This window comes from Ursus arctos, unplaced genomic scaffold (genome assembly GCF_023065955.2).
Source record: "Ursus arctos isolate Adak ecotype North America unplaced genomic scaffold, UrsArc2.0 scaffold_21, whole genome shotgun sequence".
In the NCBI taxonomy this organism is placed as follows: Eukaryota; Metazoa; Chordata; class Mammalia; order Carnivora; family Ursidae; genus Ursus; species Ursus arctos.
Genome location: NW_026622886.1, coordinates 5,163,301 through 5,224,248, shown reverse-complemented (window position 1 = coordinate 5,224,248; position 60,948 = coordinate 5,163,301). Strand labels below are relative to the sequence as shown.

General features: G+C 51.6%; 2 protein-coding genes and 1 long non-coding RNA gene across 3 annotated transcripts; 1 reads left to right on the top strand and 2 right to left on the bottom strand.

The window, feature by feature from the left end:
• Nucleotides 1–581: 581 nt before the first annotated feature.
• Nucleotides 582–14,546, bottom strand: EIF3D (eukaryotic translation initiation factor 3 subunit D). Its single transcript, XM_026499687.4, has 15 exons — nt 14,401–14,546; nt 11,891–12,023; nt 11,547–11,592; nt 10,356–10,492; nt 9,775–9,860; nt 9,128–9,200; nt 8,088–8,200; nt 7,025–7,157; nt 6,349–6,496; nt 5,447–5,577; nt 4,675–4,760; nt 4,465–4,594; nt 1,608–1,750; nt 1,174–1,457; nt 582–731 (listed from the first exon to the last, which is right to left on the bottom strand). The coding sequence occupies exons 2-15, from the start codon at nt 12,011–12,013 to the stop codon at nt 718–720; spliced, it is 1,647 nt and encodes a 548-aa protein (XP_026355472.1). The 5' UTR covers nt 12,014–12,023; nt 14,401–14,546; the 3' UTR covers nt 582–717.
• A 22-nt stretch (nt 14,547–14,568) lies between these two features.
• LOC113255988 (uncharacterized) lies at nt 14,569–38,063 on the top strand. Its single transcript, XR_003316496.4, has 4 exons — nt 14,569–14,672; nt 16,103–16,252; nt 29,237–29,392; nt 30,242–38,063. It is a non-coding gene; the product is annotated as an uncharacterized LOC113255988 (long non-coding RNA).
• Nucleotides 38,064–41,687: 3,624 nt separating this feature from the next.
• Nucleotides 41,688–45,413, bottom strand: CACNG2 (calcium voltage-gated channel auxiliary subunit gamma 2). The gene is made up of 4 exons (XM_057316141.1): nt 45,390–45,413; nt 43,684–43,831; nt 43,389–43,529; nt 41,688–42,260 (listed from the first exon to the last, which is right to left on the bottom strand). The coding sequence occupies exons 1-4, from the start codon at nt 45,411–45,413 to the stop codon at nt 41,725–41,727; spliced, it is 849 nt and encodes a 282-aa protein (XP_057172124.1). The 3' UTR covers nt 41,688–41,724.
• Nucleotides 45,414–60,948: the final 15,535 nt, after the last annotated feature.

Here is a 60,948-nt window from a genome sequence, read left to right as displayed (position 1 = left end):
GTATAATACCTGGCAGGGTAATTACTTCAAACCATCAAGAATAGAACACTGTTCACTTATAAAAAGTACATATCCTAAGCATTCTGTAGCTGATTTATGACACACTGCTTTGAGGGTGCCGGCTTGGGACTCTGTCACCAGCCCAAACCAAGCTTGAAAACAATTTACAGCCCAATGATCACCACCCAGTGGAGCATCCATCAGAATCTTCTGGGGCAGTCTCCTTCATACACAGCACACCCACCTCAACCTTCAAAGACCGTGCCCTGCTTTCCCTTTTACTAGTGATTTGTTTCTAAGGGCAGCAGCTGGGTCTGGCACACGGCCTGCAGGCACCCAGGCCTGTGGAAACGGGCCTCTTTTGGGGACCTCCATAATGTGCCTCACAAGTGACAATCAGCCCCAGGAAAGGATCATGTCAGGCGGTTCCAAGAACAAAAACATCTGGGACATTCATCCTCTAACAGAAGGGTAAAATGAGTAATGCTCACGGCTGTACCTTACCCTCCCTCTCCCAAGAGCTACTGGGGGTGGGGGAAGGAAGAAAGGCTGCCAATCACAACGGAAGCATGTGACGACGGTAAGAGACTAAACAGTTATACTTTATTCCACCGTCAAACTTCAGGCAGCAAGAATCAGGCAAGCATTCCATTAAGCATCCAAAGCCCTTCTAGGCTCAGCGGAATTACAAACTCCAGCTTCATGTCACCATCTGGTTTAAGTTTCTTCCTCTGAAAGACACAAAACGTTAGAGAAATGAGCCATGTCACACTGGTGAACTGCTTGTGATTTTTACCACCTCCGCTCGGAAGTTAAGCCTTTCGGATCGTCATGGGGCTAATAGGGATTTCCTTCAGTCGCCAGCTGGTGAATGAAGCAGGAAAGAGGCGGCCTGGAGTCCGTGGAACTAGCCCAGAGCATCTTTTCTTTCACGCCACTGGCTAACCATTCCACTGCCTTCCCCTCTATGCTTCTTACTCAGCTGCTAAAAGGCCCCTCTCGCCCTGGGGCCCTCATGTGATCTAAAGGTTCTTGAAATAGCTCCTGGCGCCAAAATGGAGGCTGCTCCAAAGTCAAGTGTCAGGGAACTCTCAGGAAGTTCTACATCAGGGCTCCAGAGAAGGAGTCCCTCGCTAGCTAAGTCTAGACTTCAGAAAGAGGCCTGCTACACACCTTCCTCCTCCTCCTCCTCCTCCTCTTCATCCTCGTCGTCCTCATCGGAGCTGAACGTGCCGTCGGGCAGGCTGTAGACGCGGATGACCTGCTTGTTGGGGTCCTTGAGGATGAGGTACTTGCCCTCCTCCAGCTTCATGCAGATGTCGATGACGCAGCGCAGGATGCCCCAGGCGTTCTCCACGCTCAGGTTGATCTGGCTGGCAAACTCATTGGGCTTGAACTGCTGCGTGCCCAGGATGACATGGCGCGAGGAGTCTTTCACGTGGTACCGGGACACGTAACTAGCGGGGAGAGGGGCCTTAGTGGTAGGGGCACAGCAAGACCTGGGGCCAAGGGGCAGTTCTTCCCAAGGGAGAGGGGAGAGGCGAGCCCCGCCCGCAGACCCCTCCCTGCAGCAGATGAATTCAGGACCCCCCCGACACGAATCTCACCCAAGCTTGAGATATTCCGACCCGGCCAGCAAAGCGCAGCACGTCCATCGGGCCAACTTGTAGCTGTTGTTCTTCAGCTCGGTGGCAATGACGGCCCCTCGCTGAGAGTCCAGCTTCTGACGCCAGTCAACGCCGTTACAGTGCTGCGGGAGGCAAGCCCAGGCACAGGAGTGAAGGGGGGGGCTCCTACTGCCTGAGGCCTGGGACCTCCTTCAGCAGAGAAGGAACTCCTCCGTGGGACTCGGAAGTGGGGGGATCCGCAGGTAACCCAAGGTAAGACTGTTACCATTAAAACGGCAAAGACACAGCCCCTCCGCACACAGCATCCCACACAGTGGGCAGCTGGCGAACTGGGACACCTCTTGTCTAGCCCAGGACCCATGCGTGCACAGTGAAACAAGTGCCATGTGAATGGCAGGGGCAAGCGTTCACGTGTGCTGTGTGGGAAGGGAGGGCTCCCTGGACGCAATGCAATGGCTCACCCAGGGGAGGACACTGACAGAGGCTGGAGGTGGCGTGATCTGACAGGCACAGAGGGAAAGGCCACAGGCCAGAGTCTGATCTTATGTGTACACACGTGTAGAGAGATCGTCTTCTCCAACCACCTCTTATATAGAAGTGGGAATTTGGGACCCAGAGTGAAGTGACCGGTTGAAGGTCACACGGCACAGATTCCCAGATTGTCTTGGTTCATGGCAACCAGAGACCAAAAAAAATACTGGAGTTAATTAAGTAGTTAGGCCCAAACCATTCAGGGATAGTATGTAAACACATACGTTTCCCTCAAAATCACTCTTGTGAGTTTGCTGTGGCATTTCAAGAGCTTCTCTGCACGGCCGTGCTGCACGATGGGAGCAGTGGTTTGGACAATTAGTTGGCAGAGATCAAGCGACTGGGGGTTGGGGTGGAGGGTGCTAAGGAAGTCAGTTAGGAGACCAGTAAATGCCCAGTAACAGGCATGATCAACAGCGTCCTAAACTGGGGTGAAGATGGCAGAACCGAGGGAGAAGATGGATCGCTCCCGCCAGTACAACAGAAGCATGTGGGGGGGACACGGGGACAGAGGGGCAGGGTGGGCAAGAGAGAGGAGATGCTTGAGGCTGAGCCTAAGGGAGCAGGAGAGAGACAAAGCCAAGTCAGAGGTGATGACAGAAATGAGGACATCGGAGGGAAACGGATTTCGGCAGAAAAACAAAGGAATGGGAGTCCAAGCAGATCTGAGGAATCACTGTTAAGAGTTCAAGGTTGAGGCCTGAGGTAGGCACAATTCTAAGATGAGCCCCGATGGCTCCTACCCTCGTGTGGGTGGAACCTGTGAAGATGAGGAAAGGTCATGCCCACGGTTAGGCATCTTCTATGTCAAAGGCATTCCGCACATGTAATTGAGGCCCCTTAAGACAGGGAGACCACCGGGGTGGGCCTTACCTAACCTTACATCTGGGTGTAAGCCAGATGCGGAGAAGTCAGAGATTGGAAGCACGAGAACAATTGGCTGCGCGGTTGCTGATTTGAAGACGGAAGGGACCCTCGGGCAAGAAATGTGGGGGACCTCAAGGAGCTGAGAAGCCCCAGCTGACAGCTGGCACAAGAACGGGGGTGCTCAGCCCCACAACAGCAAGGAACTCTGAAATTACGCTAACTAGAATGGGCCTGGAAGTTTCTTCCAGAACCTTCAGATTCATTTTAAGCCTTTAATTGGTTACGGAACAAAAGACAACGAATACGAAGCTGTACAGAAGAGTAACCGACGAACAGAGCCATGTAGGGGCTGACCTGACAGAAGGCTCCCCCAGAGCTCACGAAGGACGGGAGCCAGCAGAGAACACAAGCGAAGGGAGTGAAGAAGCGTACAGGACTAGAGTCAGGTAGCAGCACAGAGCGCAAGGCCACAGAGCTACAGTGACACCGAACGCTACTGGGAGGCCCGGCAGAAAGTCTAAGAGGCGGCCAGCGGCCCCAGAGCTGAGCTCGAAGAAAGGCTTCTGGTGTGCTCCTTCATCAGGTGACCGAGGCTAAGGGACACGTGGGGAGTGGGAAGCAGCAGCGGTAAATGCGATCCCAGAGGATCTAATGAAGGCAGAGCAAAACGGCCCACAGACTCCATATCTCCTTAGACCCCGTTCAACGTGCGCCTGAGCTGTCCTTCCCACGGAGGACCCTTTATTCGGTACAGCGGCGCCCGGGAGCACTGCCCCCCTGCAGCCAAGTCAGGCACGGAAGCCCCAGCAGCTTCAGAGAGGGGAGCAGCCCAACAATCACGGATCACCAGCATGAGAGGGAAGCAGAAAGAGGAAAGATGAAGGAAGCCCATTTCTTTCAAGAGGCCTCCTGAAGAGCCAAATCTTCGCTGATCTGAGAATCTCGGAGTTCAAGAAGGGAAGGAGTTGGAAGAAGAAATCAGAAGGCTGGAGAGAAGGCAGTGGCTGCTCTAAATGAAACAGTTGATCAAAAAAAGAGCTCTGGGGCTTACAGGACACCTGCCAACCTAGACGATGAGATCAAAACCAGACGCTCGCAGAGACCAGGAGCCCACGGGAGGGTAGAGGGGACAGAGAGGGAGAAAGTCCTGTGGGGAGGTAGTTACGACCGGTTTCTGCATGCAGAAGAGTTCTTAAGCCTTAACCACGTTCTACACACACACACACACACACACACACACACACACACACACATGCACACGCACACGATCTTTCTCACTGAGGAACTAGGGGAGGAGAAACTCTGAAGCCCCAAAAAAACCCACATCTTGGTAGCCGTGTAAGTGATGTGGGGGGACACGAGACCGAGGCTCACAAAGGCTAGCCAGGAACAGCACGGCCCACAGGAACCACACACAGGGAGACCAAGCATGCCTCACCCTAGAATCCCACTCGTTGAGGGTCTTGATGTTGATGAAGGACACTTCCCCGTTGGCTCCAGTCATGACACCGTCATGCTCACAACGGACAATAAGGTCAATGTCGTCTCCAAGCTTCCACCTGCGGTACCTGCAGCGAACACGGAGCTTGTCTGGTCACTGGAGACACCGGATTTTAGAGAGGCCGCCCAACCCAGGTGGCTGACATACCGGTAGGCGACAGAGGCGACTTCATTCTTGTCCATGTCATCCTCCACGAACGGGTTTGGGTTGGGGAAGTTGTATCTTTCCTTCCCCTGCCAACAGACAGAGGCGTTACGAGGCAGCGAGCACTTGCGGCTGAGCCCATCGGCCAGACCCCGCACTCGGCTTAGTTACGGCCCTGGCTGGCTCCCTGTAGCCCACGGGGGTGGTGGTGGTGGGCGGTGTTTACCCCCCCACCTCGAGCATGAACCCCGACAGATCCCGAGTGCCTGCCTGTGCCACCTGTGTGCTTCGTGTGTCTGAATTAGCAGCCATGCCCTCCCCCCGCCGTTTCACTTTTCTAGAGCACATGCCACCACTAGTCACAACACAGGTTTATTTACTTTACTGTCTTCTCCTCCATTAGAATGAAGCCTCCTAAGGGCAGGAACTTTGCTCACTGCTAGATCTCCAGCACCTCAACAGTGTATTTGTATAAGACACCATATTTGTCACAACAGTTGAAGGAATCTACACAACCTGTCTGGCTGAGACAAGTATTCTTAGTACTCTAACCTCACACAGAAGAACCGTACACCACAAAGCTCTGAAGTGGTGGGTCGAGGGTTCAGTCGGGCAGCCTGACCTCAAAGCCCCAGCTTGGAGCTCCTCTGTGACAGGCAGGGACCCCGTCTGCCCTGCTCAGTCCCACCACCCCAGAGCCTACAACACAGCAGAGGTTCCAGAAACAGAGGTTGACAGAACAGAAACTGGTGCCCAGAGGCTCTCACCGCCTCACCATTCTCAAGCACTGCTGGGAGAAGTTATGGTTGATGTAGGTCGCTTCCATGGCCAAGTTGCGGGGCGAATTGAAGGAATTGCCTTCATCTTGTGGGGGTTCATTGGCGGTCTCACTCACTGTCAGGAGGTCTGCAAAAGCGGCGGCATGGTCACCCACCCACGAAACTGAGCCATCGACAACGTGCCTGGCACTGCAGGGAGGGACACAGGCCCGTCCTCCCAAGAACCACCATCTGCCAAGCCGGCTCTCCTGAGTGTGGGGCACAGAGGGGAGGAAGCGCGGGGTGCTGCTGGGTAACTTCGGATCCTCTCCAGCATTAAATTCAAGCACATCGTAAGAAACCGATCCCCTTTCAATCTTTTTGGGTTCCTCAAGAGAGTGTCTGATTTTGTCAGCTTTTTAGCAAAGAGAAGGCCCTAAGCCTCAGGTATGGAATCACATCGTTCGGTCTCACTGCTATAATGTCCTAGTGACCTGGTTTCCCTTCATGGTGTGTGTACACACATTTGTAAGGTACAAACACGTGCAAGTGTAGTTTTCCCATTATAAATACACTGAAGGAAAACATGGAATTAATTTAAAGAAAAATACGAAGCACGTGGTAAAGGTGGTATGGTGTGTTGGCAGAAGGCAGCAAGGTGCCGTTCAAAGGAGTAACATCTGCAAGCACGGTACTGGGGCCCTGGGAGGGCTCAGAACGCCGGCGCCTCAAGGACGTACTGCAGCGACAGGCCTTCCCTTCTCCAGGTCCCTGAGCAGGTCGGGGGGGGGGGGGGATGCAGCCACGACTATCAGTGCCTGCAGGGAGACGTTTCCCGCCCACTCTCTAGTCCCAGGGAATTGCCGCGAACCAGCACAACACCCAACACCTTTGTGCTGCTCCCAGACAGGCTTCTTACCAAAGTCAGAGTTGTCCCTCTTGTCAAAGAAGAGCTTGGACCCGACTCTCTGCACAACAATGTCCCAGGAATACACGGAGCGGGTGCAGCTCATGAGGGTGGCTAGAATGGCATCAGTGGCAAACACGTTCCCCTGAGTTTTTGCCAGCTGCAAAGACGACAAGGAGAACAAGGTCTAAGTGCCCATCTGCACGGAGAACTCCCCCGCAGGGAGCTTTCACGCCCTCACGTACACGCGCACGCCCCTCTAGCTGTCTGACGGGTGAGTCTGCAGCACACCGGCCCGCGAGCTCCCGCTGGCAGGCACCAGCCTGGCACACGAGGGCCTGCAGCTCTCCGGGCACGCGCTACATTCCGGGACGGCGCCTCGCAATGCTTTCGTCCTCACCCCGTGGCTTGTGGGAAGCACCTTCAACCCGCTTCAGAGGTAAGGCAAGGAGGCCTCAGGGAGGTAGAGTGAGGAGGCACGGCGGTGTGGGACATAAGCCCAGCTCGGCTCCCCGCCAGTATTCCAGCGTAGCCAGCGCGCTGCCCGTATTCCCCTCTGACCCTCTCCCGTTCAGAGCATTGTATCTAAAGGGGTTCCCGAGCACAGCCTGATTCACACGTATGCCCGCGTGCTGTTCCTCCTGTGGCCTCCGTGGCGGAAGCCGGCAGCGCTCCTCCCGGGGCCCACCTTTCGGATGACGGGGTCGTCGGTGGTGGTGACGGTGTGGAAGATGCGCTTGATGCTCCGCAGCGGCTTCTCGCTCCTCGTGGTGATGCGGTCGAAGGCTTTATCGTAGTACTCCAGGGCCCCACAGCACTCGCTGCGGGAGCGGGCAAGACACGCGAAACAAACGGGAAGGTCAGCTTAAAAAAGAAAACACGCCACGGAGGGGGCGACTGGGGGGCTCAGTCGGCTGATCATCTGACTCTTCGGCTCAGGTCCTGCTCTCAGGGTGGTGAGAACAGGCCCCACATCAGGCTCTGCCCTCAGCGGGGAGTCAAAAGTCCGCTTGAGATTCTCTCCCTCTCCTTCTGGCCCTCCCCCTGCTTGTGTGCTTTCTCTCTCTAATAAATCAATCAATCTTAAAAAAAAAAAAAAAAAAAAAAGCCATGGAATCCAAAGTCTTATCCAGAAATCCAATAAATAAGAGAAGAGAGAGTTTTTGGGGCGCCTGGGTGGCACAGCGGTTAAGCGTCTGCCTTCGGCTCAGGGCGTGATCCCGGCTCGAGCCCCACATCAGGCTCCTCTGCTATGAGCCTGCTTCTTCCTCTTCCACTCCCCCTGCTTGTGTTCCCTCTCTCGCTGGCTGTCTCTCTCTCTGTCAAATAAATAAATAAAATCTTAAAAAAAAAAAAAAAAAGAGAAGAGAGAGTTTTTATGACGAGAACAGGAGAGACAAGCTCTCCGAGTTCACCTAGGTCCCTGTCCCCTAAGCTCCGGATATGGGTCCATAGAACAGTATGAACACAACTGATTGACTCAAATTCCCCCTTTTAATGACAGGGAGACTGAGGCCAAGACAGGGACATGGGTAGTCCCAGAAGCTTCCAGTTGCATGGACTTCTGGCCTGGCGCTCTGGCCCCCACTGACTGACTTCCGTCTACTACCTGAGGTCAACAGCTCTTTGTAACGTCAGGAAAAGCTTTGCTTCTGATGAACTACAGTCTTTCTCTTCCTGCCAAGAGCCACGCAACTTGCTGGTCCACACACAGAAGCGCGTGGCGGACGGTAGCCAGAGAAGCCACTTACATGTCCTGTGGCTCCGACACTTCCAAGTAGCGCATCTTCATCAGCTGAGGAAAGTCCATCTCCTCCTTCACCTCCCAGTCACTGCGCACTTCCACCGAAGAGTCTCGGGGTTTCTGCGGTGCAAAACCAGGGGAGAAAAAAGAATTACAGCCAGCACGTAACAGCAAAAGGCGGGTTAACAGCGTGAAGGGCTTTTAGTCACTAAATCTCTCCGGAACATCCGCCACGTGCTGGCTGCTTTGTAAGACAGCATCCCTGACTCTCTGGAGTTTACAATCTAGAAGAGGACTGAAGGAGTCAAGAGGTCAAAACCCACCAGAAATTTTACTCCCAGGTGATGTCGGCACCCAGGACACACCAGCTCTTTCACAGGTACATATTTTATAAAGAAGCTCTAGCAGCTTCTTATATTTCTTGCAGGGTGTTAGCAGAGCAAGCATCGCATCCAGCAAAATCTAACCGCTGCCAACCGAGTCTGTCTCCTGCTTACACGCGTTTCCGTTCTCACGGCGTCCCCACAAGCACCTGCACACAAACATTGATGGCAGCATCTTTTCTAACAGCAGCAAGTGGAAACCACCCAGGCACCCATGTACCACTGAACGGACAACAAAACGTGGTATATCCACACAAGATTCCGCAATAAGGAGGTACTGAACACACCACAAGGCGGATGAACCGTGAAAACATGTTCAGTGAAAGGGGCCAGACACAAAAGACCACGTGTTGTAGGAGTCTATTTATATGAAATGTTTAGAAGAGGCAAATCCAGAGACAGAAGAGACTGGTAGTAGCCGAGGGCTAGGGAGAGAGAACAAGGGCTGACTGCTGAAGGGTATGGGGTTCTTTTCAGAATGAGGAGAATGTTCTGGAACTGGCTGTGATAATGCAGGCCCGTATCCATGAATGTACCAAGAACCACTGAACTGTACACTTTAAATGGGTGGGTTGTATATTACGTGAAGATTTTAATAAAGCACTTGTAAAACCAAATAAGCAAAAGTGAATTTCTAGATAGAACTCTGGTGTGGATACACTACCTGTGACTTTTGGTCCCACTTCTGCCTCACTCCGAATTGTTTCTGAAATTTTTTCTGCAGTCGTATGCGCTCTCTAGAAAGACAAGAAGATTGTGCTTTTGGTGCAGATCCTTAGGTCAGTGGCGTTTCGAAGGGCAGAAGCTGCCATTCTCTTCTGCTAAACTGCATCACTGACTTCTTAGAACTAAGAAAACAGGGGCTTCGTGAAAAAGAGCAGACCAAAAGAGTGCATGCTCAGGTGCTGCTAAGAGACACACTGCCCCCACACCGACCAGGTGGGTTCCACTCCCCCTCCAGAGAGGCCACCGGCAGCCTCAGCCCGGCAGGGCTGCTGCACGACACAGCCCCCAGCGCCCTGTGTGAAGGAGGCAGACCCGAGCTGAGGGAAGCCCCAGAGCTCTTCTTACCTGCCCTCGTTTCCTCCCAGTGCCTGGCCGCTGCCAAGTACCTTCCCACCCCGCTATCTGCCAATGGTGGCCCTTGGAGAATGAGGGCAGGCCCAACAGTGGCTTCGCTGGCGTCAGGAAGGTTTTTGTTTTTGTTTGTAATGCTGGGGAAGACAACCGTCCTCCTGCTTTGGCCCAGTGATTTCAGAGTACGCTCAGTCCTGGAAGGGTTCCTCGTTCCAGGAGGACAGGAAACCTCACCTCTCTTTCTGCTTGGCGCTCTTAGGCAGGGTCTGCAGGTTGAATTGCAACATGTTCCGTCGATCTTTGTCTCTGCGGAGGTTCCGCTGGGAATTAAGAAAAAACACCCACGTTAAAATCCTGGGGATCTGACGGACGATAGGCAGCGCTTAATGGGAGATCTTTACTTGGAATTCGCATAGACGTATGTTCACGTTTTTTATTGAAGTTTATGGGCTCCTATTAGAGTTGCAGTTTGCCTCTTTATGTAGTAAGATGTAGCCCGACTGGACCATCTGCTTAATAAAGCCTGCACACAGCGATTAAATGAGGCAACAGGCACCTTTTTACCTGACGCAGACACCCCCTCTTGGCACAGATGCACAATGTCTTAGCCTACCACAAAAACCTCAACTATTTAAATTCATCTCTGGACCCAGTATAAGTTTACTTTAGCACAATGTGTCACTGGTCAGCTACCTGGAAGTCACTGAAGACCTATGAAAATGCACTTTCATCAATACGCACAAGGTAGCATTTTTAGCAGGTGGCAGCCAATGGTAATGGCCCCTAGATGGTCAGATTGCTGGCTCTTGGCCTACCTGTGCAAATCGCATCCGATTCCGCTGGTAGGCGGTCTTCTGTGTGCGCGCCGTGTCCACCAGCTGGAAACTAGTTTCGTCCTCCTCGTGGAAATAAGCATACTGACTTCCACCGCCAAACTGAGAGGAGTACTTATCTGCAGGCAGAGGCAGTGATGTGTAACAGCTTCTACCTAAAGACTTTACACACAGGCTGGTCTAAAGCCCTGCTACTTAAAGTGTGCTCTCTGGACCCTTAACAGAAGTGCATGCTGACAGACTCACCCAGATTCACTAAATCAGGATCAGCGTTTTAAGATCCCTAAGTGATTCATGTGCACATTCAAGTTTGAATAGCTCTGGTCTAAAGAACTTTCTAAGTCAAGACAGAGTCGGAGGACCTCAAGGCCATTTCACACCCTGCCTTACTCGGTAAGAACAGGAGTTAAGATTTACTCTCCCAGAAGGAACAAACGTGGGGCGTGCATTATGCAAACGGGCAACCATCTGTATCATCTGGTACCCAAAGCAGACAAGTCTAATGGGTCACGATATGCTTTCTGCTGACCTCAGCCTCAGATAATCTTTTTTTTTTTTTTTAAGATTTTATTTGTCAGAGAGAGAGGGCATGCACATAAGCAGGGGGAGCAGAAGGAGAAGCAGGCTCCCCAATGAGCAAGAAGCCCTATGTGGGACTCAATCCCAGGGCCCTGGGATCACAACCTGAGCCAAAGGCAGACACTTGACTGACTAAGCAATCCAGGCGTCCAACCTCAGATAATCTTAACTTAGTATTCCAAGTAGTCACTTCCAAGAATCTCAACTGGCACAGAAGAAAACCCAACCCATTTATTGTATCAAGATCTTAAAATCTGGGGTCCACTGATTGTCTTCCCAGGTTCAGTAAACCCCAGGCACTGGAGTGCAAAATGGGAATGAAGTCAATGGATCTATGAAAAGGTTGGTGGTGCCCTAAAAGTGGAAGGGAAAAAAAAATCTCACTATAACCTATTAAACCTATTTAATAAGCAGTCTAAGTTCTGCGGCCATAAAAAAGAAAAAGATACTGTCTAGAGTTTAGACTATGACCCTAAAAACTATGAATTATCATCATCATTTTGTTCCTGTTCTAGAATGCTTTTGGATGGAGCTTACTAGAAAAAGTAACAATCCTCCCAAGGCCCTTGTCTGGGCAGTCAGTTGAACACTTACTCGTGTACCTCTTATCTTGGTATGTGGCACCTGTCCAGTCTGCAACCTGTCAGAGCAACAAGGGAAGAGCACACAGGTCAATCAGACACGTTTCTGCTGACCCAGAAACCCCCGTAAGTGAAGATACCGTCTGGGAAAAACCAAAGGAGGACTGGCTCACAAGGCCTTTGTAAGTGCCCAGTTCTCCTAGGACTATTGGAAGTACCCAGGCATTCTAGCCTTCCCCAGCTGGTGTCCTTATAAGGAACACAGGAGTTATGCTTTTGAGAGAATAAACTTGGAATGAACTAATGGAGGGTAGCAGCCACAGCTTAAAAGATTCACTCTCACCAACAGGCAAGTACCTTTCCTAGCCGATCTCCTTTGCTGAACGGCTGGTAGGGCATATCCCGAAACTGCTCGGGCACCGCACAGGGACCCCAGCCTGAGGGGTTGTCCTGGATCACGGGGGTCATGAACTTTGCCATCTTCTAAAACCTTAAAAATACAAATAATGTGAGCAGCTTAAAGGCCTCCAAGTACAAAGAGCCTTCCATTGAGGTAAGCTAAGACATAATGATAAAATTCAAAAGGCAACACACAAAATGGAACACTCAACTGTTGAGCTCCTACTAACTCAATCTGTTTCCTCGTAGATAATACTGTGAATACTTAAAACTCAGAAGACCACTAACAAAACTGATCTACTGTATTGCACTGATTCCATGACACCCACTTTCCCTACTATTTCGTCTTTGAAATGAGGCTGCACCTCATGCTTGATCGGTTGTCTTATTTTAATTGACAGTTTGTCTTTCTTAGTGCTACATAACATAGTGGTGCCTCTTAAACTCAGTGGTGTCTCAGGTTTGATGGAATGCAGTAACCTTTTCTCAAGTTTAATAACCGTGTTCTAGTTCTCAGAAAAACCTTCACCAAGGCATACAATTCGTAGCTTCCCTAAGTCTCAGGGTTTTCATTTGTAAAATGAGTAAGACCCTTGTTTAATTCATAGCACAAGATCATTGCAAAACACTTGGTAGTTACACATATGAAAACGCTTCCATTTTAAGATACTACACAATTACAACTGGGACTTGCATAAAATGCGTTTACACAGAGCGCTGAGAAAAAAGAGCCCATAAGTATAGCCTGATATTTAACTTTTCTTTCTTGTTTTTCTGATTTTCTGTCATCAATGCAAATCCTTATGCAGAACAAGTGGGCACAGAGCCAAGCAAAAAGCCTGTCAGAAAGCTGAGGTTACCCTAAACCTTAGGTTGTAAAAGCGGCCATATGTCACATGTTTGTAAATATTATGAATACCAGTCAATGTTCTTGCGTTTACCCTGCCTAAACTCAGTGGATGCGCCCAACAATCCTGGGGTAGCTTCTAGTATCATCCCCACTTTTCAGATCAGAAAATTGAAGCACAGAGAAACTAAGAAATTGTTCAAATTTGCAATGCTAGCTGATGAAGAAGATTTGAACCAAAGCAGTGTGGCTGGGATCCACACTCTGCGTAATGCTGTAGCTCCTCTCAAGCAGGTCTTTTTGCCTGACAGTTCCTATCAAAACCTGAGGCACTTATCATCCATCGTAATCCTCAGGGGTGCTCCCAGAGGAAAATTCATTGCACAAGTATTTCTGGAGCCGGGAGAGTAATCAAAGCGCACAGGCATAGTGATCGTATGAAGTTCTCAGTGTTCCATGATGGGGAGAGATTCAGGCTTCCTACAGAAGTGACAGCGGGGTGACAGCAACGGGGAACATACCCGAGAGCTTCATCCTCCGACTCTCAACTTAAGCTACACTACAGGAAGAGCATTGAGAGGAGTGGCAGCTTCAAGAAAACGCTCGTTAAAATGAATATTTATTGAGCTCCGACAGTGTGTCACACAGTGCTAAGTTAGTGAACAGCACTAACTCCCCCACACCCCCATTTTAGAGATTAAAAATTTGCAGCTTGGCCAATTAAGCTGTTGCTCCGCCTACTGTTTCCACAGAGAGTTGATTTCCAGGGTTGTCTGCCGTAAGTCCAGCATTCCTCCCATTATGTTATAGCTGGGCAGCAGCCTGAAGAAATGGGGTTATAGACCATACCTAGTAACCCAGTAACAATATTCCAAAACGTGTTAAAAAAAATCTAGTCATTCTGCCACAGTTCAAGATGGAAACAGACCCAAGGCTCCAGCGGGTGGGAGGAAGTCCCCTGGCTTCAACACAAGTAAAATAAGAATGAGCACAACGGAACCAGAAGCAGAAACAGCCGGCCGTTGTATCGGAGTGACAGCTGTATCGCTGACAGGGGCGGGGTGGGGAGGCACCCCAGGGCACTCAGAAGGAGCCCTGTGGCTGGCGGGCCATGGTGTTGTGTAGATTATCCAGGCCACTACAGATCAGACGCCATCAGTCCTGGAGGAGAGAGTTTCAGATCAGAGATGAAACCTATGCCCCCACAGCTGTCCATTTCACAGAAAAGGAAAGAAAACCTTTGGACTGTGAACTCCTCAGAGCAAGGTCGAACATTGCTCAGCTTGGAACCCCCCAATACCTCCTTCACAGAAACTCAGGGAGCCCCTGGCCACTTTGAAGACCCCGAGACCCAACGCGGCTAAGAGATATTATCAAAGTCGCTCAGTCCGTGGCCGTAAAGCGGAGCCTAAAGCCAGGGGACCTCACCCACAAGGCCGTGCCCCGCATCCCTAAGTGTGTCGGGCCTGGGGTCCCCGAAGGTGGATTCCTGCCCCGCCCAGCGGAGGGGCAGAGGCGGCCGGAGACGTACGGGAGGTCTCTTCCGGGAGGCCTCCGAAGGCCAGGCCCAGCCCAAGCCAGTTCCAGAAATCCATGGAACCCTATGGAACACTCCACTCACCTGTAAAGGCCTCTGCCGACCCCGATGGCGAGAGATGGTCCGGGTCGGAGACGGCACAACCAGCTTCCCTCCGAAGAACAGGGAAAAGGAGAAAAGATGCGCGCGCACAGGCCGGCGCCGTAAACACAATCGGCGCTGTCGTAAACTGCCCTCTAGCTTCCTCTGGAATCAACGGCAGAAGGCATGAGTCGTAAAGCGACGGCACACCCGGAAGGTCGTCACTGCTCTTTGCGATGTGTCCTCGTGGTCTCCGAGGAGCCAAAACGCCGGAGGTGTGTTTACAGTTACGTCACGGGCACATCCGGCGACTCCGCCAGAAGGCGTCCCGAATATTTGAAACGTGGCGGGGGTGCGCTGGAAGCTGGAGGCCCGGGAGTGGTGATGGCCGTTTTGTGTCCAGTAGCGCTTCGCGGACGCTTCGGCCCCTCTGTATCGCAGAGTGACCGGGGCTCCGGCCTTCTCTGGTCAATCGTCTGGCTCGGGTCTCACAGCTGGCGGCAGGTCGAGGGTCCGGGGCAGAGGTTCTGGTTACCATCCCTCCCCCTCCTTCCACCCCCGCCTCGCCCCTCCTTTTAGGTTCGGAAACTGAGTCCCAGAGGGCTACGGTATCCTAAGTAGCTCCGGTCGCTGGTGTAGGGGTAGCCGCCAGGATTCAAACCATATTTCCACGGTACTCAAACTTTGTCGTACGACGAAGATTTCTGGAGCGCTAATGTGTAGGATGGAAACTCCGGGTCTCACTTCCACTGATTGCTACTCAGCTATGTTTAAGCTGGAGGCCCGGAATCTGGATGTTAGTTAGCGGTTGTCATTCTGATGTGGCGACTCGGGAACCACTTTGCCACAAAGGACAACAGTGCTGTCCTTTCCGCAACTATTGGCCTCTGGAATTTGTCCTGAAATCTTATTCAGAGATTTCAAAACATTGAAAGAATCTGAGGATGTGTTTTTATTCACACTTCAGGTCCTTTTCTATCTGGTCTGCTAGGATTCCTCATCAGTCTCCCAGCGTGACTCCTTTATTGGAAAATAAATCTATTAGATCTGATAGCTGCCGGGCTCTGCCACTTGCTAGCTGTGTAGGCTTCACATCTCTGGGCTGCAGTTTCCTTATCTGTAAATTGGAGATGATAAACAATAATTGGGTACTGTGAGCGTAAAAATAAATTAATGTGAAAATAGTAATTCCACTTACCAGTTGTGTGTACTTGAACAGGTTATTTGATCTCTGTCAAGCTGCTTACTCATCTGTGAAATGAAAATGTTAATACAGGGGCGCCTGAATAGCTCTGTCCCTTAGGCATCTGCCTTCAGCTCAGGTGGTGATCTCAGGCTCCTGGGACTGAGCCTAGGGGTCTCCTTGCTCAGTGGGGAATCTGCTTCTCCCTCTCCCTCTGCAACTCTCCCTGCTTGTGCCGTCTGTCAAATACATAAATAGAATCTTTATTTTAAAAAAAAGCTAATAGGTGCATTTGTTTCCGTAAATTTTCTCCCTACCTCCTCATGTTCCCAGTTTTCCTAATTTTTGCTGATGGCACCCAGTTAATGGTGCTGGGTGCAAAGCGTTGTAGTCATCATCAATAGTTTCTGTTCCCTTTTCCACCACATTTCCACATCAATCCTTTACCCAATGTTCTTTGATGTACTTTCAAAATACCTTAAAAAAAAAAAAAAAGACTTTATTTATTTATTTATTTATCAGGGGGAGAGAGAGAGAGAGAGAGCCGGGGGAGCAGCAGGCAGAGCAAGAAGCAGATTCCATGAAGAGCAAGTAGCCAGATGGGACTTGATCCCAGGACTCTGGATCATGACCTGAGCCGAAGGCAGACGCTTAACTGACTGAGCTACCCAGGTATGCCAATTTTCAAAATACATCTTGAATGCTTTCCCTCACTGTATCCAGCCTCCTACTTGGACTCCCAGTGTCCAGTCTTGATTCTCTAGGATTCCTTCTCCAGTGGTACCCAAAGCAATCTGTTCACAGTTTCCTAGGAGCTTCATATTATGTGCTTAGAGTGAAACATGAATGTCTTCCTATGGCCTGTCTGGCCCCCAGCTACCTTTCAACTTTCTATCCTGACCCCCCCTTCTTTTTTAAATTTATTTGAGAGAGCGAGAGAGAGCAAGCACAGCAGGGGTGGGGGGAGAGAGAGAGAATCTCAGGCAGACTTCCCACTGATTGTGGAGCCCCCACACAGGGCTCCATCTCACGACCATGAGATCATGACCTGAGCTGAAACCAAGAGTCTCAGACACTTAACCAACTGCACAACCCCAGCACCCCTATATCCTGCCTTTGTCTCCTCACTGTGCTGTAGCTACCATGATCTTTTTTCTATGCCTTAAGTACATCGACTTCATATCTAGCTCAGCAGGGCCTCTGTACTTGCTATGCCTTCTGCATGGAACGTTCTTTCCCAGACCTAACCGTGGCTGGCTTGGTCTCATCATTTATGCCTCTGTTCCAAGAGTTATCTCCTCCGTGAGATCTCTGCCATTCCTTTTTTTTTTAAGATTTTTATTTATTTATTTGACAGAGAGACAGCCAGCGAGGGAGGGAACACAAGCAGGGGGAGTGGGAGAGGAAGAAGCAGGCTCCCAGCGGAAGAGCCCGACATGGGGCTCGATCCCAGGATCCCGGGATCACCCCCTGAGCTGAAGGCAGACACTTAACGACTGAGCCACCCAGGCGCCCCATCTGACTGCCATTCCTAAAAAGGCTGCTCCTCCCTGCATCCCTCCTCTCCCCCCTACTCTGCTTCATTTTCTTCATAGTTCTCATCACGCTCTGAAATATTTTTCTGTTTCCTTATTTATGTTCTGCCTCTGCCTCTAGAATATAAACTCCCTAAGAGTAGAGGCTTTGTCTGTCTGGCACCTAGAACAGTGCCAGTAATACATATTTATTGAATTGTTGAATGAAGACAGAGGGGTTTTAAGAGAATTGAATGAGAAAATAAATTTAGCACATTACCCTGGGCACATACATAAGCCCTCGATTAATGTTAGTGTAACTAAGATCAATATTAATTGTAATATGTTCTAAAATGTAAGGGAAGACGTATTTTTGCTCAGTTGCTTAAATCATGTCTTTCTTTCTTTCTTTCTTTTTCTTTCTTTCTTTCTTTCTTTCTTTCTTTCTTTCTTTCTTTCTTTCTTTTTTTTTTTTTGCTGTGGGTTCACAGGCCATCTGCTGCCGTCTCTCCCTTGTGTCAAGAGTTTAATCATCTTTCCCATATTTTGGCCCAGACGTCTCCCCAGATGGAGAAGGATTTGGAGTGTCCTGTCTCATTCTCAGTAATGGGTCTCTGGCCTTAGGTGGGAGATCTTGCCTTCATTCCTCCTCTCAACCGACACCCCTGCTGCCTCTCTCTCTCTGTGTCCCACTGCCCACATGCAGCTGGGATGACCCTCCTTCACATTAAATCAGAGGGGCCCGCCCTCCCATCTTCCCTTTGAAAGGTTTAGTAGCTTACCTCTAGCCTGGGGAGAAAATCCCGCACTCTGTTCTCTGCAGCTTGCGAAATGGCAGCCTCTCGCTGGCAGCGTTCTCTTTCTGGGTCATACCCATGTTCCTTACTGCCCGGAGACCTCTTTACCCGCGGTCCTCTGCTGCCCAGAATGCACCTCCCCTGGATCTTCATGCACTCGTGTCTTCATCAGTCATTTCCTGACCACCCCTCCGAGGAGCCTGGCGCTGTGCTCGTTTACTTTCTCTCTCCCACGGGCCTGGCACTCCTCTGGGGACTTACAGGAGCTAGTTTAATTCTCACCGCGGCTGTGTGAGGTCGAGCCTACCAGTCTTCCCATTTTCCAGATGGAGATACGGAGCAGTGCTCTAGGCTGAACAGTGCATAGAGAAAAGGGAGGTTTCGAACTCAGGCCGCCACCTGGCTTCTTTTGCCTCTGCGTTGGTGTTTTACTGGATGACTAACGTTTATCTCGTAAAAAAGTATTTGTTTGGTTTTTTTTGTCTCATGAGAAATGGAAACCTCACGAGAGGTGGGGCTTTTTTCTTTTTAATCTGACAAGGATTTTATTTTATTTATTTATTTTCTTAATAATTTTTATTTTGTTATATTAGTCACCATACAGTACTTCCCCAGTTTTTGATGTAAAGTTCCATGATTCATTATTTGCGTATAACACCCAGTGCTCCATGCAATACGTGCCCTCCTTAATACCTATCACCCGGCCTATCCCATTCCCCCACCCCCCTCCCCTCTGAAGCCCTCAGTTTGTTTCCCAGAGTCCGCAGTCTCTCATGGTTCATACCCCCTTCTGTTTACCCCCCCTTCATTCTTCCCTTCCTTCTACCGATCTTCCTACTTCTTATGCTCTATAAATGAGTGAAACCATATGATAATTGTCTTTCTCTGCTTGACTTATTTCACTTAGCATAATCTCCTCCAGTGCCATCCATGTTGCAGCAAATGTTGAGAAATCGTTCTTTCTAATTGCTGAGTAATATTCCATTGTATATATGGACCACATCTTCTTAATCCAGTCATCTGTTGAAGGGCATCTTGGCTCCTTCCACAATTTAGCTATTGTGGACAATGCTGCTATGAACATTGGGGTGCATATGGCCCTTCTTTTCACTACGTCTGTATCTTTGGGGTAAATACCCAGTAGTGCAATTGCTGGATCATAAGGTAGCTCAATTTTTAACTTTTTAAGGGACCAAGAGGTGGATCTGGGTGTTTCGTTTGCTGCTGTATCCCCAGCACCTAGAATCACCACACAGTTGGTGCTTGGAAAATGTCTGTTGGCCCACGAGTGACCTCTGTGGACAGGTGCTTTCCTCTGTGTGTCCACAGCACTTGCTGGAGTGCTCTGTTGCTGTGCTGACCACATATCTGTCTCTGGTCCCAGTGTCTCCCACCTCTGGTACTCCAGACCCTGCGTTCCTCTGCCATGTGGCTGCATTGTTTCATGAGGAGGCCTCAGGGCCCAGCACAGGGCCTGGCACATGGAATGTGCCCAGGAAGTGCTTAATGAATCCAGGGCCTCTGGATCCTGCTTTCAGAGGCTGTAAAATAAAACATTTGAACATTCTTGCCAGAAAAATGTAGGTTTGAAGGCAGATCCCCATTTCTCAAAAGGTTTCCATGGCATCTTCCCACTTTAGAGAGGCATAGACACTGCCCTTGGGCAATTGAGTGACTAATTGTGTTATTACCAACAATGGCTGACAGTAGCATCACAATTTGTAAGTGACAAGGTCCGTAATTTTATCTGAGGCTCATGACTACCATATTTTAGTACAAACTCTACGTTTGGTAGAATGAGGCTCAGAGAGGTACATTCACTAACACAAGGTCACACAGGCAGTGAGAGGCAAAGCTGGGATTTTATTTCCTCATTCCACAGACATTCCTGGGGCACCTTCCATGTGCCTGGTATAGGCTAGGTGTGGGATGCAGCAGGGAGCAGAGTGGGTGAGGGTCTTGCTCTCAAGAGGGTACTTTTAAGTGGGGGAAGGTTGACACTGGGCAGGTGTGGGGAGATGTGACAAGTAGGTAACGATGCTTTGTGTTAGAGAATGGTCTAGGGTGCCGCTCTTGTAAGAGCAGGGTTCAGGGAGGCCCCTCTGGGGAAGTGACATTGGAGCAGAAACTGGAGGATAAGAGGGAGTGAGCAGGGAAGAGCCTGGAGAGCCGCTTACATCTGCTTGGATGTGCCCAGTACTGGGGAGCTCATTCTCTGACACCACTCTACCCTCTATGGACTTCTTTTTGGTTAACATTTCCAGTTCCTTTGTCTATTTCTTGGTGGCACCGCAAGCGCCACTTGGGTCTCATTTCCCCCACGCTTCGCACTTTGTCAGAATTCTAACAAAATGGCCACTTCTGGAATTCCTCTTCTCCCCTCCTCTGGGATCCCTGATTCCTGCTTGGTTTCTCCGCTCCTTTTTGGGGGCTTCTTAACTTCCTTCTCTACACCCTCCCCCCCTTCACATGAACACATTCTCTCTCCTTTCATCTCCGTGGAGCCTGCTCATGCCAGGGTGAATGAGCTCCTTCTTAGCTGCTGGCTTGGGCATCTTCACTGAGCTGGACTGGTCCACATTCTTTCCAGTGCCTGCATTCTGCCATTCCTTCTTCCTCAGGGCCTCCCCAAAAGCTACTGTCTCTGCTTGGAAGGCATCTGTTCTTTGATGGGTTTTTAGCTCTTGAAGATGTCAATTCTTTGGCGACACCTTCTTTGCTCCCCGTGCTCCCCTTCTGAACGCTTGTGGCAATAGTAATTAAATGAGTGTGTGTGTACCTATTTGATCCGCGTGTCTCTTCGGTCACATAGAGCACCCTGAGAGGGTGGGGGTAGGACTCAGTTGCTAGAACAGTGCTTGACATAGAGTAGTCGACCAATTAGGATTGGTTGATTAAGTCCCTGGATTAGAGGATCAAAATTGGTCTGCGATCCTTCATTCAATGGGTAGCACTAAGAGCCACCCCTTTGCAGCAGGACCCTGTGTATATAAGGATTGATAGTGAGATTCTTGTCTTCCAGCTGCTCCCAGTCTATCCGAGTCAGTGACTGCCAAGCAATTTCTAAACTGAAAAAGGGAGAGCCCTAGGTGACTGCCAGGCCCCCCAATATACATCCCCTCCTGTCATGTCTAGAAGTGAGAGGCACCATCGTTCCTGTTTTCTGACAGCCTCTTGTGCTCTTCTGGCCTGGCCTGGCCCTGCCAGATAGGCACAGGCATTTTCTAATAGGAGCTTCCAATACCTTCAAAAGGGAAGTAGCATTTTTGAGTGCTTACTCTACGCCAGGCGATGTGTTTGTGCTTTATGTCATCATTCATCTCTTTGATTCTTTCTGAGAGTCCTCTGACACAGGCATCAGCCCTCCTATTAATGTGGGTGGGGAGAAGGAGGCTCAGGCCAGTTGGGCCCTTGGCCCAGTGAGTAACAGCTGAGCCAGGATTTGAGGGCAGTTTTGTGGATTCAAAATCTCCCATTCCTTACAGGGCGGTGGGGAAGGCCTTTCCTGAGGTTTGGAAGGTTCTCTCTCACGCCCCTCCTCTGTCTCTTGCCTTTCCTATCTCTAATTTATTCAGACCCTTCCTATCCTGAATATTAGTGGCAGCTCCAGAATTTCCCCACTGGAGGGGCTCAGTGACAGGAATCTGAAGGTGAAAAGGGGGAGCCCTGGACTTGTCTTGAAGCAGTTTTTGCATAGCAGATGCCCTGTTTTCACTAAGGCCCATTCATTGGGGGAAGGCACTCGCGCTTGCGAGGGGGCTGCCCCTGAAGACATCCAGACAGAACAAGATGGGGAGACAGGGAAGGGACAAGAAAGCAAGCAAGCATCTGTTCCTTGAAAGCTGCCTACACATGAGGCATCTCATGTATTTAGATTTTTCTAGACTGTGAGGTGAAGAGTTGTCAGGATCTGTGGTGTGCTTGAGAACTTGACCATATAATTTACTATCCGTATTGGGGCCCTTTTGGAAGACAAAAGGGTCACTATCAAAATTTATACCAGCCGGGGTACCTGGGTGGCTCAGTGGGTTAAATGTCTGCCTTCAGCTCAGGTCATGATCCCAGGGTCCTGGGATCGAGTCCCACTTTGGGCTCTCTGCTTGGTGGGGAGCCTGCTTCTCCTTCTCCCTCTGCCCCTCTCCTCCACCCCCCCCCCATGCTCTCTTTCTCTCAAATGAATAAATAAAATCTTTTTTAAAAAACCTGAAAAAAATTATACCAGACAAAAGGCATAAATTGGGATGGTTCCAGGCAAACCAGGAGTTTGGTCACCCTAAGCAGGAGGGAAATAAAATTGCCCTCTGTTCTGGTTATCTACTGCTATGTAACATCCCTCCAAAATGTGACAACTTAAAAGAACAATAATCCTTTTATCATCTCTGTTGGTTTCTGCGAGTCAAGAATTTGTGAAGGGATTGGCTGGTGCTAGCCCAGGGTCTCCCAGGCCGCGGGTGGAGGTGGATAGCTGAGGGCTGGCTTGAACCTTCTCTTTCTGTCTCCTTTAGTCTCAGGGTCTCACCATGTGGCGAGTCCACACAGAGAGCTGGGCTTTCTCACAACGTGGCGGCCTCAGGGCAGTCAGACTACTTACACGGGGGCTGAAGATTTCCAGAGCTAGTATTCTGGCTAATGAGCTGGTAGCTGCGTGGCCTTCTACCACCTAGTCTCAGATGCCAGGCAGCGTCGGCTCCACCCCTTCTGTTGCTTACCAGTGAGTCACAGGCCTGCCCAGAAGCAAGGCACAAGGTTCTGGAAGAGCATGTGGAATGAGAGATATTGTCGGGACCGTCTTAGGAGCTTAGAATCTGCCACAGATGTAAACTTGCCTTTTCTTTTTTGTAAGATTTATTAATTTAAGAGAGAGAGTGAGAGAGAGCACTCAGTGAGGAGGGGCAGAGGGAGAGGGAGAGAGAGAATCCCAAGCAGACTCCACACTGAGCGCGTACCCCAACATGGGGCTCGATCCCACGACCCTGAGATCACCACCTGAGCTGAAACCAAGAGTCGGACTCTCAACTAACTGCGTCCCCAGACACCGCAAACTGGCCTTTTCCGAGAGTCACTGGTTGGTTGTCAGCAACCATGTGACTGAAGAGTTTCTGAGGGAGTCTGGCTGGGACGAGACCCAGCATGAGGTTCCGGTTTACCAAGGGAAAGCTGCGCAGGGGAAGTGGAGAAGTCACTGGAAACATAGAAAGGGAGAGTCACAGAGCCAGGGGCTGGCCTTGTCTGGGGAGCGGGTTCTTGGCCACACTGGCTGCAGCAGCATCCCGATTTCCTGGGCAAGGCTGCCCTCCCCCCCACAGCTGCCTCTGCTGAGAAGTGCTTCTTCGGAATAATGCCGTTCCTTGTTCTGCCTCCCTCCCGCCCAGCGGCCCTGGGAGACCCGGGGTCCTCATGGAGCTTTCACTGCGGGCGGTAGGTGCCGGTCAGGCTAACAAAAGCACCCTGTCCTGTTCATGGTTGTATGTCCCGTGCTCTCCATTAATAGACGGATCATCCGTTTATACAGCACCCTCACGAGATAGGTTAAAGGGAGTCGGCCCCTGCCTTGTGTGCAGATAGACCCCAAACTGTTCGGATGGATTCACCCACATCTCCTGGTGGTGATCTGTCAGCGTGGCCGGTGACCTGCACCTCCTTGTGGGCCTTCCACGAACCTCCACAGGGCTTATCGCCCCATTTTCTAGGTGAGAAAATAGAGGTGCAATGAGGAGACGTGTCTTACCCAAGGTCAGCCAGCTGGTAGTGGTGCAATTGGAATGGTAAGCCAGCTGTGCCCGAAACCAAAGCTGGCACTCGGACACAATCCCCAAATTCAAAAAAGCCCTAACAACCAAAAGCTTTCTCATGAGGTTGGGACAAGTGCTTGTTGGCAAACCTGATATCAGCTGGACAGGATGTTATTTATAACCTTTATCTTATCCCACCTAGTATGATCCTTTATACATTTTGTTGCATAAAAATGAAAGGGTTTATGGAGTACCCTTAGTACCCTTATGTCCCAGAGCTCGCTGGGCATAGTCCCTAATATATGGTAGGCTCTCCATATGCATTTATGAATGCAAAGAGCTCCAGGTTAATCAAACACATTGAGTCCCAAGGGTTTCCGATGAGGAATTGGGGACCTGTACGAACCTTTTCTGTCTCAGTGATGACACAGAGACCACTGCCCCATTTTACAGATAAGAAAGACTGAGGGTGGGGACCATAGAGCCCCAGGCCGACTCCTTAGAACCACAGCATTTTATCATCTGTTGCAGGGGGTGCTGGGAGGAAGGGAAGCCTTTGAGTCACCAACTCACCCCAGCTTCCGAAGAGCCTTGTTGCCCCAGCAAATGTTTAAAAATAGAAAACCTGGAGGGATTAAAGCCCCAGAGAACGCTTCAAGTCCCCCAGAAGAAAGGGAGGCTTGCTGTATGTTCTGATGGTCTGCATTCAAATTTATTTTTTATCTCAGCTGGATGTACACTCACCCGTCACAGGATCAGCTCTCAGAATAGAGAGCTACCTGTTGAATCATCCACCCCACTTCCTGCCTCATGCGGGCATCTCTCCAAGTGCTGAGCCATCCGCTTCTCTGCCGGGGCCTGAGATATATCAGGATTTGCAGGCCTGGTGACAGAAGACAAAATAGACTCCCATTTCCTTCGGAACCATTTAGCTGGTTTAGGGACTGCTTGATTGTTTCAATGGGATGAGCAATAACCAGGCCTCTCCTTGGCGCCTTTTCTCCTCCCCATACTTGCTGTTCTATTGGAAGCTGGGATGTGGTGTCCTGGGGACAAAGGCAAACACTGATCTTGGCTCAGTCTGGCTGTTGAGTGAATAGGTGCCCCTCTCGGAACCTCAGGCCCACTTTCTGCAGCAGAGACGTTGCTCTCTTTCTCCATTCGTGCTACCCGCGCTGGCTCCCGGTGGCCTTAGGACTAGAAATCGTGCCTGGCAGGTGCCTGGAGAGACTTGTTGGGGCCACGTGACCGCAGGGGATATTGAAGGAGGTCTCCTAGGGCAATATGGTATCATGGCAATGAAAACAGCCATCCGTGGAGACAGACTCCCTGAATTTGTATCTATGACCTTGGGCAGGTCATGCAACCATCTGAGTCTCAGCTTCCTCATCTGTAAAATGGGTGGAATCATAGTAAGTAGGTAGTGAGAATTAAGTCAGATAATATGTAAAGTGTTTAAAGCGGTGCCTGGTGTGCAGTAAACTCTTAATCCATGCCAGTCGGATTAGCATGGGCACCAGAAGCCTGTGGGGGGCTTTGGCAGGGGCAAGATCTTCAGCATTTCAAAAGCAATCATTGGTCACTTGTGGGGATCCAGGCCCCAAGCTGACCACTCAGAGTTCAGAGAGGGAACCAGTTATGCTCTCAAATAGCTCAAAGTCTAGTGGGAAAGCAGGTGTGACTGATTCAGGGGCTGCAATACCTATAAAGTGCTTAATGAAAGATATTTTGAGTCCACATTTAAAAAGCAGATTTCACATAAAAATCCAGATTTTTGGCTTCTCTTATGATCCAGCAACACCGGGTTGGCTTTCATGCATGATGGTAAGAGCCTGGAGCTGTGTAGGTACTGCCGTCCAGGTTGGGGGGGTCTTTCTACTTTGCCCCACTCCCCACTCTTCCCTATTGCATCCTACCTGCCCATCTTCATGTTCGTGTGTGCCTGCTGCCTGGGCTTTTGGGAATTTGCAGGTAAATTACAATGCAATGCTGTGAATGCACTGGGAATACAACAAGGGGTAATAACTCAGCTGTGGGCAGCCAGGAAAAGCTTCCCAAGGGAGGCCATATCCCAGCTGCTTCTCTATAATATGTGTGAATGCTGCTGAACACCCTTGTCTTTCTGGCTCAAGGATGCGCACAGAGGACACCAAGTCCTCTGAGCTGGCAGGGATCTCTGCCATAAAGCCGCCAGGGCTCAGTGGCTTGTGTGATCACACAGCCAGCCGATGGCACGTCCAGGCTAGAACCAGGACTGCCCACCAGAAGCAGCCGTGGGCCTCGGGAGTCTGCAATTTGTACTCTGGAATCTTGATCCTGTCTCTGCCACTTACCTGCAGCATGACCGTGGGTAACTCCTTTCATCTCCTTAAGCCTCGGTTTCCTTGCCTATAGAGTAGGGCTAAGGATTCTGACTCAAGGGAGGATTCTAGACCTGTATGGGGCATCACGACTGTTGTGAAATAGCCGCCTTCTTCCAACAGATTTGGCACATCTGTTCGGCAGACACCTTAGAGGGGACCTGTCCCCTGCCTGCCTTTGCCACGCCTACTCCTTTGCACGTGGGAGCATGCATGACCTTTTTCCAGGCATGGACCCAGGAAGGGAATATTTGGCATTCTCTGACCTTGACTGTGAACAGGACCCCGGATGCAGAGCACCAGGGCTCCCCTCTGTCAGGAAGCTCCAAGGTCAAAGGAGATGCTGAGATAGGGATGAGAATGAAGCCAACTTCCCTGGGAAAAGAGGAGAAACGTCAGTAATTACTTTGTTTTCTTCAAGATATCTACCACTGTATGTCAGGGGCTACATTCATTCATTCATTTATTTATGTATATATTTATTTATTTGAGAGAGAGCAAGCATGAGCAGGGGAGAGGGGGCAGAGAGAGAGGGAGAGGAAGAGAATTTCAAGCCGACTTCCCGCCAAGCATGGAGCCCAACATGGGGCTTGATATCATGACCTCGAGATCATGACCTGAGCAGAAATTAAGAGTCGGACACTTAACTGAGCCATCCAGGCACCCCTATTTATTTTTTATCTTTTATTTTTTTTTTAAGTAGGCTCTATGCCCAGTGTGGGCCTTGGAGTCATGGCCCTGAGCTTGAGAGTTGCGTGTTCTACTGACTGAGCCAGCCAGGCACCCCCAGGGGCTATCTTTAAATCCCTGTTCAGTGACTTAAATTATTGAGAGAACATAGCATTGTGGTTGACTCCCTCGATTTGGGGGTTCCACTCTCCTGAGTTCCATTATTGACTTTCTTCCTTATTAGTTGAGTGTGCATTTGGACAAAATTTTAAACTTCTCTAAACCTCAATGCCTTCATCTGAAAAATGGGCTTCTTATTGTAGGGCTTTGTGGAAATTAAGTGAAATTATATGGTGACGAGCTTAGCGTAGCGAGAAGCTCAATAAAGGCCAGATATTACTGTTATTGGAAATAGTCATAAAAACCCCCCGTCATGTGTGTACAGCGTTTTACCATTTGTGAACCGGTCGTGCTTTTCTTATCCCATTTGACCTTTACCACTCTTTGAGAGGTGACCAGTGCGGGGATTGTGACCTCATTGCACAGATGAGAGTACTGGAGCCCAGAGAGGGCAGCAGTCTGCTCAAGGTCACACAGTTTGTGAATGGTAGAGCCAGTTCAAGTCGTCTTGGATGAAGGATGCGCAGTGTTGTTTATAGGGCCAGGCCAGACCAGCTGCACATGCAGTTGGACTGCTCCTTGGCCACTCCGGTTCTTCTAAAGACCCGTTTATGGAGAAATAATCCAGAGTGTTGTTTCAAACCCTTGTTGTACCTATATTTATACTCTGAGCCTATACCACCTCTCGGGGCTGGGCAGAGAAACTTCTCCTTGCGCTGTGGTGTCAGACTGACTACTCCTTGCTTCTGTCCTAGAACCACCTCTATGGGGTTCCCAGCAGCCCCCTTCCCAGCCTGATCTGCTTACCGGAAGGCTCATGTGTTTTGAGTTCCAGCCACAGGGTGGCACTGCTCCCCAAGCCATGAAAAGTCCAGCCCCTCGCCAGGACTGCTTTTCAGTGGCTCAAGTATGAATTAAACACCTACTATGCACAAGTCACCATGGTCACTGAGGAGAGGGCTTCAGTAGTCACTATTGTTATATAAGGATATATGAACAACAACAACAACAACAAAACCAATAACGCCAAGACATAGATTACCTGGTTCTGTTTGCTAAATAATCCTGATGTATCAGATGAGGAGAATCTTTCCACCCACATCTGAGGAGGAAACTGAGGCTCAGAGAGGTGCCAGGGCTTGCGTAAAGGCACAGAGTCGAGTGACACATGGTGGGCACTCAATGAATCAGAGGTGGTAGATTGAATGGGGGAGACCAGGCACGTCCTCCATTGTCAGTATCTGTCTGTGAGGACAGGGGCTGCCGTATTTGCCTTTCTGGCCCCAGCCCTCCCTGTCCCGCTTGCGGAGGGCTTCAGCAGGCGTCTGTGGCAGGGAGAGAAGAGGCAGGTGGCCTCCCTCAGGCCACTCGGCCTCCCTGAAGCTGCAGTGCCCAACAGCATGCCAGCTGCAGCCTCCAGGCCAGGCTCTCCGGATGCACTCGGGCTGCGAGGTGCAGCGGCTGGGTTGGAGCCCTGTGAAGAGCCCGCAGAGAGAGGTCACTGCTTTCACCACAACGCGTGGGCAGGGTGTGAGTGACTCACCATAATTTGTGCCCCGAAGGCTGCCAGGTGGCTGAGTGGTCGGGAATGATTCTTTCATTCATTCACTCATTTATTCATTCAGCAAACCCTCCCTAAGAGCCCGCTACGTGCTAAACATGAGGGACACAGGAAAAACAAAGCCCCCGTCGTCCTGGGACTTTCAGAGCGGTGGGGAAGACAGAGGGCAAATGGTGAACAATACAGTGTGGTAGGTGTTGCTTGGAGGTCTGTCCTAAGTTCATGGGGGTGAGTGAGTCTGCTGGGGCAGGGGAGCAGGCTACCCAGAGGACGGAGCCTTTGGCAGGATCTTGAAGGATGAGACACATTCGCGTATTAACCAGGCAAAAGGAGCCTGCAGGTGGAGGGAAGGGAGAGTCAGGGACGATGCTGTGTGTACAGAAGCAAGAGCTGTCAAAGGGCATCGTGCATTTGGGGATGGAGAGGAGGTGCAGCTGGAAAGACAGCGGGGCAGCCGCAGAGGGGCCTCGAAAGCTGTCCCGAGGACAGTGAATTGTGTCTCATAGATGAAAGAAAACATTTCAAGACTTCTAATCATCATGCCGGGAGCCGTGCTAAGCTCGAGATCCAGAGTTGAGCACCGTGGTTCTTGCCATCAGAGAGCTCAGAATGTCATGGAGAACATGGACAAAGAGAAGACCCTCCCTCACCCTTACTGAGCGCTGGCGATTTGCCATGCGTGGTGCTAACGGCTTTCTGAGCGTTGGCTTGTTACCCACCGTACAAGGCGGGTACTGTTATCATCCCCATTCTTCAGATGAGTGACCTGAGGCTTGATATGCTTCAGCAAGTTGTCTGAGGTCATGGAACTGGTAATGGTGGAGTCAGGACTTGCCTTTTTAACTTTGTCTTTTTGCTTTTTAACGTTCACCTTTACTAAAGTTAATTCATCAATTTTTATAGATTTTTCGTGCACATGGTACAAAATTCGGAAAGTGCCCAGTGAAGGTGCTCTTGCTTACAACCCTGCTTCCAGCCCTCCCTCCCCAGAGGTGACCACTCTTAGCAGTTTCTGGTGCTTTCTTTTAGAGATGTTCCATCCAGACTTAAGCCCGAAAGGTAAGACAAGACAAGTGCATGGTAATCACACAGCCGGGCTTTGGGAGCAGCCTGTCAGGGATTGAATGCTGACTTTTTAGGGTGATCTTGAAGAGTGTTACCACTAAATTAAGGTTTGAGCAAGAAGCAGGAAGTCTTGGAGGGAGGGGGGACGTGGCAGGGTGTGTGTGTGTGAGGGCAGAGGGCTGGACTTGGGGCAGGGATGGAGGTGAGGGAATGAGGACCCGTGGGGCCCAGAGAGGGACTGGGTGGGGGCCAGACTGCGAAGTGGGACGTGTATCACCATGAAGGCAGCTGGTTAGCGGGGCTGGAGGTGCGCTGAGATGGAGACGGGTGACAGTCCCTCATGCTGACTCCCGGACCAGTTCCAGCTCATCTGGGGCACACCAGCGCTGAGCCGCTGGTTCTGGGCTGACGGCAAGGCCATGGACTCAGGGGTTCAGGCGGTCCAGCCTGAGTGGCCAGCGGGGAGGTTCCTTCCTGAGCTTCAAGGCCAGTTAGCGCTTCACAGAGGTTCATCACCCCGTCATTCCTCACCGTGGAGGTAAAGGCAGGGTGGTGGGGAGCAGAAGGGCTTGAGAGAGGCCCTGTGCTGGAATGGGCTGGGGGCACGGGATCCTTCTCTGGATGTTTCCAGGCTGCATCTGAACAGGCACTCACAGCTGCAGAGCTCTCCTGGGGAGGGTGGGAGCCTCTATGTAGATACACTAGTATGTGTTAGATCATGTAATAATATTATATAGTGCATGTAATTATGTTATTTTGTTTGACTGTCACCTCCTCCTGTATTGAAGCCAGTTTTCAAAATAATAAGCAGGTTCTCTGGTGTCCTCCCCTCTCCCTGCCAAGACGGTCTCATCTCCGGCCCCTGGGAGCCCCTTCAAGTTGGACGCTGAGCCTTGTGACCCAGCCTGCGTCATCTTTGATAACTTCCTGGCTTTCTGGAAGAACAAAATGTTCCGGACTCATCTTGTACTTTTCCTTCCCAAGTCCTGGAATCCACCATCTCTCTGAGGAGCCCTGGGTCCCTTCCACGAGAAGCACCATTGGGAGCCCACAGCCTGGCAGCCCCCTCCACCTCCCCTGGCGGTGGGGCATTAGAGGTCCGGTTAAGTCCTCCCAGACTCACCTGAGGCCGAGAACAAAGATACGGGAAATATTCATGCTCTGTACCCCTGGGCTGCGATGGCGCAGTGGGAGCACGTGGACCTGGATTCAAGCCCCAGCTCCGCTGCTGTATGTCCGAGTGACTCTGGGCACGTGACTTATCCTTTCTGAGCCTCGGGAGCCTCATCCGTGAGATGGGGTTAATAGTACTCACCTTGTGTTAGCGTGCGGATGACATGAGACAACACTTAGATTTCTGACCCATCTCGCTTACAGCAGGTGCTCGCTCAGTGAGTGTGAATTCCCTTCTGATCCCTCCTTGACCATGTGACTTCAGCATCCCCGGAGGCTGGGACTGGATTATTGGATGGTTTCGGACAGGGGAAAGGAGATGGCTAGGGAAGAGGAAGAAATTGGGAAATAGATGTTTGTGGACAAATCAATGGGAGCTGGGAGGGGGATTAATTCAAAACAGGGACGATGATTTTAATGGTCAGATTTGTCCAACAAAGGAAGGTTCTGTTTGCTTGGGAAAGGGGGAGGGCCTCCTATTGCTAGAAGTATGTAAGTAGAGGCAGAGGGACCATTGCCACAGGTAGGTTTTTGTGAAGACTCCCACACTGGCCGGGAGGTTGATTCATTCACTCTGCAAACTTTTGGAATCCTCCTGGTCCTTGTCCAGCCCTATGATGGGACAGGGGATGCCAAGGTGACTGGGATACCATTTCTGGCCCAGGGAGCACCCAGTCCAGGGGAGGAACTGATCTCCAAGGTCCCTTCTACTCTGCTCTTCTGTGGTTTTTAGGGTCCAAGCCTTGGAGGGAGTTGGCTGAGGGTTTTCAGTGTGCGCCTTTTGGTATTGATTCTCCGGAGCTGGAGCTGGAGCTGGCTGGGGAGCGGCAGGAGGAGGACGCTGCAGTGTTATTAGTGCGGAGGACACGCTGTAATCTGTCAGTGTCACCCTGGTCGCAGCTGGTGGGGGAGCCATCCCGCTGTTAACTCCTCCCTTCCCAGCAGCCACTGAGCATATAATTTGTATCGCACCCTCCCCAGCACCTCCATCTGTCCCTATACGAGGGAGAATTTCTTTTTCTATTTCTCCCTGGCATGAGCCCTCTGTCCCTGTCATACTGATTTATTCAGTGTTTCCCACCTCTGTACCTTCAGTTACCAGATTTCCCTACCAGCTACAGTCACTAAATCCACTCCCATCCATCCATCCATCCATCCATCCATCCATCCATCATCTTAGCACCTAAAAATCCACCCATTTCCCCATTTATCCAACCAACTATTCATCTAAATATCCATCCAATCACCCATCTATCCACCCATCCGTCCAGCTAACAACTGTCCACCTATCCGTCTATCCATCTGTCTCCCCACTCACCCTCCATCCGTTCAGCCTTACAATTCAGTTCAGGCCAATTCAATTCAACCCAACTAAGTTCACTCCAATTCCATTCATCTTTACTCACGTGATAAGATTATGAGGCCTTGCCACGTGCCAAGCAGGTGATAAGTGAGTCATGTCTGTTGTTAAAGAGCCCATGAGATGAATCCTCTTCACCTTCCATGGCCAGCTTTGAGCCTTCCCTCTGTTAGCCCTTTGCCAGTCTGTTAGAAGCAGTTGACTCTAAAGGACGGTCCTATGGGAAAAAAAAGTTTAGCCTGGTTCTCAAAACCTCCATAGGTCAGAACTAAGACGAGGAGAGAAGCAGAGAGTCTCTGGGAGACGGGAGGGAGGTGAATGTGAGGTAAGCCAATGGGACAGGGATTTTGGTTCTCTAGAGGGAGGCGCTTCTGTTCAGCGGTGGGCAGTCTAGCAGGACTGAATGGGTATGCACCGGGGGGGGTGAAGATAGAAAGGGGAACAAGTTAGAGACCACTGTTAGAGAAGTGGGGGTAGAATGGGAGTTAGAATAGGGGAACCAATAGACTGCCTGGCTTACTGTCCCAGCTCCACCATATTCCTGCTGTGTAACTTTGGTCCTCTATCTTAACCTCTTCCATCCCCATTTCCTCATTTGTAAAATGGGGCTAATAAATTGGATCTATCTCACAGTGTTGCCGTTAGCATTAAAATGGAAAGTGTTTAATGCCCAGCACAAAGGGAAAGCCGACTAGATTCTAGCCATGTATGATGACTCTTCATTGAGCCCCACCTACATCCAGGCACTGTGCTAGGCGCTTTCACGTTCAAGGTCTCCTGGGGGCATCCTGGTTGCTGATCCTACACAGGGATTATCAAACCCATTTTGCAGATGAGGTGATGGAGGCTCCGGGAGGCTGTCTCTGGCTTACATCACACAGCTGGGGAAGGGTCAAGTTGGGCTGCAAATACAGGCCTTTCTAACTCTCCTGCCCACCTGCCCTCTCCTGCTGTTTTCAGAGGATGGCTGCCCGGAGATGCAAGGATGCTGAAACTTCCATCTTGGTTCTGTCTGGGCTGCTCTCTTGGCCTTCTCAACTTTTAGCCTGAGGTTGTTAATTATCATTTCATGTGTGTTTTCTCTCTTCTTCAGAGAGCTTGAGGTTGAGAAACAGTTTTTCTTCTCTGTAGCAACCGAAGCGTTGACTTTGACAATGAAAGCTACAGAACTTGTGATGTTTCCCTTCTTGCGTGGCCTGCCAGGAAGCTTGTGCTTTTTGTCATATTGCTTCTTTTTCCTTGCCAGGGTGCTTGGATGTAGGAAAGGGACATACCTTACTTATATCTGTCTCCTTACAGTGTCTAGCCCTGGCTTGGTGAATTTTGCATAGAAAGCTCTGTGGTGATTTTCCCTGTCATGTGTGGGTCAGGGGCTCCCCTTGCACTTAGAATAAAATCCAAAGTCCTGTCCTGTGAGGACTCACCCCTGCCCACCTCTTCCTACTCATCCCATGTCACTTGTCCCTCGTTCATCAGGGATAATCACCTGGGTCATCTTTTATGTCTACTCACAGGCCAAATTCTTTTCTGCCTCATGGAAAAGGAGCTTTGCACCGGCTGTTCCCTACTCCCGGAACCTTCCCTCCTCTCCCATTCCCTGTTTTTGCCCGGCTCACCCTCCTTACCGTGCAAATTTCAGCCAAAAGTATCGGTGAGAGTCTCTACGAACAGCTCTATCTAAAGGGGTTGCAGTATCTAACCTTCCAAGGCGGTGCCTGATGGTTCCTCCCCTCGCAGCTGCAGGGGCTGCTGATCCCAGCAGGAGGTGGACTCGGTTTCTCCACCCCCTGGACCTGGCCTGGGGTTTGCTTTGACCCACGGAATGTAGCAGAGGTGACTTGCCGGGATTTCTGAGGCTAGGCCCTTGGAAGATGAGCAGCCTCTAATTTCTGCTGCTTGGGACCCAGCTGCCATGCTGAGAGAGGCCCAAGACACACAGAGGGGCCACCGGGGGCAGAAATGAGGGGTTCGGGTCTAGAACATCCCCGAGCTCCCAGCCAGCAGTCTGCATCGACTGTGGCACGAGGGTGAGACCCTGTGGTGGTTCCAGCCCAGTCAGGCCCTCAGATGACCACACCTGCTCCCCTTCTGCCCCCGTCATCATTCTGGGGCGCAGAAGAACCATGGGATTGGGAGGGATAAGGAAATAGTTATTATAGTTTTAAGCCACTAAGTTTCAGATGACTGAAGGTGAGGTCAACCCCTGTCACTTTTTTAAATCATTGCCCCAGTACATGTACTATGGGGCACTCATGAATATTTGTGATTATAGGATTATTGTGTTATTTGATTCTTAACTTGCTAATTTTCCTGTTTCCCTTCTGGAACATGACTTAGAGGAGGCTGGGACTGTCTGTCTTCATCACCACCGTCTCCCCCTCCCCCCAGCACTGAGCACAGAACAGCACGTCATGGGAGCTGAATGAATGAATGAATGAATGAACGAACGAGTGAATGAAAAGCATCAGAGTGGTCCTGTTCTGTCCCTGAGCATCAGGCAGGGGCAGCACCAGGAAGGAGGTGCACAGATGAGTCTGTGGGTGCACAGATTAAGTGTGCAGTGGAAGAGGCACGGTGGGTAGGTGTGCACGTCCTTGCTGAAGGACCACCTGCTCTGGGCACCCTGCGCCCTGGATGAGCTCCCATTCCTCTCCACGCCCTGGCACCGCTTGATCCGCTTTCTCGGCAATCCTCCGTTTCCGCGTTCATGGCCCTGCTTCCTGCAGGAAAGCTCATATCCTTGTCATGTCTGTACCCTTGGAGCCAAGATCTAGGACTGGGAGAGGGGATGTGGTCAATAAAAGCTGCCAGACTGAACGAATATGTTTGTGTGAGTGGGTCTAACTCCAGAAGTGTGTGTGTGTGTGTGTGCGCGCGTGCACGTGTGTGCATAAAAATATGTACACGAACACACACACAGGCACACACACTGGGGGGGGAATGGAGGTATTTTGAAGGTGCGCACAAGTGAACCTGTATGCACACACCTATCTACGGACGTATGCAATGATGTGCGGTAAATGTTTCGTTAATCAGCTCTTCATGTAAAGGAAAGGCCCTGGTTTATAGCGTTTGCCCCTTTCTGTGGCGTGCACACTTCCTCCGTGGCTGTTTTTGAGGTGCCAGTGTGGCATCGTGGACCCAGCTGCAGGGTGCACAGGGCTAGCTCACGTGAGCCTGTAGGAGGCAGCCCCAGCCCACACCGCTGGATTGGCGCCTGGGCCGGCCGGTGGCGGGGAAGGCAGCCGGTCAGGTTCCTCCGGCCTGGGAGAAGTCTCAGCCAGCTGGCCCAGAGACGCTTCTGTCCAGAGCCTGTGCACCAGGGCAGCAGGCGGCTGTCGGCCAGCAGCCAGCTTTCGCAGCGATTGGCTTGGAAGGCAGTCCAAACCGATGCTCCTTGTTAGGGAGGGCTAGACACTCACCAAGACAGCCGCCTTCCTTCCCGGGGCCCCCACCCCTCCTGTAGACGCTCCCAGAGCTTTTCAGCGTTTGGTGAGGTCAGGTGGGAACTCTAAGCCTGGAGCATGGATGAAAGAGGAAGGAGAAGAAGGGGTGCCTGGGGACTGGGGAGGTCAGGAGGCTGGGGCCTGGAGCCTGCTTGAAGCCAGTTCTCTGTGCATGTGTGGACGGTTGCTTGCGCTCGCTCTCTGGACTCCAGCCCTGCCTTTTTGCACAAAGGGATAGGTCTGAGTTCTGTGGCTTTTTGGCCTCAGGGAGTCAGAACCCTTGGGAGGGAGAGGCTGTGCTGACCCCAGACTTGGGCAAGAGGGACCCCTGCTTTGGGCACTGGGCTTTGGGGAACCTTGCTCCGGCCCTCCTTGGGCCATGCCATCCTGCATGGGGGGCAGGAAGAGTCCATAGTCCAAGGGGATGTGGTTACCCTCAGCTTCTCAGACTTCTCTCTGGTGCCTGCTACTTGAGAACTTCTGCCCACAGGATCCTGAGCCAGCCTCCAGGGTTGGCTACCATCTGTCTTGAGGTCGGGGTGGCTGGAGGGGTGGCCAAGGAGTTGTTGTTTGGGTGGCTGGAGCTGGACCGTGGATGTGCAGGTGGGGCTGGGCAGCCCCTTTGTGGGAGGGGTCCTGCATGCAGGAGTGGAGCCAGAGGTGGGAAGGGAAGGGGGCCGGGCTGGGGGCTAGGAGCCCGGGTGCATTTGCCCCACGCCAGCCACTTTTTGGGTGCGGAACTCAGACAAGGTTGAGGTTTCCAAATCTGCACTGAGTCTTTTAGGTCATCATGAAGAAATGTCTGTCAGAAGAGAAGGATGGAACATATTTTAAAGTTCGTTCGTTTGATTTGTAGCTGTTAAATATTCAGATTTATGCTATGCGGGCTCCATTTGTACTCCTACTCTGGGGCCTGCAAATATTAGGGGTGAGCACAGAGGAAGAGAAGCTTGAGACTGTAGGGCTGGCTTGGCGGTGTGGCCCGAGGGGACTTGGGCGGGGCAGGAACTTCTGAATGTTGGCCAATTCCAGAGTGGAGTTTTCTGGGGCCTCACGGTGTGGGAATGGTCTTCTTTTCGATCTGTGTCACTCCTCCACATACCGTCTCCTTTCTCTTGGGCCCCAAGGAGACGTGTACGATGAGTAAGCTTCCTCCCCACATTGTACACAGTGTCCCCCTCCCCACGGGGACCCCCACCTTCCGGAGCTCATGAAAAATCCCGGGTCCGTGTCAGGACGGGGGTCGGGACATCTGGGACCCTCCCCAGTGCCCATCGCTGTGTGTGATCGTGGCTGTTTCTAAGATCACACATAGGTCACTCTTCTGGCTTTCCAAATGAAAATATGAAAATAGCCAGGCCAGTGAAGCCCAGCTGTTGTCATGAACGAGACCTCTGTGCTTATTTTTTTTAATTTTTTTTTTTTTTGTCTGTGATCATGGTTGTCAGTAGGACAGAATGAAGCTCTTTTCTCTTTTCAGAGCAACGTGTTTTCATTTTAAACAAGCTTTGGTTAGCTTTCCATTTTCCTATTTGTTATGCGTTCTGTTGGAGTCTGCACCTGACCTTCTTAGGTAAGGATAATAAATTCAGGAAAGTGGTGATAGGAAGGTAGGCCCTGGGAAGCAATAGAAGCAGGAAGGAAGCATTTTACAATTTGCCAACAGATGAGTTCTTTTTTGTTTGCTTTTTAAATCTTGATTTGATTTTGAAATACCTTCTTTCCTCCCCTCCTCTTCAGTGTGACAGTTTCTTAAAAGTTAAAAGGAACTAAATTAAATGTATTTAATGGATTTTTGAGAGGTGTTTATAGCCCTCTTTCAAATAGCTGACACTGGCAGTTTGACCAGACCAGGGCTGGACATTGGTGGGCCGGCTTTGTAGTGGCCTGCAAATGGGGCCTTTCGCCAATGTCAAGGGTCAGATTCTCCTGTTGGCATCCTGCTATGGGCTGAATGTTTGCAGCCCCCTGAAATACATATATGGAAGCCCTAACCTCCGGTGTGAGGATATTTGGAGGTGGGGTCTTTGGGAGATAATGGGTTAGATGAGGTCAGGAGGGTGGGGCTTCCATGATGGGATTAGTGACCTTCTATGAAGAGGAAGAGGGACGAGAGCCCCATGAGCCCCATGAGCGCATGAGAGAAGGTGGCCATCTACAAGCCAGGAGGAGACGTCTTACCAGGAACTGAATCTCAGCTCCCAGTTTCCGGAACTGTGAGAAGTAAACGTCTGTTGTTTCAGCCCCCCAGACTAGGGCGCGTTTGTTGTTCTAGCAGCCTGAGCAAACTAGGACACGTCCCATTTTGCCTTTCCTAGCTCTCCAAGTTAGGAGAGTCCCAGGACTCCCTGGCAGCCCCTCCCCATTTCTGTCCCAATCCACAGTCCCCTCCAAGGAGCAGCCTCATGTGCGGGGAGCCCTCTGAGTACACCTGCAGGGTCATGTTCATTCCAGGCTGCACACTTTCATGGGAAAAACTGAAACCCTGGAGAGTCACCGGGATGTTGAGTGGAGCTGGTTTATTCTAAAACAGGAAACTCAAGGACGTCATGCCTGCGATCTTCAAGTATCCGAAAGACAATTGTGTTGGAAAGGGAAGGCATTCGTTCGGTGTTGATGGATTCAAAGGAAGATGTGGATTGAAATTCATCTTGTGGGGGAGATGCTGACCAATAAACACTGCTTATGAAGGGGGGTGAGCTGCCTGTCTCTGGAGGTGTGCAAGTATCCCTGAGGGATATTTAAGAAGAGACTCATGACCTGGGGAGTGGGGACACTCTACTGCATGGCTTCTAAGCCTCCCATCCCCCAGTTCTGAGGATCTGCGACTTTAGGATTGTTTTAAATGGGGAGATCAAGATTGGGAAAGCAATGAAAGAAATCCACTGACATGAGGACCAAGCTATAAAAAAAAATCTTTATTTCATGTACCAGGATTTTTTCTTTTTTTTTTTTTCTTTTTTAAGTTTTCTGCTTTTTAAAATTTTTTTTTTCTGTTAACAGTCTGAAAAAAAAAAAAGGACCCACCAAGAAAATAAAATGGAGGTTGGTTTCTTGAACTGGTTTGAGCTGGACATGAGCAATCGTCCACCCTGGCAAGCAGTGCCCTTTGCAGTCCCGCTCCCCGCTCCTTCCCTCCGGGCCCCCTAGCCCTTTCTCAGCAGTGCTGGTTTCACCCCACACCCAGATGGCCTTCCTCAAGCAGCCCGGGACCCAGGCCTCAGCCAGGAAAGAAGTACCGGTCGCCACCCCAAACACTCTGCCAAAACTGGGGCCAATTTTGCTCTTGGAACAGCACCCGCTTATTTGCTCTTTTCTTGGGGCCTCTCCGTCTCTCTAGTCCTTTGTCTTTTCAGGTTTGGGTTTGGAAGCTGGTGGGGCGAGGGAGGGAGAGACTGTGATTTCTGCCCAGACTGCACCAGCCTTGGCTGCCAGCACTCTGTCTGGAGCCTGGAACCTGTGGCCCTCTGTGCACTTGAGGGGCTGGGCGGGCAGATGTTCTGCCTTGTGGCTCAGGCTGAGTTTAGGGTTCCCGCTGCAGCTGACTTGAAAACAGAGCTTTCCTTTCCCAGACAAAACAAGGGAAGTGTGGCTGGGAGTGTGCAAGCACCCCCAAAGCCTCAAGAGCCACTCCCCACAACTCTCCAGAGCTCAACTTGCGGAACTTCAGGCCAGGCCAGGGTCAAGAAAGAGGTGAAGCAAGACCTGCTGATGGGTCTAGCAAGGCCCCCACCTTCAGCAGAGTGGCCGGCAGGCTGGGCTGAAATTGGCATTCGAGAAAGCTGTTGGGTTTCTCTCTGTCTGAACCTTGTTGCTCTGGAAGAATGGGGAGCAACACGGGACACCCCAGACTTTAGTCCGTGGTGTCAGCTTTATTTTGGGGGTTGGTACTCAACCTGTGACCAAACTTTGTAAAGCCATCTCCTCCATCCCCTTGACCTTAACCCCACCCAGCCAACCCCAGAGGACCCTTTTTTTCTCTGACCCCCAAAGATAGCGGGGAAAGCCTGGCGGCTGATCTCTTCTCTCAAAGAAGCCCCGTTCACTCTCTGTGACTGGGTTATGGTACTAAAGAAAGGGGACACAGAATGAAGAGTGACCTTGGGGACCTCTGGTGCCTTTCCCCCTCTCTGTCTGAATGGCAGGATACGTTTGCTCATATGGATGTATTTTTGCTCTGACATTGGACGTGGGGGCAGGGGTTTGGGAGCACAGTGAGGAGGCATATGGGTGTGTGTGTGTGTGTGTGTGTGTGTGTGTGTGTGTGGCTGAGAGGCTGACTGATGATTTGGGAATGTTCTCAATGTCTGGGGGCTGGATGGCTGCTATTTTGGTCATCCCTGGCATCTTCCTCTGGGCAGGTGGCAGATCTTAAAAGTCATCGACACCAAGAATAAGAATAGGCCTTTGGAGCTCATCTAGGTCAATTCATATGCTTACGTAGGGGGAAACTGAGGCCCAGAAAGGCCACCACAGCAAGAGATTCCAGAATCCAGAGCTGGATTTTAAACTGGGGTCCTTCATTCATGAGAGTGGGGTGTGTGTGTGTGTGGTGGTGGTGGTGGTGGTGGTGGTGGTGGTGGTGGTGTGAATGGCTTTGGAGGGCAGGAGTCAGTGTTCTCTGAACCCTGCTCCTGGCTGTGTATGGGGGAGGAAGGGTTTAGACTGAGTGTGTATCCCGGCGGGTTGGAGCGCGGGGCCTGGAGGACTGTGTGTGCGTGTGAGTGTGTGGGGGTGGGTGTGCGATCTTCGTGTAGACCTGGTTCTTCGTCGAGATTCTCTCTCTTCCGCGTTAGCAGCACCTTCCTGGTATAAGGAAGAGATCTCTGTCGTACAACCTCCCTGCCTCCCCTGGGGCCTTCCTCCTCTGCCTCCCCCTTGAGCCCAGCCCTGATCTCTCCCAGCAGTTTTTTGTTTTGTTTTTAATGGATTTGTCTATTTGTTTTCTGTTTTCTCTTTACAAGTTCCCTGCTAAATTTTAAGTCCCCCACCCTACCCTATTGTTTTGTTTTCACAGTTTAAAGCTGGAAAAGAATTAAAAGAAAAATACTATCTGTTTTTCTTGCAAGTAAATCCACTTATTATATATTTACATTTATTTATAGTCTGTGGTTTTTTTATTAAAAAAAAATCACCACTTGTTTTTCCTTTTTCTTTTGTAAAAAGAAACCTTTTTGCAGTGTCATTGTTGGACCCGCCGGGCCCTAGGGGGGCTTCAGTGAGTCCAAGGACCCCCAAAGGGTCAATAAGCCCCCTTCCCAGGGGGCCAGGGGGGCCTATGAGTCTGGGGGTCCACCATCGCCCCAGGGTCATCAGGTGGCCCTGAGGTGAGAGGTGAGGAGGGAGAGCTGCTTTATATCCCCCTGGGGGGTGAGCATCTCCTGCTCCCAAGGACAGGAGCTTGGGTGGTAACCCCAAGAAGCTCACCCTGAGGATTCCAGGGTTTCGGGCATCTTGCAAGCCAACGGCAGCCATCCCCTCTCCTTCCCCTCCCTCAAGGCCTAGGAAGTCATCACAGTGGGTTAAGGACCATTAAGGACTGGGAACTTGGGGGCTGGGCAAGCCCCAAGTGCACCCCCCTCCAGGCACCTTTCGGACAGGAGGGAACAAGGACTCTAGGGTCACCTGGAGGCCTACAATTGCCCCATCGATGCCGGGTGGAGCCGGCTCGCAAGCCTTGGAGCTTGCCCAGTGTTCCTGGGGCACCCATCCAGAGGCTCCAGGGACCTGGCAGTGACCGAGGGGCTCACCTGGCCCCGGGGCCCCTGAGTCTCCACCCCCCCACTCGCCCAGGGAGGCAGAGCCCGCTTGGGGTTAAAGAGAACAGAAAAGTAAGTCGCCCGCATTAAAACAAAAAGGAACATAAACCCCTGATAAATGCAGAGAACATTCCCCCTTCCTTTCTGCTCCTCGTTTTTTGCTTTAATGTTATCTTGGTTCCCTTTTATTTTTTCATTTAAATTGGTTTTTATTAAATGTTAAAATAATGGTACATGGGAAATCATGCATTTTCTTTTAGATTTATTTTCTATTTTTAATTGTTTAACCTCTCTCGCTTTTTTTTTTTTTTTTAAAGTTTGTTATTCTTCCCCTCGGTTAATATTTTTTTCACATTTCCTGTCGTTTTGCTTCTTTGTTCCTCTTATATTTTGTTCTTTTTTTTTTTAATTTACTTGTTTTGTTTTTCTCTTTTTTTGTTTTTTTTTTGCTTTTGGAAGGTTTTTCCCCCCAGTGGATGGTTGGGTTCCCGCCCCCCCGCCCTCGTTCCCCCCTCCCCACCTGGGGGGGAACCACGCGAGGGGGGGCCGCGCGCCCATCCTGCGGCGCCGCCAGGCCCCCCGCGGGCTTCATACGGGGGTGGTCCGGCGGTTGGCTGTGTTGGAGTGGAGAGAGTCTTTGTTCTCCTTCTGGATACAGTTGTGGACTTGGAGGAAGCTGTTATCCCTGTCGGAGTTGTAGGTGGCGGTGGGCGTGGTGGCGGCCTTCAGGGGGTCCCTGCTGAGGGTGTACATGGAGATCTCCGTGGACGGCAGGGTGTTGAAGCCCTTGATGCCCACGGGGGAGGCGTCCCTGGAGTGTGAGGGCTCGGTGGAGCGGGAGCTGGAGCGGCTGCGGCGCTGATAGCGGTAGCGGTAGCTGGGAATGCGGGTGATGGCGGAGGCCTGGAGGTAGTCCGTGGCGCGGGCCGTGGCCCGCAGCTGTTTGTGCCGGTCAATAAACATGTGCACGGCCAGCACCCCGACCATCTCGGCGATGATGAAGGACAGGGCCCCAAAGTAGAAGGACCAGCCGTACGAGTAACTATTCTTTTTGGAGTCGCTCTTGGAGGGGTCTCCGGCATTGGCAGATATGTACACTATGATGCCAATGATGTTACTCAGACCTGCGGGGCACAGGGTGGGCGTGGGGCGGGGGGGGGAATCAGAGAGAGGGGTGGTTAGTTCCCAGGGCGGTCTCAGGCCCTGGGCAGGACTAATGGACAGGGACAGCCACCTGGACCTTGCCGGCTCCAGGGATTGCCTGGCCCGTGCCATAGAATAGAGGGCTAGTGGCAAAGCATCGCCTTAATATTGGATCATGCCATTGGAGAGAGTGACAAAGGGGAGGGCTGATGGATACAAAGCTAAGGGAGGAGAGGAGAGGAGAGGAGGGGAGAGGAGAGGAGAGGAGAGGAGAGGAGAGGAGAGGAGAGGAGAGGAGAGGAGAGGAGAGGAGAGGCGTTCTAGCACCACGCACGGGGTAATAGTAAGGGGTATTGTTTACTGAGCATTTGCTACCTGCCTTCACTCTGCAGTGCCTTTCCAGGGGCTTGCGAACGAGGAAGTGGATCGCAGAGAGGGTAAGTAACTTGCTCAAGGCTGCACAGAGGTTTGAAGCTGGTATAGCAGGGGATTGGGACTGGCTCCTGGAGCCAGACTGCCTGGATTCAAAGCCTTTGGCAAGGTGACCTGAGTTAGTTTGCAGATTTGTAAAGTGTGTGTGTGTGGGGGGGTGGAGATGGTAGGACTCACTCTTTTAAATGAATTAGCGCACGTGAAGCTGTTGGGGGCCGGGGTGTGATAAGTAGGGCCATCGGCTTTTTATGGCATCTGAAGCAATGTGACTTGTCCTGTAACAGGGCTGAGGTATGTGGTTTTCGGTGCCTGCCTGCTCCCCCTGGGGTGGGACAGTGAGGGGACAGGGCGGTGAGGATAGGCCCAGTATTCTGAGAGGGACCTGGGATTTGGGTCCTTTTCTGAAAGGTGGGAGGAAGATGGGCCCTTGGGCTGAGATACAGGGTCCAGGGATGTTTCTGGAGGACTGGGGGGGGCGGGGCTTGGATGTTACTGCGGGCTAGAAGCCCCGGCACAACCTGCCTTCCCTATGACCTGACCTGTTGTAAGTCCTGGAGATTTGTCTTCTCCCTCCCTCCTGTCTCCGTTAGGACCTCCCAGCCGCTGGGTACCCAAACCCCGGCCTTCTCCCCCCAGGCGGGCCCGGGCTCTGGCCTGCGCAGGTCAGAGGCCATTACCTGCAGACACGAAGAAGATGCCGGCACTCAAGATGATGTTGTGTCGAGTCTTGTAGAACTCACTGGCTGCGATGCAGAGTCCGCCCATGAAAAGCAGAATCACGCTCAGGATCGGGAAAATGCTCGAGGCCCTCACGGCCCCTGTGGAACACGGGCGGTCAGGGAGAGAGAGAACGGCACAGCCGTGAGCCACGGGGGAGAGAGTGGCCCATGGAGTGGGGGTTTCGTGGACACGGGGCCACGGTCAAGTTTGCTTAGGGAGGGAGGGAGGGAGGAGGAACAAGCCAGTGCCCACCTCCTAGCCCTTCAGGGGGCTCCTGTCTGCCTACAGGACCAAATGCCAGTGCCTCATGAGGCCCACAGGGCCCTGTGTGACTTGGCCTCTGCCCATCTCCAGCCTCATGCCTCTGGTCTCCACTCCTGGTCCCCGTGTCCCCTTTGGTCTAGCCACAGCAAACTTCCCATGTCATGTCATTGCATGCTTCTGACTTTTGACATACTGACCGTTCTTCTAGAAGTGCTTTTCCTGCTCTTTCTGACTCAGCAAACTTCTATTCATCCATAAAAACTCAACTCAAACTCGCCTCCTCTGTCAAGCCTTCCCTGACTTCCTTAAGCAAAGCCATCCCTCCCTTCCTTCCTCTACACTGGGGCACCTGGGGCAGCGTGTTATCATGGTGAAGGAGCCACACAATCTGGATTTGAATCTGGGTTTGGCATGTATTAGCTGTGTACGGTTAGGCGAGTTGTCTCTCTGTGCCTCAGTTTCCTCATGTAAAATGGGGATGGTCCTAGTGCCTGCCTCCTCAGATTGCCGTGAAGATTAAATGAGCTGATTCTGATAATGCACTTGGATAAGTCTCTGAGGACACGTAGAAAAGTCTGGATAAAGGAGAGTTAGTATAGGAAAAGCTTGTTTCTATATATGCTTCCCCAAGCCATGGGGTCCCACGAAGGCAAGAACTGTGGCTTCTTCTTTTTTTTTTTTTTTCTCTCTTTTTAATCTCACTGTCCCCACCTCCTGGGTGGGTGCTGGAGACACCATAGGTCCCCAGTGGTAGGCTCATTTGAGTGAATAAACGTGGTGAGGTGGTCCAGACAGAGGAAGGAGCAGACATGTTGCCAAGAAAAGAACAAGTGAAAAACAAAAACAAAAAACGCCTTCAGGATAAGGTGAAAAGGAAGGACCAACGAACAGGCACAAGAAAAGAACGCCCTCAGGAACAGTTTACTTCTGCCTGTGGGAGGACAGGAGGGCAGAGGGATGCAGATGGCCGAGGGCAGGGGCAGGAGCAGGGGCAGGCCAGGCTGGTAGTGGGCCTCTGTGGGGGGCAGTGTCGGGATGGGGATCCAGAGGTGCCGGATCCTCCACGAAGTGTCTCTGGAGAGTACCATAGTCTTTCTCTCCGGATTCAAATGAGGCCGTGATGACCTCGGGTACGTGGCTTCTGAGGAAGTCTAGGGCCCTTGGCTCAGCTCGGGGTGGGGGGGGGGGGGGAGCTGGTTGGCTGGAGATGTGCGTTTAGGGGAGGAAGTTGCCGGGAGTAGAGTCTTCCCTTGCTCCCTATCCCTTTTGGTGGGAGTGTGGCTACAGAAATCTGTGGAGAAGAGAGTTTTGCTATATAGAACTTGAAGAATTTTTCCAAGAGGATTTTAGGCAGTTTGCTGTGATATGTGGTATAAAACTCCTCCTCTCTCTTCCCCCGGATCTTCAGGAAGTCTACACTGCTTACTGATGCTATTGGGTGAGTGGGTTATTTTAGGGGGACTCGAAGAAGGGTGAACCTGAACTAGGGGCCAGAGGATGAGGCACGTAGGGAGAGTACCTGGGTTACTGGGCAACCAGGCTCCCCTCTCTGGCAGGCAGGGATGGGCTGCCTCCCCCCAGGGCTGAGTGGACATTCTCCCCCTGCAAGCCTTTTTAAGCTAACTGTTGTGCCCCAGCCCTATCCCCCAGCCCCTGCACCCCTACACACGCATACATGATGCTTGGACACGCACGCTCAGCGCTGCCTGAATCCTCATCTTCGTAAGCACACGGGGAGAGGGGAGCTTGTTGAAGACTCAGGAGAGAAGAGAGAATCTTTGATAAGCACCTACTCTGTGTCGAGTCTTGAATGAGTACCTAACATACATTCTCTAATTTAATCCTCATAACAGCCCGGTGGGCTGTGTTTTTTAGCCCCAGTTTGTAGACAAGAAAACTGAAGTTCAGAGAGGCAAAGTAACTTGCCCAAGGCAGCCCAGCTCCTGAGTCAAAATTCAAGTTCAGATCAGCCCCACTTTTGAACCACTCTGTACTCTCCCTATGGGGCTTCCAAGGAGCCTGGGAAGGGTGCTGCAGGGTCCAGAGACCTGGGTTTGGGTCCCAGCTGTGCCACTCACTTGCCGTGTGGCTGAGACAGATAGCTTGCCCTCTCTGGTTTTCCCACGTATGAAAGTGGGTGTGGACCGTTAGATGATTTCTCATGCTTCTGCCCTCTCCGTGTGGATGTGATTTCTGACCGGCTGGGAATGGAGGGTGACAGCAAGAAGGAAGAAAGACAGGCTGGTGTGCCTTCCGAGGGGCAGCAGCCGTGGTTCAGATGAGCAGAGCGGAGGAGGAAGCTCTCCAGTCTTTTCTCTCCGAGAAAGCAGGCGCTTCCTGCCCACCGTATGCCTGCATTTGGCAAACCCAGCCTGTACCCTCAGAGCAAATGCCTCCCAGGCAGCCAGGGCTTGATGGTGTCAGCTCAGCCTGCTGGCAGAGCCCGGATATCCCGACTTAGCCTTCCAGACAGCAGAGAGAGGGAGCGCCAGCCGGGGAGGGAGCTGGGATGCTGTGTGTGCAGGCGTGTGTGCGTGTGTGTGCACGCGTGCAAAGACAAGAGGGAAGGAGGCTGGGGAGAGAGGTCTGCTGTGTTGCAGCCAGCAGAGAGTAATGGGACCACTTCAGGAGGTCCCGAGCAGCTTATGATGTGCTCTAGAGCAGGGTAACCAGTGGGCAGTACCCACAGTAGCCTCCCCAGCCCAGCAGAGTCAACCCAAACACCAGCCTCTCCCCTGGAAGAGGTTTGCCCGGAACGAAGGTGACAGGGGACAACTGGTAAACAGCACCATGCCTAGGAAGGCTGAAGTTTGCAGGACCCAGATTCAGGCTGGGCAGGAAGTGACTTCGGAGCAAGCAGGGACTTTTGTATTGGAGAAGTTTCTCCAAGGAGGTCTTTCTGGCTGGGCGGTGTCATGGGCAGAGTGGGGATTTGGGAGTTAGTCACACCTGATTTCCTATCCTGGCTTTGTCACTCCTTCACAGCGTGACCGTGGGCAAGGGTCTTTACCTCTCTGGGTGTTTCTGCGTCTTGTAGAATGGGAAAAGGGACCTACCATCCAGTTCACAGGAATGTAAGGCCTCGCTGCTCGAGGGGCAGTCGGAGGGCCAGCATGGGAAGCATCATGCAAGCTTGTTAGAACTGCAGATTCTCAGGCCTTACTCTGCGACTCCTGAATTAGAGTCTACATTTTAAAGAAAGCATGTAGCCCGAGTCGTACGAACACGGAAGTCTGAGAAGTGCTGTTGTCAAGATTAAATTGGACCCTCTCTGTGCTGGCTCTACCCTGGAAAGTGTGTAGTGAAAGATGCGATGTTTATTATCCCCTCTTCATCCAGACACGACTTCCCCATGGATTGTCTTGATTCCCCCTGAAGCTGGTGTGGTTTCAGTGCTAAAATCTACCACGAGGAGCAGAAGGTATCTGATTTATTCAATGAATAAATATTTATTGATCTCCTACGAGTCAGCATATGGGACTACGCAGTACGTACCAACATTTATGGAGCTCTTCCTGTGCACTGGGCCCCAGCCTGGCATGTGGATAAACCCACTGAAATCTCAGACCAACCCCATGAAGCCATGGCCTTGGCTTCGTGGAGATTACAAATACATCTAGGGGCGCCTGGGTGGCACAGCGGTTAAGCGTCTGCCTTCGGCTCAGGGCGTGATCCCGGCGTTCTGGGATCGAGCGCCACATCAGGCTCCTCCGCTATGAGCCTGCTTCTTCCTCTCCCACTCCCCCTGCTTGTGTTCCCTCTCTCGCTGACTGTCTCTATCTCTGTCGAATAAATAAATAAATAAAATATTAAAAAAAAAAAAACCAAATACATCTAAAGCAGGTATTGGCAAACTTTTTCGGTAAAGGGATGGATAGTGAATATTTCTGGCTTTGCTGGCCCTATGTTCTCTATTACTACTACCCAACTTAGCTGTTGTAGCATGAAAACAGCCTTAGGCACTATGTAAACAAATGAGTGTGGGCCTTTTCCAATAAAACTTTGTTTGCAAGAACAGTGGGTGGGCCAGATTCAGCCTACTAGCTGCAGTTTGGCCATTCCTGGCTGAGAATGTAATATGCTGTACCGGGGAAAGGCCGCGTGGTCCAGCGTGGGGAGATGCTTTGCTTTTGACCAGCTGTGGGTCCAGTGAATACATATAGACCGAGCGTCTGCCGCAGTGCCAGGTTCCAGGCTGGGCGTGGGAGACCTAGGGCTTCAAAAACAGGCCTGGTCCATGTCTTTATGGGGCTTAATGGGGTTCCACGTCTTTATGGGGCTTCATGGGGTTCCCATGAAGGAGATGTATGTCACCAGATAGCAACACAGATAAACATATAATTATCAACCAGGATAAAGTGCTATGAGAGAAAGGTATCTGTATGGCGCCACGAAGGCTAATGTCACATGTAGATGGCAAATGTTCACTGAGTATTTAGTGTGTGCATGGACTGTTCTAAGCCCTGTACGCATGTTAACTCATCGGTTCTCATTACAACTCTGCGAAGTAAATATTGGAACTCCTGCCTCATACAGCAGCTAAAACTAAGGCACAGAGAGGTTAAGCCATTTCTCTGAGTCCACCCAGCAAGGAAGTGGAGAAGCTGGATTGTGAACCCAGATGGTCTGCCTGTAGGGTCTGGGTGTCTGATCACTGCCCTCCCTTGCTCTCAGGCCTGTGCCTCCCGCCCCTCAGAGCATCCTCTGAGCTCATGTGGGGATCAAGGAGGGCTTCCAGGAGGGAGCGATGTTGGAGCTGGCATCCGATGGATAAGGAGAAGCCAACAGGGCAGAACAGAGGCAGGGTGAGGAGTGTTCCAGGGAGAGGAAGCAGCATGAGCAGGGCTGGAGGAAGAATCCTTGCTCTGGGAACTGGAAGACCCTGGATCACAAAGAGCCCCTGGAGGGCTTGGGGAGCTCTAAAAGAAATGAGGTGGGCCAAGGCCAGGCCAGGGTGGGGGGCTCACGGGTGGACGTGCTTGCTTGGTGTACCGAGGTGTGGTCTGGGCTGAAGCTGTAAATGGGGGGTTGTAGACACAGAGGTGAGCACAGGAGAGCCTGTCCATGGAAGAGCGAGAGGGCTAGCTTTGGGGCTTGGGGAGCCCCACGGCTCAGTGGGAGCTCAGGAGGAGCTTGTGCAAATCATGTGGGGTGCCTGGCTTCCACTTCCTTATCTAGATTCGATGATCTCTAGGGTGCTGTCTGTCTCTGACGGTGCTGTGCACCCCAGAACCTCCCATAGGGACCACTCAGCCAGGCCAGGGTACCGTCCTATCTATTTCCTGTGTCACTTGTGGCCTTTGATCACAATGGTTGTCATTACCAGGTGTATGGAGGGCAGCTCCCTAATTTCTGGGTGCGGTGCTCAATTCTTAATGTTTGCTATCCCACTTGGGATTTGGTCCATTCTCACAGGACAGGATCACCCAGGAGTGGCTCAGGAGGAGCTTCTAAACTCTTGGGCATATCTCCCTTGCTCCCCTCCACGCTGGGCTGGATGGGGTGGCCAGGACCACAGATGTATGTGTGAGCATGCGTGTATGAATGTGAGAGAGAGGGTCTGGAGAGGGGGAGAGAGAGCAGAGGGAGGAGAAGGAGGGAGGAGGTGTTCCTGGAGGAGAACATCCTCGGGGAAGGAAGAAGAGGAAGGGCAAGACGCCGTAGGAGGGGAGAGAGAGGAGTTGAGAGTGGTGGTTAAGAGTCTGGGCTCCACACATGGCCTCCTTGGGGCCCCATCCCAGCCCCTCTCCCCCCACTGGCAGTGTGTCCTCTGTGCCTCCCCTTTCTCATCTGTGGCATGCGGACACCAACAGGACCTACCTCCCAGGGCATTCTGAAGGGGAACGCAGATAACGTCTAAAGTAGTCCAATGTGCTGTATCGAATGACAAAAGAATTCTGGAAGCTCTGTGAGCTTCCTTGGGGAGTGCCATCTGCGCAGGCGCTGGAGGCTGTCCCAGTCCCTGTTGTCTTAGGGCCGCCGATCAGCGGCACCAACTCAGGAGAGAGGCGGCCTGTGTGCCTCTCCTGGCCACCCTGCCTGCCTTCCTGAGCTTCGGTGGTCCCCCTGCCGCAGGGAGATCGTGAGCACACCCAGCTCCTAGTCTGCGATGAGGAGTAGTGAGTCAACCCATTTTGAGCAATTACGACAGCACCAGGCGTGCGACGAGCACCAGGAAATGGGAGTTCTCATCGAGGCACAAGGGACCGGGGCAGTTTCTCACGGACCCGGGGTTACCGGAGCTAGTGTTTGTCACAGTGCAGGTTGTGAGTCAGGACGAGGTGGTGAAGTTGGCCTGCCAGGTGCAACCAGCGCTTAGAGAAATGAACCAGGACCGAATTGAAAGTGTCACCGTGTGTGGCGTGCAGGAGGTCGGCCCTGCTTGGAGAAACGTTTGCTCTTGTTGCTTGGATGTGAGTGAGTATGGGTGACAGCTTCGGATGTTTCCAAACCACACTGTGACCACTGGGAAATACCGACTCCCGTCTCCTGGACACACACACACACACAAGCAGACACGAGCAAACAGGCACGTACACGTTCAGACAGACACTCAGATGCATGGACACACAGGCATCAAAAGACACAGACCACAGCACAGATTCATCCCCTTGTGCACAAAGACAGACACATGGACGCACACTGACGAAGTCACACCCAGGTCACCACTGCCTCTGTCTTCACCTGTGCTCAAGTTTTGGGAAGGAGGGGTGAGGACGGGGGAGCGCCAGAACAGACCCATGGTAACCCCCCAGAGCTTGCTGCGAGAAATAGTTCCGGCCATCATTTGTTCCTGGGCAAACTAGTGATGGGGGGGTGAGGGCCACACTAGCCACACCTTCGTGGGGCCCAGATGTCAGGAGGCCCAGGTTGGTGGCCAGGGCCTGTCACTAGAAAGCCCCTGGACTCTGTGGTTCAGGAGAAGCCATGGAATTCCTCAAATACCTATGGGGCTTTGGGGGAGGGTAAGAGCATTCATTCATTCATTCATTCATTTGTTCTATCAGATATTGATTGGGTGCCTTCCTTCTGCCGGGCCCCCTCAACAGGCACTGGACAATGCCCGAAGCTTGGCCTTATGGCTTGAGGGCAAGTGAGCCCTGCTTTCTTTGCCACCCCAGGAGACAAGCTCTGCATTCCTGTGCAGCCATGCCCTTCTGGCATTCCCTCTCCTCCTGTCTGTTCTAATCCTCAGTCCAGCTGGTGGAATGAGGATGGTAGGGGTGACCCAGGCCACCTACTTGCCACCCTCCTCAGCCTCCTTCCCTGGGCCCTTCTCATCTTCCTGGCCTCTAAGCCTTGGCATCTGGGGCTCAGACCCTGTCCCTCTTCTCTGTACCACTGCCTCGGTCCATTTAGCAAGTCTCGTGGCTTTAGATATCATCCGCCTGCTGACAACTGGCATACTCCTGTCTTGGGCCAGGACCTGTCCCGGGAGTCCCAGACTCCAGGGCATCTCCCCAGGGCATCCCATAGGCCTCTCTGACTTAAGGTGGCTGACGCTGAGCTTCCCATTCTCCCCATTCCCAGCCTTGGACTCATATCCTGACTCCTTCCTTCCCTGGGAAACCCACATGCAGCCTTTCCAGAAATCCTATCTGCAGATCCTTGGGAATATTTTCCAGCTCTGACCCCTTCCCACCTCCTTCACTGCTTCTGTCTTGGTTCAGGACACCTTCTCTTGTCTGGATTGTTTCCAGCAGGCTCCTAAATGTTCTGCCTGCTTCTGCCCTTGCCCTATTTCAGTCTCTTTGAACGTAGCAACCAGAGTCCTGTAGAATGTATGAGGGATGGTGTCACTCCTCTGCTCAGACCCTCCGATGGCTTCCTGCAATACCCAAGCCCTTTCTATGACCTGCAGGGGCCCTGGGGCCTCTCTGCATTGGCTTTTCCTTGGCTGCTCCTTGCTCATTCTACTGTTATCTTTCTGGCGTCAGACCTGTTCCTCAAACATTCCGGGCATGCTCCCGTCTCAGGGCCTTTGCACTTGCTGTTCCTTCTGCCTGGAACATTCTCCCCTCGGCTTTCCACATGGCTCCCTCTCACCTCTTTCAGATCTTTATTCAAACTTCACAAGGAGGATTTTAATGACACCCTACCCTCCCGGAATTTCCTATTTCCCTTTCCTGCTGGATTTTTCTCCATATCACTCCTCATAGTTTAACAGACTATATAATTAACTTGTTCAAAGGCCACAGCCTCTCATCAGGATGTCCAGAATGTCCGCAGCAGTCCCCCACTGGCCTCCCTGCCTCCCCAGCCAGCAGCCAGAATTGACCTTCTAAATCAGTGTCCCCTGCTCATGGTTCCCATCATACTTAGAATGGGATCCGATTTCTTCCCGACATGATTGGGTTCCTCTGCTACCTCTCCTACCTCATGCTGTGGGATGCCCTCCATTCCTGCGCTGTGCTCAGCCAGTCCGACCTCCCCCGACCCCCAAACACCCCTCCTCCGCCCTGCCTTCATAAGGCCTTTGCTCTTGCCAGTCCCTCCTCAGGGATATGCGTCCTCCAAATCCTCTTAGCTCCTTTTCTTCATTTAGAGAAGCTAAGTGACACCCCTGCCCTCCGCCCGCCCCCTCACAGCTCGGAAACTATCGCGGGTTATTTCTGCTCCTGCTCACCGCTTGCTTCCTCCACTGGAATATCAAGTTCACAGAGGCGCCAGCTTTGTTTTGTTCACCCTTGGATCCCCTGTACCGACAACAGTGCCTTGCACGGAGTGAGCGCTTAGTGAATGGCTCATGAGTACATGAGGGAACGCTTCCAGAGGCCAAGTCTCATTCCTTCTGGAATCATCTCTGGTTTGTTTGGGGCCAGGCTCCCTCAGCACCACACACTTCATTCTAACTCTGCCTGCATCGTGCTATACATGCTCCCTTCCTGGGCCCGTTTCTAGACGGTGAGCCCCTCTCCTGGCCTCCCATGTAGTAGGCTCCCAGTGAGGATGGGTATAACAGACCCCAACTGGGAGCTGGCTCAGGCTCCGCCCACCCGGCTGCAGCCCCGCCCACTTCCAGGCAGAGTCCCGCCCACCTCCTGTGGGGCAAGTGCTCCCACCTCTGGGAGATGCTCCATCCACCTCCTGGGGGCCTTAGCTCCACCCGCTTCAGTGGGGCTGAGGATCCTTCTAGAAGAAGGATCCCTGCCTTCTAGCTTCTCTAGCCAATCAGGTAAGAGCTTAATAAAAATGAGAGAACCTAATTAGGATTCGAATCTATTAGAGAATGATAGGAACTCACATCATCCAACTTTCAAAAAATTACTTTTGTTGCTTAGCCCAAGATTAGCATGTTTTAGATCGGGGTCAGCAAACCATGCCAAATGCAGCCTGCTGCCTGTTTTTGTAAATAAAGTTAAGTGTCTTTAGAGCATCTGTCTGTACTCCAAGGACAGCCTTGAGTAGTTGGGACAGGGGCTGTACGGCCCACAAAGCCTAATATGTTCACTGTCCCGCCCTTTATAGAAAAAGTTTGCCAACTCTTGTTGCAAATACTCAAAAAATACTGTTGGATTAAGTAGGCTTAAATCAGAACCTTGGAATCCTGCCCTGTTAACACCACTGGTTCGAGTCTTTTGTCCTGGGACACCAAAATGAACCAAACACTCTAAGCTCTTCTCTCTTTAATATTAAGGAAATGGAAGTATATAGAGTAGGTAGAAATAGCCACTGAAGAATCCTATATCTGTCCTTTATTCACAGACAACATTTATGGAGCACCTGCTCTATTCCAGAAGCTGTTCAAGGCACAGCCCCAAAGGAGACAAAGTTCCTATGCCCAGCCCTTGGTGTCTAGCTGATTAAGTATTACATCCTCCATGTGCTCAACCCGTGGGGCTCCTGGCGTGAGGCTCAGCGTTGGTCCCCCGCTTCTACGTCCTCCTGCAGGCCGCATCTGTGCCCTGCCCCTTATCCCAAGGCCAGCTATTTCTCTGCTTGGGGCCACAGAGGGCATGCCATTCTTTCCCCTCGATTTCCCCAGCACTGAGCATAGGCTCACAGAGTCAGTCTCAGCCTGCCTTTATGCCACCCCCCCCCACCCCGGCTCCTTCAAGAGCCCCGACATGGTAAGGGGGAAGGACAATTAAATGGTCTTTTAGGAATTCCGTTTAAGAGCACTGTCTTTCGGGAATTCATAAAAGGAAATGATGAGCCTTGTAAGATATTTTTCTCCCTTTAAAAAGAACTCTATAAATTACATCGTGTTCTCTTCCTTTCTCCTCCTTGCTGCCTGGGTGACTTCATGTTCCGTGCGCTTTTCAATGAAACCAGGTTGATTCCAGGCTGACCCGGGAGTTGGCTTTGATGTGAGGAGTAGTTATTGAAAGAGACAGGGTGATCCATGTAATGAAATGCCTCCTACACTTTCCATAAAAGTGATTGGAGAGTGATGCTAGCCATTCGCTGTGGGGGATGGGAGGGAGGCTTTAGCGGCCTCTGAGCAGCGGGGAGGGGCACTGGGGGCGGAAGGTGGACATGCTCTTGGGAAGAGAGCAAACCTCTTCTGAAAGAGCCTTCTGAGAGCCCGGAGCAGAGCTTTCAACCACTTCTGCTCAAGGTGGCTTTGCTGTCCCCGGCGTCAAGGACCCTCAGCCCCACTCCTGGAAATCCCTTTCTCAGGGAGCATTTTACCTTGTTAGTTTTTGCTGATTCTTGAGAAATTTTCTTTGGGACTCAAAATGCTTTCTCTGATAATATGCCTCAGGTGGATTGAAGGTCATAGCTATTACTTCAGGATTTAACCTTGACTTGATTGTGGAGGAAGAAAAATAAATCTCACGTATTGTCTCAGGAGACGTTCCAATCTGATGCTGCCTGATGAGTTTCTTTCATTCAGTTATTCAAGAAATATTTACTGAGCGCTTATTATGTGCAGGGCACTGGGCTGGGAATAGGAACTAGTGGACAAGATAAGGGAGGGTCCCTGGCCTCACAGAATCGTCAGGACCACCAGGGAGATGTTTACACAAATACACAAGCACCCCACCAGTGCTGTGCTCTGGGAACCCGTTCAGGGGCACGGAGGACTTCCTGTAGGAGGTGATGTTTCAGCCTTCGACCTGGAGGTTGAGTAGTGGTTTATCAGACACAGGGGGACGGAAGAGTGTTGTAGGCAGAGGGAACAGCATGCATGAAGGTTTGGCCTCTGGACAGGAGGAAAGGAGGGAGGCTCAGCCTTTTCCTTTTTCCTGCCCTCTGCTGAGTCAGGGATCTCTAGATCGTCCTGGCCTTTGGTGCTCCGGAGGTTGGAGGGACAGGACCCACCCCCCAGAAGGGAAAAAAAATTGCATGGACTCACGGAGGAAATATTCTGCTGTGTCAGCTTCGTAATCTGCATCCTCTGGGAAATGATCGATTTGCTTGCAGAGACCTTTGAAGTTCCCTGGAAAACAAGAGCAGAAAGGACACTTGAAACCTCAGAGTTTCCAGGGGCTCAGCACCCACTGGCCTCTTGCTGACTTCTCGCTCTTCTGAAGCTGGCTCAGCCCTCTCCCTGGCCCCTGAAGGAAGGTATCACTTTGTCTGTTTGGACATCTGCCTGGTGAATCAAAACACACCCCCCCGCGGTGCCGCGGAGAGGATCTAAGGCCTAAGACTTCAAAACCCAGCCTTCCATCCCTGCACGGAGGCTTCTGAAGATTAGCTGAAGCTTGGCGGGCGGCAGGGGTTTGGCTCGAGGCTGGGACTGCCGCCGAGGAGGCTGATGAACGGGTCAGTCCACCCGCCTCTGTGCCCCAGCTCGGCTGGGAGTCACCTCGCATTTTGCATGCCAGAGAGCAGCAGATCGCTCTGCAAAGAAGGGAGACCCCACATGGATGCTGACAAACGTTCCACGGCCCTTAAATGAGCTGGCAAAAGTGGCTCCCCATCTGCGGTGCCTGGAATGCACGGTGCCCAGCCCCCATCTGTGCTGAAAGGCTCTGGGGGTGGGGGCAGGGAAGAGGTTGAGCCCCCCCCCCCACCCCCGAGGCTGGCCCTCTGCCAGGCTCATGAACTACGGCTCAATTTGGCTCTACCACAGGCCTGTGAGAGGGGTATTATCTCCTCCATTATACAGATAAAGAAACTGAGGCTCAGGGAGGCTACTTGATCTGATTAAGTACTCGTGGCCAGGAAATGGTGGAAGCAGGGCTCAAATGAAGGCCTGTTGACTCTAAATCTTTCCGGGGGTGATGGCTGGAAAGATGAACACTGGCTCAGGTGAAAACCCAGCGTCAAGCCACCCCCCCAACTGCCTCCCCCCCCCCACCCGCGCCAGCGACCACTAAGTGAATGAGCCAACTATTGAATGCGATCTTCCTTAAGGACCGATGCCTGGAATAGAGCTTACGAGCGGGTCCGCTTGGTGACAGCAGAAACTTCCATCTGTTTCACACACCGTTGTACCCCCGGGCACTAGCCCAGCTATTGCCCACGTTGGCGAACTTTCTTTGAATGCACAAATAACCGACCCCTTGCTGGGAGACGTGGCAGCTCCCGTAGCTGGGCTGCCTGGGTCCAGCTTGGCCTCACGGAGATGCCTGTTCCCTCATCTGAAAAGTGGAGATCAGAGTTCTCCCTTCGTGCATCGTCGTGGGGATTAAATGAGCTGACACATATAAAGTGCTCAGAGCAGTGGCTGGCACTTCGGGAAAAGTGCTTGGGGGCATCATTGTGAGGGAGAATTGGATGCTGACTATATTCAGCCACTGACATTTGGGATTTTTCTGTGACAGTAGCTAATATAACCTAATTAATACAGTCCTCAGTATGTGTTAGCAATTTATTTTCCTATAGAGTGATGAGCCTTCAGATCCCGTAAAGTAGGTTTTCTTGTGTCCTATAGATCTTATTTAGGAATTTTAAGGCGTTTTTACATAGACCCGTATATATCATACACACCTGCTTATATAGGATACAGGTGTGCTTACATAAAGATAGGTGTTTTAGGCATTTCTAGCTATTATATGTTACAGAGAAGGTGGTTGACCCCCCCCCCCCTTTGCTGTCTCTGCATCAAATTCACCCCCTTTCCTGACTTCGGCAAGAAAAGCCATTCTCCAGAGCTTATGGGGACTTCTGGTAACATCACTGAAGCTTTGGGATCTCAGGAGCACAACAGGTCACTGGAAATGCTCCCCTGGGGCTTGCTTCCTGTCTAAGTGTTCTGGGCTCTTCCTCTTCTTGCTCACCCACTCTGCTTCTCCACCCTGCCCTCAAGAATTCACAGGAGGTCTCCACTCCCTCTAGGACTTCTCCCCTCGTCTGACCACACACTCTTCTCTCCTGAGAAGTCCTCATATCCCCTAAGAGGATAAAATATCCTCCCTATTGTTCAAATCACAAATCCGTGTATTTGCAACGCACTTTGCAAAGCACTTTCATTTTCTCTCAATGCAATCTGACAAATATGTCGTCAGTGCCAACCTGGTGCCAGGCACCTTTATAAGGGATCGGTGGAGGAGGTGAGGTGTAGAGCGCAGTCCCGACATGGCCCGAGACTCCTCAGAAATCAGGGACAGTGCTCAACCCCAGACCCGGGGCTCGTGAGTGCTACCTCCACGTCTCTCTTCTAAGGGCCCTGAGCTTCGTGCTCGTGGCCCACACCCATACCTGCTCCACTTACAGCCTGGCTGCTCCTCTGCACGAGCTGGGCCCAGTCATTCGTAGACTGTAGGCTCCCAGTGCAGTGCCCGCGCAGAGGATGGGCTCAAGAGATGTTGTGGAGATGCTGTGTGAGGTCGCCAGCAGCCCGGACTCTCCCGTGAGGGCCAGACCTGGTATCCACCTGCCTATCCGATGTGTCCTGGGAGATGTTTACATTCTGTACATTCAGCAGGTCCAAACCTGAACTCGGGATCTTTCTCCCCCAAGACTGGTCTTCTAGAGGCCACAGTCAGCTCAGGGAATGCTCTCCGTCGCTGCTTGTGCAAGCCTGAGCCCACCTGCCACTGCCGACTTCTCTCCCTCCTCACTGCAGGCTCCATCCCTCAGAATGGCCTATCTGCATTGGCTCTTAGTATCTCTCAGAATTGTCAGTTTCTCTCTGTTGGCAGCAACACCCACGGCCAGGCCACCATCCTGGCTTCCCTGCATGACTGCCGTGGCCTCCCCACTGGTCATTTTGTACCCACTCTAATCCTTCCCTAAGGAGTAATCATAATGACCCTTTGAAAATGCAAATCTGATCAAGCCACTTCTAGCTTGAAATGCCCCACAGCTTCCCAGTGCTCTAGGGAAAGCTCAGCATCTTGAAGAGGCCTGACCCTGACCCCTGCCTGGCCTTATTTCCTGTCCACCTCCCTCTCTGTGTACATGCCATCTCAGCCATCCTTCATGCATGCTCCCTCCTACCACAGGACCTTTGCATGTGCTGGTCTGGCTACCTGAGCCCCCCACCACATCCTTTGTTGTCTCCTTTCCTCCACCTCCTTCTGCCCCCCTGCGCTATGCTAGTGGGGTGCCTGCTGCTCTGCTGTCTATTCTGTGTTGGGGGGAGATGTTAAGGTGAATGATGCTGGTGGAAATGTTCTGGTAGAGAGGGAAGACGTGATGACCTGAGAGGGGAGGGAGTAATGCAGGAGCAATGTGAGAGGGGATGAGGTCCAGGACACAAGGGCAAGGGTGGCTTCATTTGGGGTAGATGGTGGTGTGTCTGCTGTAGCAGGAGGGGAGGCGTTACTTGTGGGCACAGGTGCAGAGGGTGAGTAGACATGGTGGGAGCCCTGACACTTCTCTTCTGGTTGTTTCCATTTTCTTTTCTTTCTTTCTTTTTTTTTTTTAAAGACTTTTATTTATTTATTCGACAGAGATAGAGACAGCCAGCAAGAGAGGGAACACAAGCAGGGGGAGTGGGAGAGGAAGAAGCAGGCTCATAGCAGAGAAGCCTGATGTGGGGCTCGATCCCATAATGCCAGGATCACGCCCTGAGCCGAAGGCAGATGCTTAACTGCTGTGCCACCCAGGCGCCCCTCCATTTTCTTGATGAGATGGGAAGCAGGACCATTACTGGAGCATGAGGAAGGGGAGGCAGGTTTGGAGATTTGAGAATGCAGGAAGGGAGTGAAATTTTCCTCCATGAGACAGGGAGAGAGAATGGACCAGGCCGGAGATGTGAAGCATGTGTGTCTGGGCCTTGAAGGTCCCTTTGAGAATCTGTGATTTTCTCTGGCTACATTTAGGGTGTGGCAGAGTCTGGCTGGAGGGTTGTCTTTAACCAGAGTGAGGGTCTGTGGGATGAGCACGAGAGTAGTGGTAGGGGAGGCAGTGGTTATGAAGATGGGTCAGATCTAAGCTGGGGAAGGGGGCAGTGGAGAGTGGTGGGGTCAATGCATTGGAAGCCTAGGATGGGAGGTCAAGGAACTGTTGGAACAGGGGGTTCATGGGAGTGAGCTGGAAAGCTGGGGCATAGGAGTCAGAAAGTGGGTGCTAAGGATTGAGATTGTTGATTGGTCATGGGTATGGTGATTGGTCATGTCAGGGTCAAGGATAAGACCATGAACTAGGTTGCCTCAGGTTGGGTGGAGGTAGGGATGACGTTCAAAGTATCTAGCAACCAGAAAGGTCATCCCAATTAACACAGAAGACTAGCATTCACTTTTACTTTCTATATGCAATCAAGTATATATTAGGAAACTGTGGACCAAGTTAAGGTTGATATGCAAAGGATTCATCACATTATTCTGATAAACCGCAGATCATCAGTTGGTTTTTAGGAACTATTTGTGTGAGGCTCTTTCAAGATGAATCATGGCCCTGTCTTGACCACGATTTGACACAGGGAACTATACCAGAAGCTTCCAACCCTTCTCTGTTAGAGTAAGACTTGTTTCGTCTCAGTAAGTACAGAATTCTCTCCTACCCTGTCCCAAGCCATACCCTTCTCCCAGAAGGGTAGCCCTCCATCCTGGGCAACCCTGGAGGCAGGGAGGGCTGCTCCTGGGGATGGTGGAGTGGGGGGTGGGAAGGAGAAGAGCGGGAACCTCAGAGGTAGTTCTCTCGTGGGTGGTGGTGTGTGCCCAGCCTGGCCCAGCCGCTCTGGTTGTAGGAAAGTTCCGTGCTTCTGGGGCCCTGGCCCACCCCCCGCAGAAGCAGATGTGCCTGGGCTGGGCCCATGGCTTGGAGAGCTGCAGGGCCTGGGGCACAGAGCTCAGCCCTCCACCCATTCTTGGGAGTGGGGAGAGGATATGGGGCCTCAGTCCCGGCCCTTCCTTGCTCTGTCTGCCACAGCCAGGAACCACCCCTGCCCAGCCCTCTTGCACTTCGTGGGGCTGATTGGTACATGGTTCAGCAGTGAACAGCTAGTGAGGCGGGACTGATACGTGCTGCCTGAGCAAGGTGGGCAAGGCCGGGTACCGGGAGGGCTGGCTGTCTGCCTGATTGTGAAATCCAAGAGGGCTGCAGGGTGGCCTTGGAGAATGAGGCGGGCCGATGCTTCACTCCTCGAAGAATGAGAGGGTGGCCCACATTGGGAATGGGCAGGAGAGCGTCGGGGAAGAGAAGGCTGGGTGAGCCTCAGAGAGGCAAGGCTTTAGGGAAGAGACAGTGAAGAGCAGGGAGGGTCCTACCACCTCAGCGGTGTGGGTAATAGAACACCCCCTGTGAAGGATCGCAAGGGGGTGATGTCCTCAAGGGACAGCTGGGTTTCTATAAGAGTGAGCAGAAAGGAAGTTGTTAGGAATATGGGGAGTTTGCTGACATCCAGATAAAATGCTGGGGAGCCCAGGGCAAGGATTTGGAAGGCTGGGGGAGTTGGAGATGGGGTCAGATTGGGAGGTGAACAGAGCTCCAAAGGACACATGACTGGTAGTGAGGAATAACGGAGGTGAACCGGGTCATGATGGGATTGGTCCCATATACCCTGAGGCTGACGGTGGCAGTGAGATGATGAAGGTGGGCTGGAGGTGGAAGGGGTCTCCAGGAACCCTTGGAGCTCTGTGGCCATGGACTGAATCCGAATAAAGTGGTCTCGAGGTTCATGAATGGAGGTGGTCCGAGCGGCATTCAATCACCTTTGCTGGAGTTTAAATTTAGTAGAACATCTGTGGGACATCCCAACAATCAGTGAAGAGTGTATAATCTTGCTTTCCTGATGCCAGCCTAGAGTTCTGCTGTATTTCTTTCTGGTTAGTGGTCATCAAGCCCAGGGGCTGATACGGCTTCAGGCACAGATGGATCTAGGTGCTCAAAAATCTGATATCTCTCTCCATCTCTGGTTTTCCTCTTAGTTGGCTTCATCCTTAGGGAGGCTTTCTCCCCAAGGTAGGGATT

What these genes read in the sequence shown, in the direction of transcription:
- EIF3D (XM_026499687.4), bottom strand. Translation starts at nt 12,013, where the DNA reads ATGGCAAAGTTCATGACCCCCGTGATCCAGGACAACCCCTCAGGCTGG. An exon ending in AGCGCCAAGCAGAAAGAGAG is followed by an intron (nt 9,201 to 9,774) that starts GTGAGGTTTCCT and finishes TTGTCTTTCTAG; the next exon opens with AGAGCGCATACGACTGCAGA. An exon ending in TCGGAATATCTCAAGCTTGG is followed by an intron (nt 1,458 to 1,607) that starts GTGAGATTCGTG and finishes TCTCCCCGCTAG; the next exon opens with TTACGTGTCCCGGTACCACG.
- CACNG2 (XM_057316141.1), bottom strand. Translation starts at nt 45,413, where the DNA reads ATGAGGATTCAGGCAGCGCTGAGC. An exon ending in GGATTCAGGCAGCGCTGAGC is followed by an intron (nt 43,832 to 45,389) that starts GTGCGTGTCCAA and finishes TGCTGTGGCTAG; the next exon opens with ACCAAAGGGGACACGGGGAC. An exon ending in GCCCCCTGAAGGGCTAGGAG is followed by an intron (nt 43,530 to 43,683) that starts GTGGGCACTGGC and finishes CGTGTTCCACAG; the next exon opens with GGGCCGTGAGGGCCTCGAGC.